This window comes from Cryptomeria japonica, chromosome 6 (genome assembly GCF_030272615.1).
Source record: "Cryptomeria japonica chromosome 6, Sugi_1.0, whole genome shotgun sequence".
Lineage (NCBI taxonomy): Eukaryota > Viridiplantae > Streptophyta > Pinopsida > Cupressales > Cupressaceae > Cryptomeria > Cryptomeria japonica.
In genome coordinates, this window is record NC_081410.1 from 521525212 (window position 1) to 521597300 (window position 72089).

The 72089-nt window shown below is 36.9% G+C and overlaps 1 protein-coding gene across 2 annotated transcripts; it reads left to right on the forward strand.

The window, feature by feature from the left end:
* The first annotated feature begins 28574 nt into the window (after positions 1–28574).
* Positions 28575–43377, forward strand: LOC131067957 (small ribosomal subunit protein eS10z). 2 transcript variants are annotated; one of them, XM_058003123.1, is made up of 6 exons: positions 28575–28720; positions 41862–41917; positions 42051–42099; positions 42255–42540; positions 42636–42774; positions 43006–43377. In XM_058003123.1, exons 2-6 carry the CDS (start codon positions 41915–41917, stop codon positions 43108–43110), a joined length of 582 nt encoding a protein of 193 aa, XP_057859106.1. In that variant the 5' UTR covers positions 28575–28720; positions 41862–41914; the 3' UTR covers positions 43111–43377. The 2 variants fall into 2 exon arrangements, with proteins under 2 accessions (XP_057859106.1, XP_057859107.1); XM_058003124.2 differs by lacking the exon at positions 28575–28720 and adding an exon at positions 31254–31374.
* Positions 43378–72089: the final 28712 nt, after the last annotated feature.

Here is a 72089-nt window from a genome sequence, read left to right on the forward strand (position 1 = left end):
ATGAAGCTGCGGACCTGGAATTAGTAGTAAAATGTCGATACGGCGCTGTCCTGCAAATTTGAGCAAAAGTTGTCGGGACGATGGCGCCCGGCGCCACGGTCCTCCGAAAAATCCGCGAAACGAAGGGGGATCTGTTCGTCTCTGCACAAGGATTCCAGATCTTCAATTTCAGCCGCGTACCTGCAACCTTGTTCTAAGGATGTTTGTATCCTTATGTGCGAAGGTATAGATGTTGTATGTTGTATGTTGTAGCATGTAGTATGTGATCTCCTCTTCAATGGTTGAATCCTTGACTTGAATGCAACACTTAGCCTTGAATGGAGACTTGGAATGAATGCTTGAATGTTTGAATGCTTGAATGCTTGAATGCTTGACTATAGTTTCCACACTTTTACACATATGTCCTCCTCATGCCCAAATGAGAGAGAAAAATGTAGTTTATATACTTGTCAATTAGGGCTGATAGACTGATTTTCCCGACCTTAGGCCGACCAGGGAAGATAATTTCCAAATTGCAAACAAAAAAACCCGAGACCCCTTAGGAGACCGGGCCCAAAATAGGACCCAGGGACTAGGGCGCTAGGCGCCATGGTCCTGAAGGACCAGGGCGCTGGGCGCTCTGGTCCCACCTCCCGGGACAGCAGGGTGCAAAGGAGGTTCAGGCCAGGGTGCAAGAAAAGCAGTTTTCAGTGTCATAATCAGGTTTCAGGGTCTCCATTCAGGTTGTGTGTTGCGTCGCCATCGTGAAGACCGAAATGCAGTCGAAATTGCAAGTGTCGCAATTTTAGGACGCTACATTTAGCCCCCACTTTAGCGGGAGTATGTATGCTCATACTTCCGGTAAAGTACAAGGAAACAATATTGAAAGACTTTCACCACGTCAAGGAGGCAAGACACGCCAAGCCCCCAGTGGACTAAGGGTCTTACGACTTCGATTGACAAAATAAAAGGGAAGATCACGAGGGAGAACCATGACTGTCAGTAGTAAGGTTCCCTCACTACAAGTCATGCAAGAGAGATATCAAAAAAATTTCAAGGCAAGGTTAAATTAAATTTGCCAAGAAATTTTCAAGTATCTTGAAAAGATATGAACGGAATGTATGCCCCCCTACGTTAAAGCGATCGCACACGCCTCACCAGGGGTGATTGCTTTAAGGTAGTGATACATATAAGAAATGAGAAAGGAAAGGAGCACGTTATCGCAAGGATTTAGCCCCCAAGTGTGAGATAAACCCAAGGATAATAGACACAAAACACAAAGCACGAGGTGACTTCGCTTTCCTCGGGGTCAGTATGCTGTATGATAATTCATGTATATATATCATATGTATGTATGCATAATTGTTCTTCATTCCTCAATCAAGGAAGGTCACCTAGAAGAAGGGAACACATGTGTCTTTTGAGTCAACATGAGAGAGATCGAGAGATCTCAATGCTTTGCATCGTCCTCAAGTAGACAACACTAAGGACAACAAATAGAAGAATGAGAATAACACATAGAAGAAGTAACACAAGAGAGGAGGAGAGAATCTGCTATGCTAATGAAACTAGTCTAGCACGTCATCTACCCCCCGATCTTGCTGATCAATGTTTCGGGAAGGTAGGGAACACGCTAGAGGAGGAACATCCAACACAGCAGATGGAGCTATCACAAGATCCAAACAAGGGCTATGTTCATGTTCCGAGCGACATTGTTCTTGTCTAGGAGTTAGGATAAGTGCTTTAGAAAATTCATTAGATAGATGGTTATCAATATCAACAAGTTCATATTCACTATCAGAAGCAAGAGAAGTAACATTTTCATCATGAATAACATTTTCATCTATATCATCATCAAGATTTATAAAAATAGGATCTTTAACTCGCACAGGATCAAGACCATCATGCATCTTATGTTTAGGAGATTTAGGCTCAATGTCCGGCTGAGGAGAAAATGGAATAATGCTTGTTGAAGGTGTTTTTGGAGATTGCAAAGTTTGAAAAGCAGTTGCCTGAGCTCTAAGACGACGCTTTCGTCGGCGTTCACGTGCAGAACGATTTCGTCTAGTCTTAGTAGGAAGTTGAGAAGATTGAGGAGGAGGAATGTTCTCATCCTTATCACTTGGGTGTTTAGGTTGTGGTCTCTTAGGCTGAACAATAGGAGAAGAAGAAGGTCTCTTCTCTCTATAAAAAGGAGGAGGGACTGCTCCATACAAAGGAGGAATATTTGGTTTAGGGAGAAGACCAAGTCCATCATGACAAGGAGGTATAGGTCTACTCTTAGAAGGTTTATTAGATATAGACATAGTCACATCCATAGGGATGGGTTGGGAATCTTCTTGAGGAAAGACATTAGTTTTATCTTTCAAAGGAAGAACTTCCTTCTCAAGAACGATAGGAATGTCAAGTTTAGGTGTTCTAGGTTCACTTAGAGATAGGATCATATCCGTTTTCCACTTTTGATAAGATTTGAAAAGATGATCACTTCGCGGAGGAAGAGATTGGAATTGTTTAGGCCAAAAGTAATCAATAGGAACGCTAGAAGTTCTTTCAGTTGGTTTAAAGAGACTATGATTGACAGTAACAACTTCATTATGGGGAAATTTCAAACACTTATGAATAGGAGAAGCAATAGCTTTCATGGAAGACAGCCAAGGATAGCCAAGCTTCACACGAAATTGTTCGGATGAAGGAATAATAGCAAAGTCCACATCAAGGGATTTGTTATGGACCTCAATAGGCAATGTAATAGAACCAATCGCAGGAGCAGAAAATGCATCAAATAATTTCACAATCACATCTGTTTTGTCATAAATCACTTGATTCAATTGCAAAGTAAAAAGAAATTCTTCAGTAATAACATTAACCATGCACGAAGGATCAATAAGCACTCCACGGCAAGGTGTATTCTTGACTTTTGCAACTATGTATAAAGGACCATCAGGTGCCCTAATGGTTTCACTGGAATCAAATGTGATGGAAGGTTCTTTAGGGATTTCTTGCTGCTCTACAAAGTTAATCACATTCAGAGTCATAGACACAAGACCAGCAGATGAGAGAGAGGAATCATTAGCCTCAATCGCATTAGAGGTATGAGAAGGTAATGGATCAGTAAAAATCTGAAGATTTTGGTTAGGAGGAGCTACAGATGTATTGCCTTTATCATTCACTCCAGAAACAGAAATAGTATTATTATCAATCAAATCTTGAATTTTCCCCTTTAAAGAAAAACATTTTTCAGTATCATGCCCAGGTTGACGATGAAATTGACAAAAAGCTTTGTTATCAAAATAAGGTGAATTAATCTTTGCAGGATCAATTTGCCTTATAGGAGGAAGAGTAAGCATATTTTGTTCCAATAACTTATTCATAATACTATGCAATGATTCATTCAAAGGAGTATACTTTCTTTCTTTCTTGAAAAATTTAGAAATAGGAGGCACACCTGATGCTGCATTCACATTGTTGTTGATGATGTTTTCATTGAATTTAATGGAATCTCTGTTCGGTTTAAACTTCCCAAATGGTTGTTGACTGCTATCACCCTTATCACTCGGAGCCATAGGATGTGATTGTTCCATTTGACTCACAGTCAGTTGATAATTGTGAAGAGTTGCACACAACTGTTGGAAAGAAGTAAACTCAGAAAACAGAAGTTTGTCTCGGATATCTTTTTGTAAATTAGAAATAAAGATTCTTTGAATATCATTGTCAGGCACTGGAAAAGAAATTTGAGCATACAAATGCTTATATCTACCAATGAAATCAGTCACTTTTTCTTTAACACCTTGTTTACAATGCATTAAATCAATCAAAGTAATTTTAGGACTTATATTGTTTTGAAATTGTTGAATGAAAGCATTTGTGCAAGTTGTTCGAAAGAAGTAATAGAATAGGAAGGCAACGAGAAATACCATTGTAGGGCTTTGTCTCTTAATGTTCTAGTAAATAGTTTTGCAAGCAACCTTTGGTCATAAGCAAAATCAGTACATATTGTTTGAAAAGTCTTAACATGTGTTAGAGGATCACCTTTACCATTATAAAGCTCCAAATGTGGGATTTCAACATGTTTAGGAGGGATAGCTCGAACAATGTCAAGAGAAAGTGGGCTCGCAACATCAAATGTGGGTACACTAGACTTAGATTGATTCATAGAGGCAATTTGTTGCTGTAAAGAAGAGACAGTTTGTGCAAGATTGTTAATGGTCGCTTCAGTCGAAGAATTCATATTAGGTGTGTTAGATTGTGATGGAGGTGTTATGTTATTGAAAGAAGGTAAAGAGTAAGGTGGTGGGACTCTATGATAGTTAGTCATAGGAGATGATTGGACAGGAGGAACACTACAAGGAGGAATAGAATGGTTAAATGAATTGCCCCCTTGCGTCATATTCATTTGTGAAGATGTAATAGGAATACTCATTGAAGGAATGTATGAAGAAGTTGGATTGAATGAAGGAAGAGGTTTAATTGACGAAGAGGGATTGCCCCCATGACTAGTGATCATAGGAGGAATGTCTTGCATTGAAGTAGTCATTATGTTTGATGTAAAAGTAGGTATGCTAACAATAGAAGTCATCAAAGGAATAGAATGATTGACTTGAGTAGGAGGTTGTGTATAACCCAAATTTTCAGCACAACTCTTCATAGGCATCACATTCGAATCCACAATGTGTGCAATACCACGCAAAATATCAATTCCATTCTTATCACTTTGAAGCATATGTTTTAGACCCTCAATTAAAGGAAGAGCTTGACTATCGGGATACTCATGAGACATCCATTGGTGAAAATCGTCAAATTGGTTATCCAATTTTGAAAGTTGTTCTACAGAAACCTCATGGAGAGCTTCTTCATCATTAGGAGGATTAGAGGAATTACCCATGTCCTCGTTAAAAAGGCTATTCAAATTAGGTTCCATCTCCTCGGTAATTAAACCTCGGAAAGACTTAATTCTACGACTTCGTCTAACGGGAATAGTGTAAGTAGGGCTTATTGTTGTAAAACTCATGCACTAGAAAGAGAGAGAAGATTTTGAATTTAGAGGTAGCAATTTTTAGTAAAATCAGCCAATCTTCTGGATTTAAGCTGTTAAATGCAATCACGACAGTCTCCCGAAATTTCGAAAAAAATGTCCGGGACTGTGGCACTCAGAGTGCAACACGGTCCTTGCAACTTTTTTCGAAATTTGCAGGGATGAAAGGTATGATGATTTTAAAGCTAATCTGAAAAAATTGAGTGATTTTACGATCTGTAGATAGGCCAAATTAAAGTTGCAAATTCAAAATTGAACCCTATCAAGATTGTCGAAAAATGCAAGATTTGAATTTTGAAAAAGAGAGGGACACTGAAATTTTGAATTTTATGATTTTAGAGGGAATACCAAAAGCAATGCAAGTTTTGAAATTTAAAAATTGACTCAATTTCACGCAAAATTCAATTTTGAAAGCGGAAATTAAAGTTGTTGTAATTAAGCACTTAATTTCAAAAGTCACAAATTGCAAGAATTTGAATAAAGCACTGAAATTTCGAATGAATGCAAACACACTTTTCAGATTTAGGACAGTAAGAACACAATTTTGACACAAAATTTCAATTTCGATGATTTTTTGAATGATTAGGAGCCCTAAACCAAGCAAACACAAGACCAACTCTGACTGTAATTTTGAAAGTGTTATAATTGATAAAATCAGCCAAAATTCTGGATTTTAGCAGGAAAATACAGTAAGATCTCGCTCCCGAAATTTCGGAAAAAATGTCGGGGGCGATGGCGCTCGGAGTGCACACGGTCCTCGCAACTTTTTTCCAAATTTTTAGGGATGAAAGATATTGTGATTTTATTGCGGAATCCAAACTTACAGCTGATTTGGAGATGTTTTGATCAGTGAAATTGTCGGACAAAGGTTGAATCAAGAGGGTTTCAAAAATTAGGGTTTTGACACTTAACCACTTAATTTTCAAAATTAAAGCACAAATTTGAATTGATAATTTGTAATAGAAGGGCAGATCTGAAGCAAGCATCAACATTTAGACATTTCACAAGCTTAATTACTTAAAAAGAAATTTTAGGGTTTTTATGCAATCACCTCTAAAATTTTGCAAAAGATCAAACATGGAAATGTAATCAAGAAATCCAATTTTCAGATCTAACTATGAATAATCAGAAAGGATGTTCACGTTGGGTTCACCAAAATGTAAAGCGAAAAATCGCGATCAAACCCTAGTTGCTCTCCCCTCTTCCAACTCCAAGGAGAGAGAAGGGAGATTCACTAGGGTTGATGGTTTTCACTTAAGGGAGAGACTTTACATTCAAAAGAGGGGTTGAAACCTACAAGATCCAATCCCACGCAATGCAAGATTGGATGCTAAATGAGTTTCAAGGGTTAAGAAAGCAAGGCTACCCTCTTTTGTAAAGAATATTGATAGAAGAATTAAGCTAGGAATGCATAGAAAGTGAGAAAGGTTCGCTTATAAACTGAGATAGGAATACAGTATGAAGCTGCGGACCTGGAATTAGCAGTAAAATGTCGATACGGCGCTGTCCTGCAAATTTGAGCAAAAGTTGTCGGGACGATGGCGCCCGGCGCCACGGTCCTCCGAAAAATCCGCGAAACGAAGGGGGATCTGTTCGTCTCTGCACAAGGATTCCAGATCTTCAATTTCAGCCGCGTACCTGCAACCTTGTTCTAAGGATGTTTGTATCCTTATGTGCGAAGGTATAGATGTTGTATGTTGTATGTTGTAGCATGTAGTATGTGATCTCCTCTTCAATGGTTGAATCCTTGACTTGAATGCAACACTTAGCCTTGAATGGAGACTTGGAATGAATGCTTGAATGTTTGAATGCTTGAATGTTTGAATGCTTGAATGCTTGAGTATAGTTTCCACGCTTTTACACATATGTCCTCCTCATGCCCAAATGAGAGAGAAAAATGTAGTTTATATACTTGTCAATTAGGGCTGATAGACTGATTTTCCCGACCTTAGGCCGACCAGGGAAGATAATTTCCAAATTGCATACAAAAAGACCCGAGACCCCTTAGGAGACCAGGCCCAAAATAGGACCCAGGGACCAGGGCGCTGGGCGCCCTGGTCTTGAAGGACCAGGGCGTTGGGCGCTCTGGTCCCACCTCCCGGGACAGCAGGGTGCAAAGGAGGTTCAGGCCAGGGTGCAAGAAAATGCAGTTTTCAGTGTCATAATCAGGTTTCGGGGTCTCCATTCAGGTTGCGTGTTGCGTCACCATTGTGAAGACCGAAATGCAGTCGAAATTGCAAGTGTCGCAATTTTAGGACGCTACACTTCTCAAAATCCTCAAAGTCTTGGATAACCATTAAAGGTTTTCAACCTTCAACCACTTAAATCCTCAAAGTCTTTGATAGCCATTAAAGGCTTCCAACTTTCAACCACTTAATCCACAAAGTCTCCAATAACCATTAATGGTTAACCCAAACCCTCCTACATGGTTAAAACATTTGTTTTGACTCAACCTCTACCCAACCCAAGGGTCTCATCAAGCCTTTAATGATTTGACCATGATTATCTCTTAATCATTTGCACAAAGGTTTATCCTTGCATTAACTCCTAATCCAGTGGATAATCCTAATTTAGACTTGATCCTTAGCCTTTAGATAACCATGAGGTCTTCTCAGGCCTTTAATGCCTCCAACCTCTTCTCTCAACCCAATCTTGTGTTGACACTTGTCACTATTTTATTGGTGCCAATTGTGCACATGGATCCCCAACTTTCAAGCTTGACCCTTGATTAAACCCTTCAATCCTGGCCATTCATTGCTCCATTTTTCCTATAAATAGAGCCCATTCCTTCATAATCCAGATCCTGAAAACTTGCATGCATCTAAGCTATAGACATTTTAGAGAGCATTCTTAGCATAATCAATCTAACATCTTATCATTTTGGTTAAAATATATCATTTTAGCATCAATAGATTAGTATTAGCTTTTCATTTCACATTTAGAGCTATACTACAATCTCAATCCTCCATAAGCACCCATAGTGCAAAAAGCTGCTGAGAGCTACACTATTTTGGAACCTGCAGAGGAGAGGAACAAGGGAGAAGGAGCTAAGGCCATGCTAAGAGGCAGTTGGAGATGCCTCATAATCTTTGTTTCATTTATTAGATACATTAGCATGCTTTTAGTGTCTCTCTTGGTATGCCTTTTTAGATTAGTTTTTGATTGACTAACACTAACGGTTTTTGTGTCTTTGGTGTTGTTTATCATTTACTAACTTTGTGCCATTTAGGAGGGCGTCAAATTTAAGATTTTCGAAATCACACATTCCTCTAGGCATCCCCTCTCCCAAGGAATTTTTAATTCCTTTTTATTCCTCCAATCCCCATGATATCCTTTTTTGGAGAATTTTTAATTCCTCCAATGCATCTTGTGGAGTGTGGAGATACGAAATGCCTTTAAGGCATATTTCTTGGTCTCCACACCCTCTCTTGGACCTTGTGTGAGCTCACAAGTAAATATTATCCCTTCATCTCAAATTCATCCTAGCCATCTGTTTTCCTCTCCTCTTCCTATAAAATAGGGCTCCATCCCTTCATTCAAAACATCTTGAAATCCAGTAAATTTATGCTGCCCTTTTGAGCCCAGGAAATCATCTTGGCAACTTGATCATCTCATTCTTATCATTTTTCCAATCCATTCCATTTGTGCACAACATTGGAGAGCCATCCACATCCAGCAATCAAAGGAGCACATCAAGTGGACCATTATCAAGGGGCGTCTTCACTTCATCAAGCTCAATCCAAAGGAGAAGGTAAAATAGCAAGGTGAAATGGTCTTTTAATGATATTTTAGCATTCCGTATGTTTATTTCATTATGTTTTGATCATTTGACCTTCAAATCTGTTTTCCCCTCTTCAGGTGGTAATTGACAAACTCACTAAGGTGGCACACTTTATACTAGGGAATCTGACGGATGATGCACCTACCTTGGCTAGACATTTTGTTAAGGAAATATTTAGGCTGCATGGAATACCAGAGAAAATCATATCAGATAGAGATGCTAGATTCACTTCAAGGTTTTGGACCACTCTTCAATCAGCTCTAGGAACTCAACTAAATTTTAGCACTGCATACCATCCTGAAACCGACGATCAGACAAAAAGGACAAATCAAATTATGGAAGACCTACTTCGCATGTATTGCATGGACCAACAGAATAAATGGGAAGAGTACCTACCTCTGGTAGAGTTTACTTACAATAATACATATCAAACATCTTTGGGAATGACACCTTTCGAAGCTTTGTATGGTAGACCATGTCGAACACCTTTGAGTTGGGATAGTCTTGAAGATAGAGTGATTGTTGGACCAGATATGTTGAAAGAGATGGAGAGGAAAACTAAGGAAATTAGGCAAAGATTGAAGGAAGCCTCACATAGGCAGAAAAGTTATGCAGACAAAAACAGGACACCGAGGGAGTTTGAGGTGGGAGAGAGTCTTCCTAAGGGTTAGGCCACACAAGAGTTCCATAAGATTTGGGAAAAAGACTAAGCTTGCACCTCGTTATGTTGGACCCTTTGAAATATTGGGAAGGATTAATCCAGTTGCATACCGATTGGCCTTACCTCCCCAATTGAGCTGAATCCATGATGTCTTCCATGTATCTCTTCTTAAAAAGTATGTACTTGATGAGAAACACATTTTGAATTGGGATGCTTTATAGGTCCAGGAAATGGGAGGAATAATGATAGAGCCATTCAAAATCTTGGAGAGGCGCCAGTGCCAGTTGCGCAACAGAGAGGTTGATCAGTGCAAAGTACAATGGGACCAGTATGATGAAAAGAATGCCACGTGGGAAGATACTAAGGAAATGCAACAGTTGTTTCCTTTTTTGTTTTAATCATGAACTATAGACTCTTTTGGATGCGTTCAATAAGTGCATCGAGACGATGCACAAATTAAAGGGGGGAGGATGTCACAACCCTCCTTTATCACTTTTGGATTTAAAATACAATTCTATTATATTTTTGGATAAGCTATTTAATGATTGAATAAATGTTATAAAAAGAATGAAAATAATAATACACACACACACACACATGGAAAATATACATTATTTTTATTTATCTATTTTCCACTTCCAATTATGGCACATGTTGTAGGAAGAATAAGAAGCTTCTAGAGGATTCTCCACCACCTTGCATGTAACTCCCCCACTAAGTCTAATCAATTTGTATGAAGTCCAAAATTGGGAAAGAATCTCCTTTTTAATTAAATTTTCTAGATAGTGGAATAGAGGGAATTTTCTTATAAAATTATATGCAAGTTTCAAAGAAGGGAGTTGATTATGTTTTGAAGAAAATTTCCCAAGTTTTAGAAGTAGATCCTCTTTGGTAGTCTCATTTTTCGTTGCAGGAATTTTAGGTGGTTGTTGAAGGATTTCTCTCAAGTTGCAAGGAAGGATCAAAAGGATAACCAGTGGATTCAACATCAAGCTTGATAAACTAGGTTCTCTCCTTGTTATTTCACATTCACTTATGAGGAATTTGTATTATAAAAAAAAAATAGTTATAGATCTTTCTTTATATAAAGAAATTCTTTTATTAGATTTTAAATCTTTTATTTGGGGATAAATAATAATGGTAATGCTTTCGTATAGTGCATGCAAAAGATATTTATTTAATTATTTTATTTCCCTTAAGAAAATATGCACATGATCTTGCTTTTTGTTTTTTTCCAAAGATTTTAGCAAAAAGAAAATCATATTCTTTTATTTGTTTAAAATCTCTCTTTCTGAGATTAAAATTCTTCACTGTGTGATTTGAATCTTTATTTCTTCCCTCTAATTCAATTCTCTGGTTCTTCGAATGAAAATCTGAATCTCATTCTTTAATCTCTCTGAGATTATTAGTTAAATAATTCTTTTATGTGATTATTAGTTAAACAAATCTCTCTATGAATATTAGTTAAATAAAATCTCTCTGTGAAATGAGTTGAATAAAATCTCTCTGTGAAATGAATTGAATAAAAATCTCTCTGTGAATATTGGTTGAAACTCTGTGAATATCAGTTGAATAAAATCCTCCCGTGAATACTAGAAACAAATACTCGAAATAAGCAATTCCCCTGTGAAATCTGGAAATAAACCTCCTCCCTGTGAATGCTGGAATAAGCTCTCTCTCTCTCTCTCTCTCTGTGTAAATGTTAACCTCCTGTTTACTGTAGAATCAATCTAAAACAATTGTTTGGTCATCTATTTTATCCATGTTCTTATTTTCATAAATAAATTCTCTTTTATTTTTATATATCATTAAGTAATTGTGAATATGAAACCATATATATATATATATATATATATATATATATATATATATATATATAGAGTTTATTTCAAATATTAAAATATATTAATGTTGCATTATAATTATATTAAATTTATTTCAAATGTTAAAATATATTAATGTTGCATGTAATTATGGCACGGTCTTCGAAAAATATTCGAATGCATAACGGTAGCATACAAGGGCGACGGGTATTGTAACCGCTAGGGGCAGCGGTACCCCCCACTACCCCTGCGGTCACTGTCACGGCAGTGGCCTCAGGGGAGTGGAGGGAACCACGGTGTCCCCTCAACCCTGCGGGCTTGCGCATGTAGGACCGCAGGGGGTGATGGGACCCGTGGTCCCCACTCCCCCCTATTTACTATTTAAAACAATATAAAAAAAAGGAATTCATTTATTTTATTTTGTAAATAGTTTTTTTATATATATGCTTTTTAATTTACAAATTAGAATTTTTTTTAGTAATTACTTTGGGGTTAAATTTCAAGTTAATAGCTAATAATTATTTTTGTTTAAATTTTAAGTTTAATTGCTAATAATTTCAATTTAGGAAATGTTAATTCTTTCCTTAGTATAAATTTTAAGTTTGGAATTAACTTAGAAAAGTTTATAAATATTGGGGATTATCGTGTAGTGAATTCATGATTAAATTATCCTTGGTAAATTTTATATTCGTAAATTATATTTAATTAGAGTTATTCATTCCATTTAAGATCCATTGGGCACTTAGTTGGCCTTTAGCAATTAATTCACATTAATACGATTTGAATCAAATGCCTAAATTAATCACTATTTTTTGATTGCTTAATCATGCACGCAAGTTACACTATTCTTATATCATGCAAATTACTTATAGATTAACTACATTTATTTGACGTTATCATCTCCATGCAAGTACACATGTAATTATTAATATGTAGGTTATATTTCAAGTTATGGCTTTTATTCTACGTAATTCATCAAGTAGTTATTTCAATCAATTAAAATTATGCACGTTCAATTAGTAATTGTTTTCAAGCATGATGTTTCATAGCTTTTTAGTTAGAAAACTAAATAAAGGAAGATGGAAACCTAAACCTAGTAGCGTTCGGTATATACGGTGCCTCTGGGTCACGCTTACGAGTAATGTCGTCGTGTCGAACTACTGCACTTAACGCCTAATAAAGCTACATCAACGACGTCTGTGGCATCGTCCCTATAAATCATCGGGGAGTAATAAGGGACACTTGGAAGTTAAAATCCAAGGGGCGGGTAATCCCCCTTGGATCGATAATCTAACAAGATAATTTTCAAATGATTTTACATCCGTTGAGATAAACCATAGTAAACCCCCTTTAGGGTTGGTTAAGTAAAATGCTTTTATGAAATTGATTTTAATCTCGAAGAGATATTGGGGATGGACAATTTGGTCAAGGGTGACGCTCATGATAGGTGTTAGGATGTATTTGTTAGGCCACAAACAATAGGCCATCTTGAGCCTTTGTTTAAGTGCTACCACCGTGGGTAGCAACCGCAAAGAAACTATCTGGGACATTGACCCTGGAAAGGGTTGCGTACCCACTAATCAGTTTACATCAAATCATAGAGTAGAAAATAGAACTACATACTTTATGCCTTGATCTTGTGCCGAAGTGGGTATGTAGCCAGTCTTGGGACGGAGTTGTCCCTCGTACTCAAGCATTCGTGGGTGGGGTCTAGGCTTGGTATAGAAGGATTGAATAGAATCCTAAGTTGAAAGATAATTAAAATGGGAAAAAGTAATTCAATGCATACTCAGAAGGAATCCTGTATGGATTCGCTTGACTTCTCGAGGCTTTAAGCCAAATTTCGAGGCGGAATTCAAGCTTGTATTATGTTATTTAATTACTCCTAAGGACGGCAACCTCAGTGCACTTCTGTTAGAAGAGTGTAGTGCTTAGTGAGTGGCTCAGGACCTGAATGGTCCCGATGAGTCTAAGTCTCTGGCCAGAGCACCTCCTATCCCAATTGGATAGATGCCTACCCCGCATGGGTAGATGTCTATCCCGATTGGATAAATGCCTACCTCGTATGGGTAGATGCCTATCCTGTATTGGATAGATGAAATCTTATGTCCCGTATGGACAAATGCATAACCTGTATGGTTAGATGCTCATCCCGGATGGATGAATGCCTAATCCAAATGGATGGATGCACAAAGTATGCAATTGAATCAAACATAGTGATTAAATTAAACAAAAAAAAAAAGAATGGTCAATTTTGTTGAGTTAATTATGGTGGGTTACTACACTATAGCCCAACAAGGTACTGAAACAAGTTGTAGTCACGTAAATGTGATTGAGACTGCGAGGCCCTACAAAATGCCCGATATGAGAGATCTCAAAGAGAAAACTCAAATAATCCCATCCTCCGAGACTTTAATCATTAGAGACCTATTTATTATAGCGAGTTGGAATGCTCAGGTCGAGCTGTACTCACTTGGGTCGTTCTCATAGGGTGATTACTTTTTCTCACTGTGACAGGCCCGCTAAAGATATGCACTATTGAAAGCAAAGGATGAGTCCAGCTTTCTGATCACCTAAGAAAGGTGAGAGCATACTCGCCTATCATCAAGACACATAAGACATGTTTGTTCATTTCCATTGTAATTAGTCTATGTGCCTAATTTAACAAATATAAGTGCAAAAACCTGCGGTTGCAAACAAAGTTAGTAGTTTATATTGTATTCTTTGGTGGCGAAATAGTTTATAACTCTGGTCTTTCAGAGCGAAATAAATACCTGCAAAACCAACAATCTGCAAATTAGGTTCGGGAAAATGACAGTCCAGAAGCAAAAATGAGGAATGCAACATACAATATTTACAAAATGAATAAAAAACTAAAAACGCCATCAAATTGACCAAGAACGCCATCATATGTGCCAAGAATGCTACTCTGCACACCAAAAACGTTGTTCTGCAAACCAGAAATGTTGTTCTACAAACCAGAAACATTGTTCTGCACACTAGAAACGATGTTAAAAAGATTGAAAACCCTGACAAATTTGCCAAAAATGCCCCCATACATACCAAAAATGCTAAAGTGCAAACTGAAAGCGCTAAAGTACAGAAAAACATAAAAACGGAGTTGAGGAATCTCCCATAAATGCTATTTGAGGTGTCAGAATGCCACAAAAGATGCCAAGAATGCGATTTGGGAGCCCAAGAGAGCTAATCTGCACTCCGAAAGAGCTAATCAACCTGTCAATGAAATTTCCTGGAAGCAAACTTGTTAAAGATCAAAGGGGCTAGGCCCCACGGTGGGCGCCAATTAATGTGATGCTAAAAATGTTGTTAGTATAAGAGGCATACACATATAATGAGACAATATAATATAATTGAAAAGCTTAATTGAAAACTAAATCAAAGATGCAAACCATAAGCCTTCCTTGAAATGTCCCATTTTCCTCTATTCTTGAGGACCTTGAAGGTGTTGGATTGATGGGCTCTCAGCGGAGCAATAACCTCCAAAGTGACAACTCAAGAGTTGAGTAGCTAATTGATCATGATTGACTATGGAGATGATATGAAATGCATGATTTAAGAAACTAGATTAACATGCTATGATAAATCCAAAAGCTAATTACTAGATAATTTAGAAATGCAAATTGCCTATAGTAATGATGCCTAAATTGATATGAGATGGGGATCCATATTGCTCCAAAATGAGGGTTATTTATAGGATTTCCAAGGCCAAAGCTGAGGTGGCAGGAATCGACGGTCCAAATCTGATCTAAAGATATCAAGGGCCAAGATTGAGGAAGTTGGAGAAGAAGTTGGAGGAAGGGACACTTGTCATCTCTGTGGTGACAAGTGTCAAGGAGCCTTGCTCATGAGAGGGAAAGTGTCAAAGGGAGGAGACATGTGGCAAAAGTGCCATGTGTCTCAAGAAGAGAATATCCACACCATGGGAGGTTAGGATAAGGAGGTTAGGATGTGCAAGATAGGATAGGGTTAATTAGACCCAAGATTAGATTGAATGGGTTAAGTTAGGGAATGGTTAGGTTAGGTGGTTAAAGTTAGGAGCCATGTGCTCATTTGAATTTAGAAATTCAAATAATTGGAAAATGGTAATTAATCTCAACAAACTTGAGTTTGTTAATCTTAATTAGGGATTAGAAGAATTGCTTAGTATGGGGAGACATTAATTAATTTATAATTAATTAATCAAAGGAGGATATGAAATGAATTATATAAATAAATCATTTAGATTTATTTACTAGTAGATGAATAGAGAAATTAATTAAATTGCTTATGAATTCAATTAATTGAGAAGGGGAATTAATCAAATAACTGCGTATTTAATTAACTATCTTCAGACCATTTTTAGGTGTATACACTATTCACAAATAAATAATGATTTATTTAAATACAAAGGGATTTTTAATCAAATGTAAATTCAATTAAAAGGGAAAGGGGGTTTTGATTAAATAAATAAGATTTATTCAATTAAATGGCTAGATGGGATTTAATCAAACCTTATTTTAATTAATAGGTTAGGCTAGAAGAAATGGATTTAATCAAGTGTTTAATTTGATTAATAGGTTGATAGGGATATTAACTAAACCTTAGCCTAATTAATATACAAATAAATGATGATTAAATGAATAAAATTCATTTAATTAGTTGTGCAAGTTTTAGGTGTCTACATTTTGCCCCTTTTTGAAGCGACGTGTGATCACGTGTTGATTCAAATAAAAACGTTTGATATTGTGCTAGATATTTTGCAACTAATTTGTTTTGAATTAGTTGTGGCACATTAAGAAAAAAACTATTAGATTTTTCTTTCTTCATTGGTTGTCCATTCAAAAAGGATTTTCTGAATAGCTACAACTTCTATCATGTTAGCTTTCCCAAATAATAGTGTATCATCCACAAATAAGCAATGAGTGAAGCCTCTAGATAAGAGGATTTCTTGACCCCTTCCTATAAGGAGGAATAATGAGCAAATTTTATGGCCCTACTCAAATCTTCAACCATTAAGATAAATAAAAAGGGTGAGAGGTGATAACCCTGTCTTATGCCTTGAGTTGAAGAGAAAAAATCATGATGCGATCCATTCACTAGAACTGAGAATTTAGCTCCTAATATACAAGCCTTTATCCATTTACACCACTTTTCACAAAAACCAAAACTCCTAAGGACTGAGACCAATAGAGACCAACTTACCCTATCATATGCTTTCATCACATAAATCTATACTACAACTAATATGTCTTTCAAGAGGATGGAATGTAGGACATCATGAGCCACAATTGCACCATCAGGGGTTTCCCTCCCTGACACAAATCCACCTTTTTCTTTGGAAACAACTAAATGGATAAATTTTCTCAAACTGTAAGTAATGGCTTTAGTAAAAAAACTGTAAACTATATTACAAAGTGCAACTGGATGTAAATCTTTGAAAGTAGTAGGTGCAAATTTCTTAGGTATCAAAGCAATAAAGGTGGGATTGATTAAAAAAAACATAACTATGATCTTTCTATCTTCTTGAAAAATAAGGAACACGTCCATCCCCATAATAGCCCAATACTTTTGGAAAAAAAGAGTAGTAAAACCATTAGGACATGGAGCTTTTTTGGTGCCAAAGAAAATACTAAATCCTTGATTTTAGATAGAGAGAACTTTTTCATAAGCATTTTATTATGTTCTTCTCCAATCAACCTTGGAATATAAGAGATGAGATCTTGTGACAGTGAGACTGGAAGTGAGGGAGCTAGAAGGGTCTTAAAAAAAGAGATTGCTTCTTCCTTGATGTCCATGTGATCTATCAAGAGGACCCCACTAGTAGTTGTAGTAGATTCTATGCTATTTGACTATCCTCTCAATTTTGTAGAAGCATGGAAAAATTTTGTAATTTTTATCTCCATCTTTCAGCTAACATTCCCTCAAGATTTTTGTCTCCAATATTCTTCTTCCCTAAGAAGAACCTCTTCCAATTTAGTTTTTAGTCTATTTTCCTCCTCAAAACATTGATTATTTGTACCTTTCAGAAATACATTTTCATATAAATCTCTAAGCTCTCATTCTAATCTAGATTTCTTTACAAAAACATTTTTGAAATGAGAAATATTTCACTCTCTTATTTGTTGTTTCAAGTATTTTAGCTTGTTGTGCAAATTAAACATCTTTGACTCCTCCACATAAGGGTGATCATTCCACCAAATCTCTATTAAATGATTGAGGAAGGGGTCCCTAAACCACATTGATAATAGAATAAAAGAGGATTTATTGGAAGTTTTACCCTCAAGGATTGACAATTGAATAGGGAAGTGATCTGATCCAGTATGAGCAAGAATGGTGGAGTAATAATCAAGGCTAGATGTTAGGCAGTTGTCTAAAACAAAAAATATTTCCGACCTCTTAGCTATTTGAGGAAAAAATTTATGTTTATTTTTCCATGTAAAATACCCAATTTTCAGAACATAATCAATCACTTTTAATTGTTGAACAATATAAATACCTCCCATATTCTCAAAATATACAAGTAATGCATTGTAGTGACCTCCATTTATTTTGAATTCATTCACGAGGGGTAGAGACATTAAGACCACTTTATTCCACAACAATTTCTTTAGCATTATACTATTTGGTCCATAAACGTTGAAAAACCAAAAAGACTAAGGGGAAGAATGTATTTGGGCTATTGCCAAAAGCCAATGATTATTTGAAACCACTAGTTCCAAAGAAACATGAGCATCTTTCCAAAGGATAGCTATGCCACAAGAGGCTCCTTGGGTTGGAGATACCACATACTTCCACTTTTTCCAACTATTAAAGAGAAAGTAAGATTAAGATTGAGAAAAAAATATTTATTGAAGGAGAACTACATCTGAGTTGATCAAATCTAATTGGTGTTTGATCAGACACCTTTTTCTAGGGGCATTTAAGCCCTTAACATTCCATGAGGCAATCCTCATTGTATTCGAGGAGAGTTCCCAAATCTCCTCGATCTAAGATTATTTTTCTAAGATACCATTATCTTAGAAGTGTTCTCCTTTTGCACATTGCTTACACCAATGGGATATTCAACCATGTATTTCTTTCTAAAAGCCTTCTTCTTGTTAGATCTTTTCGTTTTTAGATTATAGTCAATTGGATTCCTACATCAATTTCCTACTAGGTTTTCTGACCCAATTTCTTGACTCTTTTAGTTTTTGAACGAGTTTGTTGATTACCTTCTCTGTCTAACTGAGAAATATATAGAGGGATTTCATTCCAAGAATCAAAATCATCTTTCTCAAGATGTTCAACTACTTCCTTCAAAAACTAAGCTTTTGTTTTGCCTACCAAAATTCTAACCAGTATAATGAGTTTATCTTCCAGTAATGGATAATTCTCCTAAGCAAAAAGGCCATCTAGAATTGGGTCGTTAAATATCTCTATTGAGTTAATTGTATCCCTTTGATCTTCTTGAACCTTTTGATCTTGATAGGGCACATCATTCCTCTCCTTTTTCACTATAGTAGATCATCTTCAACCGTTAGTTCTCCTACTGTAAATTTATTCAAATCACGAAGAGGTTGATTAGTTTATAAATTTTGATCAAGAGAAGGATCTACTGCACCTTCAAGACTTACACGCTACACAAATACCATTACTCATCCTCAATCTAGACCCAAAATAGCGCCACCCAATACGAAAAAAATAAGAATGGAAATAAGTTAAAAATGAATAAAAGCGATCAACACCATATCCTATAAACAGAGAAATCTAGACCACCATCAACTTAATCAAATTGCACTAGATATCAACTGTAACACATCTTTCAGAGCATCAAAGATTCTGGGAACACATATTTCGGATCACCAACACCAAAACTATGTGTTGACATCAATGACAACCAATCATAATCATCAACAACACATTTGCAACAAAGTACATATACAAATCCTTCATATATTCATTTCCCCTTATAGCACAATTGTTATCAAGAGCCTACCTGATTATCAAGCATCCTATTATTTGCAAAATATCAATTATTGATCATCAAGCACCAAGTTATCCCAACATAATCGTGCTATCATGGTTATGCTACTTTGAAGAGCAACCCACATATCAAGCATTCAAGCAAATATCAAAGAAAATAATATAACAATCTAAGGTCTTTGCTATGGCATTATTGTTTATCATTTGATATTCTGCATAAATTGTGGGCTTTATTGGGTGATCGTGTGTGAATTTGGTATTTTCACTGCATTGAACATTCCTATTTCATTTTACATGGTTCACATTTTCATCTTTCACAAGGATAATGTTGTTTTTAAAGGGAGACACATTCTACATCCTTATCGTATAACATGTATTGATATTCGTGATAACAAACTAGACTCACATTTCAATGCATTGCTTTATTTTCTACACTTAATTATTTTATTGTATTATATTATATGCATGTATATTAGGATAAAAATTTACGAGGCAAGTATCTACTTGGGCAGGTTGTACACACGACTTGTATTTTTCTTGTTTGATGGAGATGTACTACACATGTGATTACATCTTCTATTATCTCACATTGGTTAAGTAGATTTACATATCTTGATGGTTTAACCTATGATGGTCTCTTGGGATTTGTTAATCTTGTGGCCTACCTTCTTTGCTAGATTTTACATGGTTTTGGAGCATTATGTACTGGTTTTACATCACATAATTAAGTTATTTATTAGTCCCTAGGTATAATTATATTATGTTAAGTTACCTTATTGGGATTAGGGTACAAATATTACCTAATGATGCCCAACAATATGAGGCATTGAGTAGTTGTTAATCATAATGTTGTGAATCATGTTCTCATTGAAAACTTTTGGAAGGTTGACCCCTTGAAGTGGCTTATTGTTATCTAGTATTTGCATCATATTCCCGTTATATTCTTTTGTTAGAATAAATAATTTCATTATATTTAATCACACCTTTTATTCTCATATATAGTTATTTATTATCTCTATGTGTTTCTATACTATCATTTAATTTCTTAGCAACTTCAATTAGGAAGACTCCATTCCATTGATGTTTTGGCAATCTATTTTTTCTTTCAACAAATGTGTTGTTAAGAAATAATCACTTTTAATAATGTTTTATTTTGGTTTTGCGTCTAACTATTTATTATCTTGAAGTGTTATTAACTTTGATTTGAAAGCATCCAAGGATTACAAAGTTTGATATTTATAAAGACAACTATAAAATTTTATTTTATGACAAAACTTTTTGCAAATACATTATGCTAAGACTTTGTCATGGAGGGGATTTAGTGTGAATCACATTATGTAGACAATTCGTTGCTTATAAATTTTAATGAGAAACAAATTATGTAGACATTGGTGAGGGCAATTTGTTGCTAAGAGGATCTAATGTGAATTAGACCATGCAAACATCATGTTGTTGAGAGAATTGTATCATATGGAAACTTTGCTGGGTTGTATAGACCAACTTGAATTGAAGTAGTTACACACCAAACAAGAATCAAACTCTAATATACTCATTGTTAGTGCATGTCTTACCAATTTAAATAATTTGGAGGCAAAAATATTTATAATTTTCTCTTAGAATTAGCTATAGATTAGGGAATTAAAATAATAAAGCTATTTCTCTACCTAGGATCAAAATGATAATGATTGTTTGAGATTTTGAAGTGTCATTCCTATACATAAATGATATACACAAGTATAATTACTATCCAATAGAAATATGCAAGCTATAAAAACCCTATGAAAGGTGAAACAACCATTTAGAAGGAGCAACTACTCTCTACCAGAGTATATTGCTCTAAATAGACTAGTGCAAATGAATTACAATTCTATATCTAGCCTATAACTATCTCAAAGTTGAAGTTCATTTCTCATTTACTTATTTTTTTGAACTATGCAAAGCCACCTCCAATCAAATAAAATAGATATTGCTATTCACACAATTGTGTAAAAGTATTGTAATTTCCAATTTAATGAACAGGTTATATGTAGGATGGTGTATTTTAATTTTGATATTATGGCTATGACACTAATATTGCTATCTTTCTTTTACTGCAGGTTAGGAGGATGAACATGTATCGATTTCAATGTCATCTCCTTTGGTTTGAATGATGTATAAGTAGTAGGATTGCCACGATCAAGTGGCACCTTGATCGGACATGTCTTTTAGACATGTCCGACCAAGATGTCACTTGGTCGTGACCCTTACTTAACATTAACCGATCCATAACTAATCAGTGCTTCAAACATTAATGTATTGATATAATGATAACAGTGCTTATACCTGATAATGAATCGTTTAATGCTTATGAACATACCCGATGGTGAATTGGTATCTCTGTTAATGATAACAACACTTATAAACACATCCGATCATGAATCGGTATTTGCTAATTGTTTCAGATAAAACATACCCGATAATGAATCGATATCAAAGCATATAATATAAAGTAAACACTAACAATTACGGTTAGCATTATATGCTATCGGGTTAATATCCTGATAGCATATTAATGCCGATTCATATATGAATCGACATTAATATGCTATCGGGTTAGTAGCCCGATAGCCCTTTAGATTGACGCTTAGCATAGTTAACTAGATCATCAATCTAATCCGTCATTATCCAATATCAATAGCATAATTATGAACAATGTTATAGTCTGATAAACATAAAGCATGAATAAGTAAACTAATAACAGAGTAGAGAGTTAGGAGAGTCTTATCTTGCAAAAGCTACTAATGCATTAACACTCCCTCTTAGCTTTTGGAAGATAGATAAAGTAACCTGCATCACATTTCTTTTCATAATGTCAGTCTCCAAGAATATATATCATCTATACATATGATATGAAGCATCATCAGGACATAGGATACAAATATAAGATTTTACTCTAAGTATGTATCACTCAATCATGTGATATAAAGGATTCATCATTTTATTATAACAAAATATCACCTAGACACGTGATATTAGTATTGCCAAAACACACAACACTGAGGATAAACATATGAGGATGGTTAAATTCTCATCTTATCCATATTGTGATATGTGCACAAATATTTTATTCAAATGTTTTATCACAACACCATCATGGCACATCCATGACATACCAAAGATCCAACATGATAACTGGTTTGAGAATCATAAGATCGTCACCTTATGATGTCTGCATACAAGTGTTCATGATTTGAGAAATCATCACCTCTTAGAAATGAACACAGGGGGTAAAACCCATAATGTCTCAACATGACAAAAGAAGTTTACATTTTCAACATCTTATTTACAAAGCAGATTACCTTTCTATCATACCTAAACCTTTTCTGAAGTGATCAACCTTCACTCTGGAAAGTGGTTTAGTTAGAATATTTGCAGTCTGATCTCCCGTACTAACATATTCTAATTTGATCAAATTTTTGTCTACCATGTCTCGTACATAATGGTATGGGATCTCAATATGTTTGGATCTATCATGGAATACTAGATTCATTGAAAGTTTTATGCAACTCTGATTGTCGCAATGGATGATTGTAGGTTTCATCGGATTACCAAACAATCCCACAAGCAACTTTCTAAGCCACACTGCTTCTCGGGCGGCCATGGAGGCTGGAATGTATTTGGCCTCAGTGGAACTTTGCGCTATAGAAGACTGCTTTCTGCTGATCCAAGATATCATGGCTGATCCCAAACTGAAGTAGCACCCAGAGGTGCTTTTCCAATCAGTCATACTTCCAACCCAATCTGAATCTGAGAATCTGTGTAGATTAAGATCAATTTTCTTATACTCGAGACCAAGGTTTAAGGTGCCTTGTAGATATCTCATAATGTGTTTTACTGCTACCAGGTGTATCTCCTTTGGCTCACACATAAACTGACTCAAGGCATTTACTGCATAGCATATATCTGGTCTTGTATTTACCAGATACATAAGAGACCCAATCATTTGCCTGTATAGAGTGGGGTCAGTAGAAGGTGATTCTACTGCTGCTTCTTTGAGTTTATGAAGATTGGTCTCCATTGGAGAGGTCATAGGTCTGCAGTTGAGCATTCCAAATCTCTTCAGAATGTCTAATGTATACTTGCCTTGGTTTAGAACAATGTTATCAGGATTCTGCCATACTTCCAACCCTAGGAAATAATGAAGGAATCTCAAGTCCTTCATATCAAATTCTTTAGATAGCTCTTTCTTGCATTGATCTATAAGGTGATCTTCTCCAGAGATTAATAAGTCATCAACATATAAAATTATTATTAGCATATCACCTTTATTCTGTTTGTAGTAGAGATTAGGATCTGCATCATTTTTAGAGAAGCCTAGTTTTGATAGATATGTGTCAATTCTTTCATATCAGACCCTGGGAGCCTGTTTGAGCCCATATAGAGCTTTCTTGAGTCTGCACACATGAGACTCTGCATGATGGATCTCAAACCCCTCAGGTTGCTCTAGGTATACTTCTTCAGATATCTCTCCATTAAGAAAAGTTGTCTTTACATCCGTTTGATGTACCTTCCATCCCTTAGCTACTGCAATGGCTAGTACTGCCTTGACTGAGGTATATCTGGCTACAGGAGCAAATGTTTCTTCATAGTCTATTCCTTCCTTTTGAGAGAATCCTCTGGCTACAAATCTTGCCTTATATTTTTCAATGTTGCCATCTGCTGCATGTTTGATCTTAAAAAGCCATTTAGAAGAAACAACAGACTTCTTAGTTGGCCTAGGAACAATTTCCCATACATCATTTTTCATTATGGATTGATACTCTTCAGACATAGCATCCTTCCATACTCGATGTTTAAGGGCATCTGTCACATTGTCAGGTTCGTTTTTAGATAGATCATTCATAAGAGCAACATAGCTAGTAAATTTATTAGGTCTTTTGCTTTCTCTGAAGGTTCTAGAAGGAGCAGCAAACCTCTGAGCTTTTTCTACTATTTTGGTGGCCCATAGTGGTCTTTTCTTGAGATTTCTAGGTGAGTTTTCATTTTCATTTTCAGTTTCATCTAGATTCTCCCTCTGAAACTCAGGAGTAGGATTTTCATCTAAGTTAGAGGTGGGTACATAGATTTCAGGTTCTATGAAGTTCTGAGCTCTTTTGAAAGCTAGATCCTCTTCAAATGTTACATCCCTACTTAGTTCAATATTTCTTTGACCAGGTACATAGATTTTGTAGGCTTTGGAGGTTTCACTATATCCTACAAGTAATCCTCTTTTTCCAGAAGGCTCTAGTTTTAGTCTCTTTTCTTTAGGTATATGGATATAGGCAAGACATCCAAATATCCTAAGGTGGCTAATATCAGGCTTAATCTTAGTGAATACTTCTTAAGGAGTTTTGTCCTCAAGATGGGAGTGAGGGCACCTGTTCTGTATATATATAGCGGTGCTGGATGCTTCAGCCTAGAGATTTGTGTTAAGGTTTTGATCTAGGATCATGGCTTTGACAGCTTCAACTATGGTCCTATTTTTCCTTTCCGCTACCCCATTTTGTTGAGGGTTATAAGGTATAGTAAGCTCCCTCTTAATCCCATTATCTCTACAAAATTCTTTAAATGAATCTTATGTGTATTATCCCCCATTGTCGGTTCTTAGGGTTTTAACTTTGTTTCCTGAGTGGTTTTCAGTTAGTGATTTAAATTCTTTAAATCTAGAGAGGATCTCTTATGATTCTTTACTTTTCAGAAAGTAGATCCAAGTCTTCCTAGAGTAGTCATCAACAAATATTACATAATACAAGAATCCCCCTAGAGAGGATACGAACATAGGTCCACATACATCAGAATGAACTAATTCTAGAATTTTGCTAGTTTTCCTAGTACTATTTTGGAATGCACCTTTGGTATTCTTACCCAGGGCACATCCTTTGCATGCCCCTGAATGATCTTTCTTTAACTCGGGTAGACCTGTGACAAGGTTTCCCATTGAAGATAAAGCCCTAAAATTCAGATGACCTAATCTTCTATGCCACACTTCATTTGCATTAGTAGCTTCATGGATTAGGGCTAGATTAGGTTCTGTGCACAGTTCATACAAATAGCCCCGTCTCTGTCCAATGGTCTTTGCCTTCTTGATGGAGGAGTTCTTTGGCCAAGCCAACACTTTGTTGTCCATGAATGTCACTCTGTATCTGTTATCTTCTAGTGTCGATATAGAGACTAGATTTCTTTTGATGCCAGGGACATATAGTACTCCTTCAAGCTGCAGGGTTATGCCTGTCTTCAATTTGATGGTGCAGGTTCCTACTCCTCTGACTGGATGTGTGGAGTCATCTCCGATGGTTACGTCCTCATCACTCTCCTCTGTCATGGAATCAAGTACTTCTCTAAACCCAGTGATGTGCCTGGATGAACCACTGTCAATCACCCATGAGTTGATTTTGTTAAAATTTTGACTTGTGAGTGCTGAGTAGAATACATATTTCCTGGAGTCATCTTCCCCTTTAGTCTTTCCTGCTTTAACAAATGTAGCATGTTTCTTTGTTCTTTCCGGGCATTTTGCAAGGAAGTGTCTGAACTGATCACATCTGTAACATTGAATGTGAGATAAGTCCTTCTTTGAAGTATTCTTGCCTTGACGACCTTTTTTCTTTCTAAACTGCCTTTTCTTGTTATGCTTGGTGGAGTTGGTGTTTAGAACTTGTAGGTCTTCATCTATATTCTTGTGTTTCATTCCCATCTTGTTCAATCTTGATTCTTCTTGGAGACAGTCATCCCTTAATCTTTCAAACTTGGGATATTTGGACCTTGCACTGATGCCTTGGACGAATGTGCTCCATCCACTAGGCAACCCATCTAAAGCAATGAGTGTTAACTCTTTGCTTTGGATCTCATAGTCCAGAGTTGCAAGTTCATCTTTTAGAACTGATATCCGCATAAAGTAGGCGTTGATTGTCTCCCCTTTGTTCATGGTGATGTGATTTATTTCTCGTTTTAATGCTAGAGTTCGACTTGCATTCAATATCTCAGATGTGCTTTCAAGAGCTTTGAACATTTTATAGGTTGTCTAATGTTTTCTTATGATGGGCATTATGTTGTTTCTCACCCCATCAACTATTATTTTTATTGCCTTTTCATTTCCCTCAATCCATGCTGATTTGTCAGGTTCTTTTTTGGGTTGATCATTTTTGGTTTGAACAAACGAATCCACTTTGTTCTCCTTTAAGATCATTTGAATTCTGAATTTCCAGGCTGAAAAATCATTGCCACCTTCGAGTCTGTCTTTGAATCTGATAGCACTGGCCATTTGAAGAAATGTGATGTAGTATATAAACTTGTTCTTAAATTTGTTTCATGAAATTAAATAGCCTCAAGTTCAGTCAACGTGGCCCTGATACCATGTAAAAGTATTGTAATTTCCAATTTAATGAACATGTTATATGTAGGATGGTGTATTTTAATTTTGATATTATAGCTATGACACTAATATTGCTATCTTTCTTTTACTGCAGGTTAGGAGGATGAACATGTATCGATTTCAATGTCATCTCCTTTGGTTTGAATGATGTATAAGTAGTAGGATTGCCACGATCAAGTGGCACCTTGATCGGACATGTCTTTTAGACATGTTCGACCAAGATGTCACTTGGTCGTGACCCTTACTTAACATTAACCGATCCATAACTAATCGGTGCTTCAAACATTAATGTATCGGTATAATGATAACAATGCTTATACCCGATAATGAATTGTTTAATGCTTATGAACATACCCGATGGTGAATCAATATCTCTGTTAATGATAACATCACTTATAAACACATCCGATCATGAATCGGTATTTGCTAATTGTTTCAGATAAAACATACCCGATAATGAATCGGTATCAAAGCATATAATATAAAGTAAACAGTAACAATTACGGTTAGCATTATATGCTATCGGGTTAATACCCCGATAGCATATTAATGCCGATTCATATATGAATCGACATTAATATGCTATCGGGTTAGTAGCCCGATAGCCCTTTAGATTGACACTTAACATAGTTAAGTATATCGTCAATCTAATCCGTCATTATCCAATATCAATGGCATAATTATGATCAATGTTATAGTCTGATAAACATAAAGTATGAATAAGTAAACTAATAACAGAGTAGAGAGTTAGGAGAGTCTTATCTTGCAGAAGCTACTAATGCATTAACAAATTGTCCCACTAATTATAAGATCATTGTTGAATCATAGAAGCACCTTAACAATTATAGAATAACCTAATAGAAATTTCAAAATTGTGACCCAATGAAATTGGTGGCTTTGTTTGTGAAAAAATAGCGAGTTATTACACATCCATTTTTTGAAACAAAACATTTTTCTGAAAGCTATAGATCCCCATTATGTCATCTGTGTGGATTTTAGCCTTCCAACATGCTGAAGTGTCTCTCTCCTTGAGGATAAGTTTTGCCCCTCAAGTTAATACATATCAACAAATAATCCAAAACTTTAAAATTTTTTAGTAACAACACTTTAAGGTGCTCTTAAATGACTGATAGGTACAAATACTTATGACCCTATTGATCAAGTATTGCACATTTATGTCTATTTTGTAAAGTTGTTGCAATACTTCGCCAATAGGGTTGTAAATATCTGCACCTCTTGGTGATTTGAGAGCACCTTTAGGTGGCGCTACTAGTTTATTTAGAGGTTAAAAAATATAACCTTGTTTTTAATTAGTTGCTATTTGGTGCATGAATCATCAACCTCTCATTGGTATGGGGTGCACAAATCATTGCCCTTGTTTGGAGCTTTAATATACACATTGTTGTGTAATTGTCTCCCAACGGTAATTTCAAGTGCGTGGGCTATTTTTTATTAGGAGAATAAACAATCCAAAACTTTTTTTTCATCCACTGACAATGAGTGCTTGAATCATCAACCTCTTGTTAGTATTAGGTGCAAGTATCACTGACCTTGTTCACGTCAGTGCCAAAGATTTAGGGGCATCTATGACACCAAATTCACCTCCTTCAACTTCACGTATCAATTCCACTAACCTCACATCTTTTAACTTGGTGCTAAGGACTAAGGCGTATCAATTCCACCAAATTGATTTAGCGCTTAAACCAAACTTCATCTTTTATAACATCAAACTTTTACACTCACAAAAAAATAATCCTTCAAAAAAAAAAGAAAAGAAAGAAAATTAATTTTTTAACGTCCACGAAACTACCTAAACAATGAAAACTCTTCCTAAACCAAACATTCTCATTAATAGACCAACAACCAATTATGTGTGGGTTACTATTGCTATTATTATTATTTTTATTTAAAGGCACTTCCCCAAATTGAGTCCAATAATAGTTTTTAAAACTTTGAAAAGAGTTTGAGAGAAACTAGGGTTTGAGAAAAGACGAAGGGAGGAGGGGTTTTTAGGGTTTATACTACAATGGGGCAAATGCTGAGACTTTTTAGTATTGCAGCTCATGCTCAGCGCCGAACCTTGGGACAGGTCAAGGTAACTTCCTTTACTTAGCTTGGCTGGTGTCCTCCTCCATTATGTTTTATGTTGCAAATCAATTCTCGTACCTTTTATTTTCTTCTTGTCATAGCTCAATTTTACGAGAATTGATACCATGACCGTTATTATTGGTGGCACGCATGCCTGTCTATAAAATTCATCTTATCTTGTGCAAATCTTGACACTGCATTCCGTGAATCTATTCTTTCAATTGTTTTATGTTTTTTAGGTTTATTAAGATTTGAATTTTTATTGGCTTTTGCACTTTCTCTAGGATTTTAGTTCAGTGGAATAAAACATGCCTATAATAACTTGAATTAAAGCTCAAGAGGTCAATGGTAGGCGGGGTGTGTGGATCGGGAAAATTAACTCATTGGATATCCTTAATCAGTCGATTTAACAACTAAAATAATGTTAGATTTTTGACACAAAAACTTATACCAGATCCATTTATGAATTTGTGGACAGAAGTATGGATATGAGATTTTTCTCTTCATGGTAGTTAAACCACGATTTAGTAAAAATGGAGTATTATTAAAATTTCTCTATTAGTTTATGATTTTGTTGTATCATGGGATCTAAAGCTTACGATATCCAAATCATATCTAGGTAGCGATGAGTTCCCTGTACCTTTGTTCCAGGTGAGGTATATTTTGATATTATTTGTGATTCACTGTGCTTTATTACCATAAAAATTGGTAAATCCCTTTTGTGGACACTGGGGTAGCCTCTGGCTTGGATGATATGACCCGGAGATAAGAAATGCAGGTGTATCATCCTGCAATATACTTCTGAACTTAGTGTTTGTTGCATTTTAGTATTGACAAATAACCAGAAGCTGGTCCTGATAATGGTCAGCATGAGCATCTTGTAAATTATCCAAGGAAGGTTATACGTATCACGAACGAAAAGACTGACTGTGTGTATTGTTCAAAGGAAAATAGCTTGAATGTGAACAGAACATTATTGATATATATGCTGTGTAAGTTAACATATTCTCAAGTGCTGTAAAGCAGTTGTTACTTTGAATCATAGTTGCCAGGAAACTCCAGCATGAAAACAAGGATTACATTACTGTACCATTATATATAATATAGCTGTATCCTTATTTATCTACCCACTTATTCCTAATTTTAATGGCACCCCTATCTTCCTATTTGTATGCCCCCACATTTTCAGGTAACTATGCTGTGAGCAAACTCTTGCAACTAGAAATTTCAATTAATTTGTGAACATGATAGCTGATGTCATGACTCATGGACTGTAGTAACCTAATACAGAAGGACAAAGAATCTACCCACTTATTCCTAATTTTAATGGCACCCCTATCTTCCTATTTGTGTGCCCCCACATTTTCAGGTAACTATGCTGTGAGCAAACTCTTGCAACTAGAAATTTCAATTAATTTGTGAACATGATAGCTGATGTCATGACTCATGGACTGTAGTAATCTAATACAGAAGGACAAGGAAGCTTACTTTTAGGGTTTTCAAATCAATAAAAGGGGCTAGTAGCTGTTAAATGTTGCGTTTTAACCAGTTGTTAAATGCTTCTTGTTAACACCAGATGTAAGATGATGTGAAAGTCCTGAAGTAATATCATATTTGATATTAATTTTATGGTAGCATCGATGATGACACTAAGATATGCATACTTATTCACCGTTTTCCATGGAATCTCAGAATGATGGGAGGGGTATACTGGTGCAGAAAATTGTTTTCCTTAAAGTTTGGGGCTGGCAGCTAAAATTATATATAATATTTGAAAAATCATTTATAAAAATAGTAAAAGAAAATTGTAATTTATCATTTCTGTAAGCAAGTTGACAATCAATTGAACCAAAATTCTGAATATTTTATAATTTATATAAATCAAAATGGTTTAAACTCTATATCACAATACTCAAAATGGGATTGACTTGGCATAACAAAAGTACAAATGGAATTCAATTACCGAGGATCTCTCAAGAAATTGCTGGTTTTCAACATGGTACAGCTTAAAACAAATTTATTTTATTTTTCCTTTTAAAACCAGAGAGGGGTTTGGGGTGGCAAATACTGGTGCAGTCAATACATTGCAGAAACCAAGCCCAACTTGAGAACTCTGATCCAATGCTATTGTGTACTCTTAATTGTTAGAACTACAAAATCCTCTTTTAACTCATAGACTTTAAGGAAAATCATTCTTTTGTCCATTTTGTTAGTTTTAGTACTTTCAGATTAGATAACACTTAGAAAATTAGAATTGTTGATAACTAGGTTTAATTAGATTTATTGTTTTCAGATTTAAGCATAGAAACAGAAAATGAATGCATAAAGACAAGACAAAGATACCCTGGGAAAACCTCCTAGGAGGAAAAACCCAGCCTGAAAAGATCCACAGATCTGTTTATGGTTTTGAATTCAACTGATGATTACACACTTATCTGGAGTATAGATGTTGGAGTCACAAAGGGAGATGACATAGAGCCTTCACAATTAGTTTGCTAATGGAGGTCATGAATTGCAGTTCTTCTAATCTGACTGGCTGTATGTAACAATGGTAGCAGCAACCCTTCTATGGAGTTCTTTATCTCTTGAAGATGATCTGCTGCCTTGCTTAAGTTCGCTATCTTCTGTTGCTGATCTGCACACCTCTTAGTATAGTTTGCTGTAAGTTAATTGACTTGAATATCAATTTCGCTTCCTTAGAATATTTCGCACATATCAATTTTGCTTCCTTAGAATATTTCACACCTTATTGCAAAGGACTGAATTGGGTTGATGTGCTTTATTTATAGGAGTAGCTAACTTCTTAATCATGTCGGCCTTCTTGCAATTAACATTTAATTTCTTTTAACCGAAATGGATAGGGTCGGCCCTATCAAGGAGGCGTGGTGAGTTTGGATGTGGTGTGAAGACTTTTGGTGGAGCCGAGAGGTATGGGGCCTGGCCCTATATATAGGAGAAGGAGCTGGCCACCTTTGGCAGATTCCAATGTTGCCCAAGGCAATAGGAATCCGCCAGGCCCTAATTATAACCAACACATTTTAAGCTCATCTTTGATAAGAAAGAACAAATACAATGGAGCATTATCAAATGTACTGAATGTAAGTAGTAAAAATAGGATTTTTCAATTTATTTGAATTGCAGACAACACATAGGCATCTGTAGGAAAATCAAATTTGAAGCAATTGATTTGCATATCTAGTTGAAATTCAAGGTTAAAAAAAATAAAAAATCCACTAATATTAAGTTAAAGATCTTTTAAAATTTTTAATTAAAAAAAAAACTGAATAAAGAGTGTAGTGTAGAGGTTACAGAGGAGTAGCTCCTTAATAGATGGTGTGGGGACTTGTTGATGTGTCTTTTGTACATGACCAAACACAGAATAAAATACCCAAAGGTATCTTATCCTCTCTTGAATAAATCTCCCCGAATGATGAAGATTTACACAGAAGGATCAATCGGAGCAACTCCAAGGTTCTGATATGTAGGTTCTCTACTTGTGGATAAGCACCAGTGGTCGTTGTGTTTGCTGTTTTACAAGGGGCCTTACGTACTTTCTAAGAAAGCTTGTTCTTGCAATTACTTTTCAAGGAGGAAACCGGATTCTCCTAATATTATCTGATGTTTCAAAAAAGGCAAAAGATAAGGGGTTTAAGAAGGCGATGCTAAACTAATCCTAGGAATGACTAAATGAGGAGTCGTCTTGATAAAACTCTACCAATTTCAATATTGCCAAAAGATTACAACTCTACTGGAATTGGTGCGATCTTCTAAGGGGATTCAATGATTTTCAAATCATCAATGGAATAGATACTATCAATAAGATACATATCAATTTCTCCAATAATGATTGAACTCTTAAACAATCTTAATATCTCCAGTTGACCACACAAGGCGTGCTTACAATCAGTAAGGAGTTAGTGGTTTGGACTATGAGTTTTACCAAAGATCAAACACAACATTTGTCCTTCAATCTAATTCTAAAATTTAAGTACTATCTTTACTAAGAGTGATTCAAGAAGATAAACAACCATGAAAATAGCCACAAGGATTGCAATAAAACACCATAACTTCAATATTTCATTGATCTCATAGCAAAATAAAACAACAATTGTTCAACTTTCTCTCTTCACTACTTCTTTCTCTGTTGCTAACAATCTTAACCTTTTTTTCTCTCTTTTTTCTCTAACTCTTTAAAATGAATTGAGTGAGGGCTTATATAGCACTCTCAAATACAATGAACGACCTGGATCTAAAGAAGATCAAACGCTGAGATCTTGACACCTAAACCCTAATTAGTGTTTGTTACAAAAAAGACCCAACCCTATTTAGATAAGTATTATCATCCCATAGCCAATAGAAATTGGCACAAATAACAAGGAAACATAGCCCAATAGGAATTGAATTGCCACATCATTTCATAACAACTTTTCATCTAGAATTTTGTTCCCTTTTCTATGTTCTTTTCTAGCACATTCAATGAATCTGGACGTAATCCCCTCGATCTCAGCAATGGGAATCTCATGTAGGTTCTTCATCCGCTCTTCCAAGTGAAGGACCCGATCAAAAGCTGCGAGAAGGGTCATCTCACATCCATGCTCTAGTTCTTTTGTTTTCTCGATCAGGAATATAGTAGCATACATCTGATTTCGCTGCTTTTCTGTGATCATGTTCTCCTCTTTGCAAAAAATAATCTTGATCCTATCTTCCAATTCTTGGACATTCACATCTGTTTCGATCTCTATCCTTTTGTCAAGGATTGTACATAATACATCAAACACCTTATCCTGAATAGGATGGAAGGTGCCCTCAACTTCGCTGCATCTTCTATTGATGTCTTCGAATAGAACTTCCTTCATTTGGAGCAAAGCTGACCATTGTAGAAGATTATGGGTCCCTCCATCAATTATCTTCTCTTGTGCTAAAACCTGCCTTGACGTCCTTCTTACCACTTGTAACACAGGGATGACAATGTCTCTAGTGTGAGTGAACGCATCTACAGTTATCAATAGATTATGATTCATGAATGATCTCAAGGACTTGGATAGCCCTGTGGACCGTCTTCATCATTCTTGTTACAAATTCCATGGCTACCCTATAGGATTCATCAATCCATGAACTCATGAGTTGGGCTAAGTTCTTCATCTTTTCTGCCTCATTTATCGACTCAGGAGGAAGTGCATGCAAAGGTGATACTGCTGGATCCTGTCGCCTTAATGGTTGGTTGAGGTGGCTAAAATAATTCCTCCAAGCGCTAACCTCCTTTTCCAGCCTCTTTCTTTTCCATTTCTTCCTTGAGTTTATCATTAAGTGCTCTCACTAAATCAGTCGCTTATACCATGGCCTACTCGGAGGTAAGTGGACCAAGATCAAATGTTTCTAAATTGTATTCTTCTGCCATAATCTCATCCTCATACTTGTCCACTGCTGGTGTAGCTACCTGTATTTTCTTGGATCCTACATCATCTCTAATTACCTTTGACATCTTTGTAGCCTTTTTCTTTTCGATTTCTTCTTGGGAGTTTCCTATGAGACTTTCCAAATCAAATACTTGTTCTTTGTCTTCAACTACAACTACCCTTGTCAGTCTTTCTTTTAGCCAATCTGGAATGGAAGACTTTCTTTCCCTTACCTGTATTTCCTCAGGCAAAGGTCTCTCGGCTCTAAAAGGAGATGTTGCTTCATCATCATTCTTTTCTTCTTGTTGCTCATTAGCACCAACTTGGAGAGGAAGAGATTGACTTGATGAGTGCTGAGGTGTTCGTCTTTTGCCTTGTTTATCATTCTGCACCGTGGATTCCATAGACTCATCAACTTCATACACTATCTCTCTTTGATCCTCTCCTTGACTTATCTCCTTTTCATGTCTAGAAGAAGTACTCGATGGACGATCAGGATTCACCTTTTGTTTCTTCTTTGAGGGTTCTCTCTTCTTAGGTCCTTCTTTTCTCTTCGACCCCTTGGAATGAGAAGTATTTTCACTCACACTTGCTTCTCCTTCTTCTGTTCTTGCTTCTAGGGTGAATGCCATGGCTATATTCTGCTCCTTCAATTTTTGATGCTGTACGTCCACCCATTTGCGAGTGCAATTTAAAACTAGGTCCATCAATGCTCTCAGGTCTGCAACTTCTTGCTCATTCCAATCTATCTTCACTTCTTTATCTTCCTTCTCATAGGATGATTGGAGATATCTACCACTGCCTTGTGCTTGATCGACTACTATATAAACTTTACATTTCTGATAAGATCCAAGGGTAATCTAGAATGCATCTTTCTTTTCACCTCCACATCATCTTGAACATTCATCCAAAAGTCCTCTACTTGAAACTCTGTTTGTACTTCTTCCCAACTTTCTCTTCCATATGACCATGAGGATCAAAATTCTCTCTTGAGGCAAAGGATGTGAATGAATACAGAGATAGTTCCTTTTCTGCATCTTCTGCTGCTTGAGAATTAGGACACACTTCAATTGAATTTCCTAGTAAAATAGGTACGGGGTACCATTTCCATGCTTATGTCTTGATGCTTTAGCACAAGCTGCCAATTGTCTAGTCACTTCAAGTAGTATTATTCTATCTGTAGGATACCTTGGCAACATATAAGGAGGTGAAGGACATCCATGGACCCTGATGTAGGTGAATTTTGGAAATTGAATGAACCATGCACCATGTTTCTTCACGAGCTCGTGTGCTTCCGGAGATAGTCGATGGTGAATCCCTCCTTGCAATGTCCTAGTGATATACATTGTGAAGGTGTCATTGGCTAGCTTGTAGTCATTCTTAGGTGGATGATGCAGTTGAGCATAAGAATCACATGCTCTTATCTCTCCTGTCCCTCTCCCAACAACTCCTCTATGTGGTAGCCCTGCATACTCAAAACTTTTGATTAAAGAATATATAACATATGAACTCATGTGGAATGACTTAGTAGGGACTAGCCTCCTCAACTGCACATGTAGGTTGTTGCTAATAATTCTTGCCCAATTGAACATTCCTTTTCCTTGGACGATCACTTGAATAAAGAAGAATATCCACTTGTCGAAGAAGAAGGCCTAAGAGGCACCTATAACCCGATTGAGCATGGTTATCAAGTCTCTGAATTCCTCTTGGAAATCAATTCTGTGTGGCATATTAGGTATCTTGTTCAAGCGAGGCCTACTCTTGAGTAACCAATTTTTATTGATGAAGTTCAGACAGGTATCAGGATCATCTTCGTAGATAGACCTAGCTCGTTTTAAGCCCTTGTAGATCATATCTCTCGGCTTCGGGAGATGAAAAGCTTCACTTATAGCTTCTTCTGAAAGATAGGCATGGATAGCTCCATCCTCGGCTATGATTGTCCTTGAATGTGAATCATAGTGCCTGACACATTTGATCATCAGCTCATGACATTTGACTGCAGGAGGGAAGCCTGGCCTTGATGATGCCACTCTCAATTATCTTCTTGGCTGTGGGTGATGGCTTGCTGATGTAGGGTGCTTCTCAGAACTTCTTCACATTGAAGTTCCCTAAGTTGGTGTCTCCAATATTGCTCCATTTGGACACGATCCTTGTCTCCGAATTGTCATTCTTTTGATCTTCTTTGATGAGAGCCTGCCGGGTAGCGGATCCACTCGCCTTGGGGGTCGCCGTTTGCTACCTACAAAAAAAAAAGGGGCTTAAGTTTAGGTTTAAGTGTAGAACCTTACCTAGGTGACTTGAGATTCCTTAAAATTTGAAATGATAAAACCTTAAAGTTATGAATTTTCAAACTTGGCAACACCTAGAAATTAGACTAGATATTGAAGACCTAATCTTAAGAAGATGGATGCAGAAACTTGAATCAGATCTTCAATACCTTGTCAAAAAAAATCAGATTGTACACCTTACCTTTGATTTTTTAATTATCAACTTGAAAAGATGGATAAAAAATGGAGATTGCTGCTGGATTCGCCTCCTTTCCAAGTGGTATTCAAAGGGTTTGGAAAGTCTTTGATCTGCACTTCAGGTTCGCCCTTGTTGATTCAGTCCTTAACCAGCCTTTATGGATCAGAAATTCGCCTTCTTACAGCAATCTGCTCTACCACTTCTGCTTCTCAATTTCGCTTTAGGAAGAAATACAAATGAATGAATGATTAATGCTTGTCAAACCTTCCTTCCTTCATATGGTGATTTCCTCATTTTCTCAAGAGGCCGACCTTTTAGATAAAGAAATAAAATTTAAAAATTCATTCTTAAGGTGGCCGACCTAGCCATAAGGTTTTTAAAAAAAATATAATTGGGTGGCAAAGGGTGAATTTTTGAATTTTAAGGCTTAAAAAATCAATTTAACACATTTGACAATTGTTTAATTAAGGCGGATTTGCATTATTTATCTAAATGAGGTTTGATTAGCAATGTATGAGAGGGAAAATGTGTCTTGAATGTGGCTTTATTTGTGAATCTCTTGAAGGAGCATAGGCAAGCCTAGGAGATATTGATGTTTCTTTAATGTTTTCCACTTTTCTCCATTTTTTTTTATTCCACCATCTTGATCCTTAACCTCTAATGTTCTTGCCATTATGAGCTTTGCCTTCAACAAAAGGTGAAAATGGGGATTTCTAAGGACTTTGCCCTAGACTCTTTGGAAGGGTCAGGAACGATTTCTATGGTTAGGCCCAAATTGCATCACTTCTTCACTCCGAATCGCTCCCCAAGGTAAGCATATGCTAGTCTTAGTTCTTCCAAAGCCTAGGGATTCATTTTTTAGCCTCCATTATGAGTGAATTATGTGTTCTTGAGAATTTTGCTTTGGACCCTTTGGAAGGGTCAGGAGCGAAATTCATCCCTTAGCTCAAAATCCTTACTTCTCAAACTCTTAACCTATTCAAATACATGCCTATGGCAATCTTTAAGTCCAATTCACCTTCATCAACGTTTTTGGCTCAACACAAATTTGAAGAAAAATGATATTTTGTGAATTTCGCTTTGGACCCTTTGGAAGGGTCAGGAGCAAAATTCAAGTTTTAGACTTGATCCTTCATTTCCTTCACTTCAATTTATCTTGCAAGGCGAAAATACATCATTCCACCTTCAATCATGCCATAGGAATCAAGGTTTTGGCTTTACACGAGGAAAAAATAGGTGGTTTGAGGAATTTCACTCTAGACCCTTTGGAAGGGTCAGGAGCGAAATTCTTCCTTTGCTTGTTTTCTCTTACTTAGCTCCATTCTTCTCACTTTGTTCTTCCTTGACTCTCACCTTTGGATCCATCTCTCAACATGACAACACTTGCTTGACCTCGAAATGGCTTGCTAGGAGAAATTCGCTAAAAATCATGGCTAGGGATAGGACCTATTTAGGATTTCGCCCAGGACCCTTTGGAAGGGTCAAGAGCGAAATCCTTGTCCTAGCTCAAAATCTTCATTTTTGGTGGCCATAAGCCTTTCAAGGGCATGCCTAGGGGTATCTCCAAGTTCATTTCACCCTGATCAAGGTTTGTCTTGACTCAAAAATTGGAAGAAAGAATAGATTTTGGGAATTTCGCTCTAGACCCTTTGGAAGGGTAAGGAGCGAAATTCACCTTCTTGAGCTTATTTCTTCCATTTTCCACTTCAATCTACCTTAAAAGGGCAAGGACATATCACTCCATTCCTATCCAGGCCATAAAAACCAAGAATTTGACTTTCTTTGAAGGGGAAACATGTGTTCTTAAGAATTTCCCTCTGGACCCTTTGGAAGGGTTAGGAGCGAAATTCTCCTTCTAGGCTAAAATCCTTCATTTCTTTGCATTCCATCACTTCAAAAGGCAAAGACACATCATTTCCCTTCCAAATATGCCCAAGGAACAAGGCTTTCAATGCAAACAAGGAGGAAAAAAGGTGTCTTCTAAGAATTTCGCTTTGGACCCTTTGGAAGGGTCAGGAGCGAAATTCACATTCTTGGTTGATTTCACACCTCTTTCATCAAATCCATCTTCAAAATTGATCAAATTCACCTCCTTACCATCATCAAGTCCATTTGCCATTCACTTGGCTCAAAAATCTTCATTTTTTATTGCCTTAGGCCAAAATTGAGGGTCAAATGAGGATTTTGCTTTGGACCCTTTGGAAGGGTCAGGAGTGAAATTCTCCTTCTAGGCCAAAATCCTTCACATTTGTTGGGCACTAGCAACTCGAAGCCATGCTTAAAGACATCTCCAATCTTAATTCACCCTGACCCACACTTGGCTTGGCACAAAATTGAGAGAAAAGGGAGGTTTTGGAGACTTTCGCTCTGGACCCTTTGGAAGGGTCAGGAGCGAAATTCACATTCTAGGCTTGACTCTTCATCTTTTCAACTCCAATCTTCCTTGCAAGGCAAAATTACACCACCCCACTTACACCTACGCCATAGGAACCACTGCCTTGACCTCATCCAAGAAGAAAATAGGAGTTTCCAAGAATTTCGCTCTGGAGAAGGGTCAGGAGCGAAATTTCTATTTTAGGCTAAAATCCTTCACTCCTTCACTTTTAGTCACTCCCTAAAGCAAAAACATGTCAATCCACTTCCCAACATGCCTTAGAAAGTAAGAACTTAGTCTAAACAAGGAAGAAATTGAGGTCTATGGGATTTTCGCTCTGGACCCTTTGGAAGGGTCAGGAGTGAAATCCATGTTCTTGGTTGGTTTGCCACTTCCTTCATCCAATTCTCCTTCAAACTTGATCAAATTCAAGCTCCTTTCTTCTCACTTAAGTGAATCTACCATCAAATTAGCTCAAGACAAGGTCATCCTAGGGCTTAAGGCGAAAAAAGGAGGTCAAATTGAGGATTTCGCTCTAGACCCTTTGGTCACTTAAGTGAGAAGAAAGGAGCTTGAAATTGATCAAGTTTGAAGGAGAATTGGATGAAGGAAGTGGGAAACCAACCAAGAACATGGATTTCGCTCAAGGGTTAGGAGCGAAATCCATCTTCTAGGTTGATTTCCATCATTTCATCGCCTCAAACCTCCTTTCAAAGGCAAACATCTATCCAAGTCCTCCAAACCATGTCTTAGAAGTTACAAATTTGGTCAAGTTAAAGAGCAAAATAGAGGAAATATGAATTTCGCTCTGAACTGTTTGGAAGGGTCAAGAGCGAAATTCTCATTTTAGGCTCATTTCTCATTTCCCTTCTCCTCTCTTTGGCTTGGACATAACTTGTTAGGCCTCCTTTGATCTCTATCAAGCTCAACTTGGCATCCATTTGGATACTTTGTGAAGAAAAATAGGGTTTCATATGAATTTCGCTCTGGACCCTTTGGAAGGGTCGGGAGCAAAATCCACCTTTGGCTTTAACCCTGACTTCATTTTTTCACATTTCTTCATTCAAACAAGTGTTTTGTCTTCATTCAAGCCTGGGAATGAGTTAGCTCATAGTTTGGGCCAAGGTGGAGTGTCTGGTAGAGGAATTCGCTCTGGACCCTTTGGAAGGGTCAGGGGCGAAATTCCTATTCTAGGCATAATTTCCCTTGAAATTGACTTGACTTTGCCCCAGACTCATCCCTTGATACACATCCTTCCATATCCTTGCCAATTCACCCAACAATTCTTTGACTCAGGTGAAATATTGGGTCCTTGGTGAAATTTCGCTCAGGACCCTTTGGAAGGGTCAGGAGCGAAATTCATTCCTTGGTTCAAATTCTTTACCTTTTTCATCCATCATGTTGTAAATCGCCTCCTGAATCTTCTCTTTGTCACTGGCACTATTCAATCGATTCCGACTCGATAGAAGACAAGACTTTGACTCAAAAACCAACAACCTTGACCTATCCTGACTTACAACCTTTAACCTTTTTCTCACAGTTCATCCATTTTCCATCTCCTGAGAGGCAAGATCCTTCTAAGATAACGCTAGGGTTCAAGGCATACAACATATGACTTCCACAAGCCCAGGTAAAATTTGGTTTTGAAAGAAACCCTAGGTGAGCTCTCCAAAGGAAACCCTAACCTACCCAGCCCAGGCGACCACGAACTCGCCCAATACACCTAGCGAGCAGAGAAAAACCTAGCTCAGAGAGAGCAAAACCAACGAAAAAAGAGGGGGTTCCCATTCTGATGGGGCGATGTGTGAAAGGTCACAACAGGACTGAAGCCTGAAGATGAGGTCTGTGTGGTTGAATAAGTGGAATATAGTCATTTTATTTATTTATTTTCGTCTCTGTTTTGGTTTTGCCTACTTCTGAGGAAATGGCAATGGAGGAAACTTGCAAACATTTACAAAAAAAAATTAGTGTTTAAAATGCTTGTTGCTTTAAAATGACATGGAGAAGCCCTGTTGTCCCTGTGATTGTTGAGAAATGTCCAGGTGTCCCCTGACTATCTTATGGATGGCAGGTTGCCCCTGGATGCCTCCTGCAGAGATGTCTGCTGCAGTGAAGGGCTGTCCCGGGGACAGTGATGCCTGCAGGTGGTGCCTGACGGGACTGCAGGGTGGGATGTTTTCTTTTGCCATTCCTCAGACGTTTCTGTTCTTGTTTTGGCCCAGAGGACCCCATGGATATACCCTTGAAGAACACCGAGTTATTCTTCTGTTGGTGAGTTTTCTTTACTATTCAAATAAGGCTGCACTTGGCTGCCGATTGAGGCAAAAATTTGTGCCAAATAACAATTGAATTCTACTTGAAGCAAGTTGGGACAAGTGATTAGAATGCTAATTTAAATCTTGTATATATTTATTAATTAATACAAGAAATTCCCAATTGAAGTTAATGCCTTTCAGTTCCTGCAAAGTTGGTTTCAAATTCTAGAACACTGTGGATGCACTTGCAAGTAAGAAGATCAAATAATTGGTTTCAAATTCTAGAACATTGTGAATGCACTTGTAAGTAAGAAGATCAAATAAAATTTTGTATGAGACTGTAAATATTTCATTCAGTTTCAGAATTTAATTTGCCTTGTTCTATCTTATATTGATGCTTATCTTGATAAAGTATTAAACACCTATCAAAAGGCTTGAGTTTAATACACTTTGTGAGAACAGCTATGGCAAAGGTGGTGGGGAATTAAATTGACCACCAGATGAGAATGAATTTACACTTTAAATTGTGATTAATAAGAACATTTTATTGCACAAACCAGTGATAGTGTGCCTGAAAATCTTGACAATTGTACCTTGCAACTTTTATTGTTGTTTTAAATTTTTTAATGAACTTAAAATGTTTGTGTTGTGATTTAGGAGGCTTATTGGCTGAGTAAACCTTTTGGCAAGAGAGTCTTTCGTAGGCCACAATGGTATGCTCAACTACCTTTGAATTCTAGAATATGTGACTTCTTTCTTTGATTTTTGTTTAATACTTTTGAATGTTTTTGTAAGTAGAATCAATTTTCCAATAATAGATGAATCATGGTAAAATTGCTTTTGCAGTTGATACCAAAAAAGAACCGCAAGGAGATTTACAAGTACCTATTGCAAGGTTTGTATTACTTTTCTTTTGAACATGGATGCTTCACATGACCGCAGGCAAGTGCTTAGATTTTTCTGTCTAGATATTAGTTTGTTGGTTTTTGATATAATAGCTTTGAAAGATAAAGCATGAAGACATCTTTCTGATATAATTTTTTTATGCAGAGGGCGTGCTGTATGCAAAGAAGGATTATAATCTTCCCAAGCACCCAGAAATTGATGTCCCAAATTTGCAAGTCATCAAGTTGATGCAGAGCTTCAAGTCAAAGGAGTATGTGAGGGAATCCTTTGCATGGATGTACTATTACTGGTATTTGACAAATGATGGTATTGAATATCTTCGCACATACTTAAATTTGCCTTCAGAAGTTGTTCCTGCAACTTTAAAAAAGTCTGCAAAACCTTTGGGAAGACCTATGGGTGGTCCACCTGGTGGTGATCGTCCTCCCAGGTATGTGCATCTCTACTTGCTTCTAATCTCAGCAAGGTCTTTTCATGATATTTAGTTATTATGATCTATTGATGACTGTCATGTTTGTGCTACAGAGGACCTCGTTTTGAAGGAGACAGGCCTCGATTCGGGGACCGTGAAGGGTACCGTGGAGGCCCCCCTCATGGACCTGGGGGACCTGGAGATGTTGGTGATAAGGCTGGTGCACCAGCAGCATTTCAGCCCTCATTTAGGGTAAGATTAACTTTTTCTTTTAATAGATTTGTTCAGGTTTTCTATTTATTTAGAGTTAGTTTCTAGAAGCTCATCTTTTGTATTTTTTGTGTCAGAGTAACTTTTTCTTTCAATAGATTTGTTCAGGTTTTCTATTTACTTAAAGTTAGTTTCCTTTCAATAGATTTGTTGAGGTTTTCTATTTATTTAGAGTAGTTTTTAGAAGCTCATCTTTTGTATTTTTTGTGTCAGAGTGGGAGTGACAGTGGTGGAAGATCAGGGTTTGGTCGTGGAGGTGGTGGCTATGGTGGTGGAAGTGGCTATGGCTCTCAGCCTTCTCAATCAGGGCTAGAGTAATTATTTCTGTTAGCAGTTTCAATAACTATTCAATTTTTTATGAGTGCCATTTACTGAACACAAAATGTTTACTTTTAGATTAGGAGCTGCCAGCATTTGGGAAAAAATGCTGCAGTTTATAAATCATTTTAAATGTAACACCTACAAGGGGATTTTTTCGGCAATTTTAATAATGGATCTCTAGATGTGCATATTGAACACCATCTTTATCTGAGATAAATCAATGAGGAAATTGATATATTTATTTAACCAAATACTTTATCATTATAGCAATTGGTCAATTATCATTACATCATACCAATCCTTGCAGATGGTCTGGATATCATTTCATGTGAACTCAGTTTGTGATGCATGTATTTGTATAAGATAGTTGTCATGACCCTGATCTGACAAACAGCAAACCTATAATGTGAAATTGTCTTACAAATATAAAGGCTTCATAATTTCAGTAATCTCCACACCTTGCAACAATTGCATTATACAGCAGGTCGTATGCAAGGGAAATTACCAAGTATTAACTGAACATACCAATCCTTGCAGATGGTCTGGATATCATTTCATGTGAACTCAGTTTGTGATGCATGTATTTGTATAAGATAGTTGTCATGACCCTGATCTGACAAACAGCAAACCTATAATGTGAAATTGTCTTACAAATGTAAAGGCTTCATAATTTCAGTAATCGCCACACCTTGCAACAATTGCATTATACAGCAGGTTGTATGCAAGGAAAATTACCAAGTATTAACTGAACATATGTTATTGGATCATCCCCTCAAAAGCAGCAATCCCACCTATTAATCAATTGGCAAAGGGAAATAACTTGTTAAGGAAATAAAAAAATAAATCCAAGTTTAAGGAAGGGTGCGGTTATTAAGGGGCATCACCAAACAAACAAAGAGACACCTTTATCTCTAATAGTGGTGTCCATTGGGAGAGATCATAACCTTGCGCTACCCAAGGAGAGATATAAAGAGTAAACCCAGCAGTAAGAGAGGCATCGAACAGGATAAGATCTGATTCAAGGCAGTCATACTCAGAAATACAGAAACTTGATATTATAACTGCAATTTGGTTTGGAGTATTGATTCTTATGATAGACAGGAGAGGGAATCCTATTTATAACTAGTTGCTTGTGAATTTTGTGTATGCAATCTGAGAATATAATATAATTATGTGATCTTTTTATATGGAATATAGGCAGCAATATGTAATTCTTTATTTGTTTGCTGTAATCAATCATGGTAGGCATAATAAGGGAATGCAAGGAGGGGAAACAGCGATGAGGTACTCTTTTAAGCACACCACCTCATGGTGGTGACCGGTGGTCTGATGAGGCCAAGGGGATGCAAGGAGTGTTGCCCTTGGGCTTTAGGAGGGAGGCTCTTTCGGGACACACCCTATTGTACTTGCCTAAACCCCTTACATGGTTGACCATGGGCTTAAGAAATCTAAATCATAGGGAGGAAGATAAAGGTGGGATGGAGAGGGGAATGGCTATGGGATTCCTCACTAGATATGCCCCCTCATAAGAAAATATGATGATTTAAAATAAGAAGGAAGAAAAATCAAATTTGCAAGCGTGTGAAAGGAAGCAAACCTTGGAGGGAGGTGGAATGTATGAAATTTGATGAAGAAAAGCTTTTCTTATTGTTTTGATTCTGTAGATTAGTGAGAGATTCTTCTTAATGAAGTAAAAAAGAAAGCATCTCTTATTTAATGCACAAGTGAGAGAGTTATAAGGCTTTCTAGTCCACATCCATCAATCCTCCAATGATTGATGAATTACATGATATTGTGCATATGAAAGTAGGAAAATATTCTGTGTCATCAAGGTGAAGGTGTTGATTTAATAGAAAGCATCAACAAAGGAAGACAAACATCTAAATATTTATATGAATTTAGATTAGGGAATCAAGTAAGATGAAAGAGTTCAAATATGTCCTTCCATAAGAATATGGAATCCAAGTAGTGAGATGATACAGATGAATGTTGAATTTTTTAATGGATTCCATATCATTGTTCCTAATAGATTTATCATGGCATTTGAACTCATTCATGGATGAGCACAAGGTATGAATGTCAATATTTGTTATGTGACTTGAAATGGGTATGGGTGTAAATTGGTTGAATTGCATTGGTGGCTTTTCACGGAGTCATCAAAATAGGGAGCTTAAGTATATTTTCTCATCTTGTATCTTGCTTATTCACAAAATTATAGCTTTCAGCTGTCTTGGTACTGTTATATTTCTTAATTTTCAGCCCACGTTGACTCTTTCAGGCTTTTTGGCTTGGAAAGACCAGGCTGTTATTATTTTGTATATTATTTTTCTTTAATTAATATTTGCATCTTCTCAATAAAAAAGAAAGTATATAATGAAAGAAAAGTTGTGGTGCTTGGAAGTGCCTCTAATGGATCTTTGGGAATAGTAAAAAAATAGAGCTTCTTGTGAGGGACAAGTTTCCTGGATGGAAATTAGTATGGTCAAGGAGGACATGCACATTATCTTATTTTATGGTAAGCAATATAGTCTTTATTCTAGAATATAGATATTTCTGAATTAGCATAGTATAGTGTTCAATAATATGTTCCCAAAATCACTATCATATAGAGGATTTGAATTGGCCATAGAGTTGCTTGATATCAAGTGACCATATTATTATCATTTGCAAGTAATAAACTCTCAAATGTCTTGCTAGACACATTGAGTTATTGTTCAGATTGCGCAAGGTAATCAACGCATGGTCTACTCCTCAATTCAGACACATTGAGTTATTGGTCAGATTGCTCAAGGTAATCAATGCATGGTCTACTTTTCAATTCTTGGTGAAATAATTTTCTATGGTCGAATGGGAATTAATTTTTATGATCGTTTTGAATTGTATGGAAGAATCATATCAGGCTCCCGAGTCTAATAATTGAGATTCTAGAGCAATAAAAAGAATCTAAATGTGAACGTAGGGTCAGTTTTATAATAGGGTCAAGTCATCATTGCTCAGGACATGAAAGAGGGTACAACAAAAGAAACATTTTTCATAAGCTTAAGAGGTTATAAACTTGTGTCATGTACTTACTTTTCAGATTTCTTATAAAATAGTGTGATGCGTTAAGAAAGGGAGTTCATTTGGTTTTGATACAAAGGAGGGACATCATCAAAATTGAGAGAAGGAATTTATTTTAAAAATGAGAACCCTATTTATGAATACGAGGTTCATGATGTCAACACAATGGAGAAGAGCATGAATTTTAAATAAATTTTTTTGTGGCTTTTTCTTATTCCCCATCAAGATTAGAAAAGTGTATTCAAGAAATCCCTTATAATTTTTCCCATGATAAAGATTATTTTCATGTTGGTGTGGATAAAATACATGAGTATGCATACTTCTTTACCATTTATTCTAAATTTACTACACATCATTTGATAAATAATTTTCTAGAGAGGTGATTGCACCATTGTGGTTGTCTAAAAATAATGTTAGTAGTGAAGATAGTAGATTCGTTGGTTGCTCTTGGCAATATTTATTTGATAAGGCATAACTCATTCATAGCATGAATTGTTAGATTTAAAAAGTTTAAATGAACATAGTGAATAAGTGGGTGGTAGGATTTTTGAGGGAATATGTTTTAGAACAAAAATTGGCATGGATAGAATGGTTTCACTTTGGAGAATGTTGCCAAACCATGTAATGCGTATCCATTGTGTTTGTGGCTAAAAGTGTATTGACGAGTACAACATTTATCTCTCATAGAACCAAATTACCATTTATCATAAACATTCATAATTTTTGCTCATCCTTAATTATGCTTAATAAAACAATATTATTTAATGATTCTACGCAATTTTAATTTTATATTAATATATTAATGTATGTATACTTGCCACTTTTTTTGTATATTTGATTTTCTTAATGTAATTGATTACATGTCAAAATATAAATTCTGAAAAAAACAAGACATGTAATGTGAAGAGGAATTATGAAATCACCAATTCTAAAAAGCTCTAGAATCTCTAAGTGTCTCCAAAATTATCATGGACTAAGCCACTACAAACATAATTATAGAGACTTACAATTCCTGTTTTGCTCAACCTATGGATGCCACCAAGTTGTTAAATCTTTAAAATTTAAATTTCTTGTTTCACAATAGATATTTCTAATAGTTGAACTTACGAAACTTTGACTTCTATTTGTGTAATCCATATAAGCAACTTTTAAAAGCCTTAGGGCATGTTGTTGTGATGCCTTAAATCTAGGAAATAGGTTATAATAAATGCATCTTTGTGATGGTTAATACATGACGATTCAAGTATTTGGTGGTATTTTTTTATTTTACAAAATAAATTGTAGAGAACATGTTCAATTATCTTACAGTGATTGTTGGAAGTATAATTGTATATTGTAGATAATTTTGTAAATTGAGAGACTCAAAACCTTCATCAACTTACCCACTTTACTAAGGATTTGAACAACTGTCTGGTAGAGATAAGCATTTTAAGTTTGTTATTAATTCATGTTTGCATAGTTCATGTTATAGTAAAATGTAGGTTAAATGTGTTCATTGTGATTAGTATATTTAATGTTATCTATGATGTTTCATGCATTTGCTATATTTGTGTGTGGATTTATATCTATATAAAAGACTATAGGAATTGTAGTTCTAGAATAAATTGTTGATTTCATGTAAAAAATCCTTTCTTTCAAAATAGAGAATCTATCAACATATTTCATTTCATGTTGAAATCCTTTTCAAAAAACAAGCAAAATGATAGATAATTCATTTTTTATATATCAATATTTAGCAATGAAGGAATTTTTATTCTATTTTAATAGAAATTTAGTTAACCTTTCTCGATTCCATAGATTACAGGTTTCAATTTTATAGATTACCTTTCCTAATTCCATATTTTACACCTCCCAAATTCTTAAATCACATTTCCTATGTTCTTATAGATTGTTCCAATTGTAAATGCTTCTTTGTTAACATTCCTTCACAACACAATTACTTTCTATATGATTGGATATCTAAAATTCTTTTATAGACAACCTTACATGCCACCCTAGTCAGATTGATAAATTTATTAGAGTACAAGATCTAATTATAGCTCTTTGAGTATTAATCATATGGATAGCAAATTCCACCATTGCTAAAATGATGAAAAAGTCAAGAAGTGGAGTCATAAATTTTTTTGGTTTATTAGATGAACCTACCTACAAAGGATGTCACTCTAGAAGGTGTGGCGTCATAAATTGTACACCTTTATTAGTGTCTCCAGTTTCACACTCTCCTAGCGTCTATTTTAGTATTCCCTTTCCTACATGCATTATAGGACCTTTATTATAATCGATTAATATTTAATTCAATATCATGGGTCTTATTCCACTTTATTACATCATCACACTCTTATTTTGGCCCTTAATTCTAGGTGTGCCCTTCAATATCCTGATTTATCACTAATCCTACCCCAATTTCAACCTTTAAAGCATATCCCGCATATGTACACATTACAATTTGAGCTAGAAGTTGAATTCAACATTGGAACCCTGTTATCTTACATTCCTCGAAAGTTGTAAAAAAGTTGTCGGGACCAGGGCGACCTACCACCACCATGGTACCACACTTTTTCCCCCAAATTTTGAGAAGATATTAAGACGGTCATACCCTAACCAAATCTAGCTCTATGTGAAAATAAATCAAATCTAAGTCGGCCTCAAGGTGATTTTAATTGTGAAATCCCTATATACGACATCCCTCTCAATTCATTTTCAGCATCACATCTTATGCTAACATTATCATCCAATTCAAGAGCAATTCTTCTTCCTCAAGAGCAAACTTGATTCAAGGAGCAAAAAACTACATCAAGACATCTTCATGTTATGTTTTATCTATGATTTCATGATGAATTTAATGTGATTTATCATGTTGTTGCATCAACACATGGAGGACTTATCTTAAGAGCATTGCATTGAATCCATTGAAGGTATAATCATCTACATTCAAACATTTCCATTTCAGATCTAGCCTTGCCCTCAAAAGGCAAGCTTTTCCAATTCAATTTCTATTTTAATTAGAGTTAATTCCAAACATGGGGTTTGACCTAAGGCAAACCTGTTGTGTTGTGCACACACTCCCCATCTCCAATAGGGACCCCCTCTCCTTCTTCCCACCTTGCTAACATGAGAGGGAGAGGGAAGGCTTAGAGGTGTGTAGAAAATTAGAGTGAATTTTGAGCATGAGGAAAGTTGGGTGAACCCAAACCCATAGGTCCTAATTTGTACTACAACCTAGGATCTTGAGAGGAACTAAGTAAATGAAGAGAAGAAGGGAAAAGAGGGCCTTCAATGGCCAAATTTGATATCATTGCAAATTGGAATAAGGCCTCAGTACTAAAGCATTCCTAACCCCAAACTTCAGTCCGAGTTTTGTCCATTTCATCACAAAGTTCGGTATTTGCACTAAGATGTGGAAAAACTGTTAATCCTAAAATGTTTCATAGGACCGAACTTTAGTCCAATTTTGCAAAATCAGCTAATGATGAGGTCAAAATCTAGGACATTTTAAATTCAACCCAAGGTGGGGGCAATCCTTGTCATAGCCATGAAAGCATCAAAGACTTTTCATGAGCACGAAGGTTGCAGTTCAAAATTTGGTGTTTTGGGCACTAAAAATCAGAATAAACACTAATCTCAAAAGTTGTCCAAACAACAAAATTTTGACCAAGTTTCTCAAAGTTCGGTGTTTGCATTAGAAGTGGGAATAAGGCTATTTCCTAAAAGGTTTCCAACTGTCGAGTTTTGACCTGAACTTGAGTGTTCCTTTCCAAACTCGGTACTAACACTATACAACATATTAGACCTTATTTCTAAAGTTGTTCCTATCATGGAAGTCTAGTCTGAACTTTGACCTTTCGCTTTAAAAATTCGATAGTCACATTCCTAAGACCGAGTTTTCTTCTCAATTCAGATTTTGTAGTCACAAAGTGATAAGATTTAGGTCACAAACATTGACAACAAAGTTGCAGACAAAAGGAATGATGAACAACATAAGGTAATACTAGATCTATGCGCTTAAAAGGCTAGAGGCCGAGAAGAATGATTTGTAAACAAGATATGAGTTCCTTGCATACCTAAATTTAGTATCTGCATGTAAAATGAGAACAATTCTTATTCCTAAATGTCTTCCTAATTCCATGGTTTTCACTGAGTTTTATCCCATACTCTTCAAATTTGGTATCAACATCCAAATGAGGAATAAGACTTGTTCTCAGAACCCTTCCTAATGTCAAGGTTTGGACCAATGGTAGCACTCCAGTTAGGATTAAGCCCTATTCCCTAAGTTGTTCATAGTGCCTAACTTCATATTGAGTTTTGAACAAATCATCTCCAAATTCGGTATGGGCATGAAGAATTGAATTTGACATTCTTCCTAAGAGCTCTCTTAGCATCGAATCTTGAGCAGATGTTTCCAATCTAATTCCACATGCCAAGTAACCAAGCTTCCTAAGGTCAAAGGTTTTCTTAGATTCTTTAAAGGCCTTAATTTGTCTATTATGATTCGTGACGATTTTTTGATCAAATGAAGAAGATGTTGAAATGCTAACCCTAAAACCTTTAAGATGCTTAATGGTAATTGTAGTCACATAAATCTATCCACTTAATTAAATGACTATTTACTATTTATTTGATTATTTAACCATCAATAATCAGTTAATTAAATTAATGTTTAATTAATTAATCCTCAATCTCTTCTCCTATTAATTAAATAAAATTTTCAATTTATTTTAAAAATTAATTCATTAAGCCACACTCTAAATCAATTAAATAAATAAAATATATTTATTAAATTTAACCCCCTTTCCTCATTTAAATAAATAATCAAATATTTATTTAAATCCCTAAACTACCCCCCACTTGCATTCTCCTACAAACGCAAGTTGCACCTATTTTGTTGAAATAAAGTAATTTTATTTTAATTAAAATCCTATTTTCCCTCACCCACCAAACCCACTTACATCCTAAACCCATTCTAGATTCCTCTAAACCATTCCTAATTAGCCTAAACCCATCCCCTAATTATTGTCACATTCCTAAGCAACTTGAAGTCACTTCTCAAAGCCTCCAAAGTCTTTGAAAAGCATTAAATGCTTTATGTCTCCAACAAGTTAACCCCTAAAGTCTTCCAAACCATTAATGGTTCTTACATGACCATTTATAGCTTTTACATAGCCATTAATGGTTAAACTCAACTCACCCACATGGTTAGAGACCTTCCCTTTAACTCAACCCTCATTTGACTCATGGGTCTCTTCAAGCATTTATTGCTTTGACCATGGTTATCCTCACTAACTCTTGCACAAGAGTTTATCCATTTGATAAAGGCATTATTCATTGGATAAAGGCTTTATTCATTCAACTTAACACTAGCTTTCAAGCGACACCACAAGAAACGACACCCCTGCCCAAGCAATATAATCTTGTGGAACAATTGGATTAAACGCTCACACTCATATCCATATTAGAGCTTATGTGCTTATCCCCTTCACACAAAATAATCTTGGATCAAGCTCTCCAAGAAGCATCAGTCCCCGCCAACCTCAACATAAATCAATTTCAAGCCATGGTTGGCAGCCTTAGGTCATCACCAAGCCTCACTTTTTTTGAAAGTGACAACGCTTCATTCCAACAACCACATAACACATCCCTTCACATTGAAGGATTTGTAAACCAACACAGAAACAAGCGAGTCTTGATTGACAATGGAGCCGACTTGAATATATGCACCTTGCAGTTGGTCACAACATTGGGGTATGCGGTAGAATCAGTAAATGCCAATAAAAATATAACCATTAAGGCCTATGATGATGCAGAGGGTTCTTCCAGAGGAGCTTATCAAAGTGGAGCCAGTGGTGAAACATATATTCTGCCAAGTTCTGGACCTTTCTTTTCCATATAATCTTTTGTTAGGAAGACCTTGGATACATGCCATGCAAGCTGTTCCATCTACCTATCATCAGTGTATCAAGTTTCCCAATAACGGTGTAGAAATCACAATCCTTGGCAATGCAAATCCATTTGCATATTGTAACAATATTAACCATCAGCCAGAGATCACCGTACCTAACAATAAAGAAGCTATCCCTTCCACATCACATGTTAATCTAGCCTCTCTTTCCAGCTCAATCACCCCTATACCAAAGCAAGAGAAGTTGAAAATAAAAATGGTTGAGGAAGGTCCCGGGGAATATAATCTTAGCCAACTCTTTTGTGTTGGCAATTACTCACCTCCCCTAGAACTCATGGAAAACCCCAAAAGTTGCTTCAAACACCACTGGCCAAGCAAGCATGCACTTTGGCACAGTTCATCCCTGGTAAAAGTCAGGAAGAAGAAACTCGGGATGAGGACCTGGTAGAATGGATCTACAAAGACCCTACCAACACAGAAAGCCCAAAGGCTAAGCTTCCTGCTGATAAATATGGCAAAGGCCTCACTATCATGCAAAGAATGGGCTATGATGACCAGAGTGCTTTGGGACATTGCAAACAAGGACGACACGAGCCCTTACAACCTGAGTTGAAACCCAAAGATAAAACTGGAGTAGGTTTTCAAAAGGAATCTCTTCCTAAGCTTAGATTCAAAGGAAAACCCAGCAAACCCGTATATCAGCCAGTTACTCCACGGAGGCCATCCTTGATTATATTTGCAACACCAACTACACCACCTGCACCAACAAAACCGATAAACCCATCAGTAACATCGGTAGCACCAACCGCACCCACCAAACTGATAATCCCATTAGTAGCATCAAATTCGTCAGCATCATCAACAACACCGATAAACCCATCAGTAGCGTCAGTAGCACCAACTACATCAACAACACCGGTACTCCCCGCAACAACAACATCAACAACACTAATACTCCCAACAACAGCATCAACAACACCAATAACCTTGGCAGTAGCATCAACAACATCAATAACCTCATTAGTAGAACCAAAAATCCCACCTATAAAGTGCATAAACACGTGACTAATACATTCTTCAACACAAAAGACATCCCAACATGGTACAGTAATCAGATGTTAGAGAGTGATTCAGAGACAAACTCGCATGAGTGGGAGTGGGATTCACTGAATCTAAATACTTCAGACGAGGAAGAAAGATCCCCTCCCCCACCTCGTAAAGATATCCTAGTTTATGGGGAGGCATGGATTAAAACCTTTTGGGTTTGTGAGCAAGAAGCAACTTCCATAGGACCTACGTCACATCCTACACCAGAATCTGACAAGGAGAGTACCATCAATGAACTTCACTCATCTATATTAACCCTCTATGACTCCTCCTCTGAACTCAACTTAATCGATGAGGTCATGCCTATCATCCACCTCGAACTCATCGACTGGAACCAGCCAAATCCCCCATGTCTTGATCACATCCAAAATGATGAGGCGTTCATTCACTTTTTAGAAATACAGGATAACATACCAAGCGGGGATCATAAAGTTGGGTTTGCCATCGAACTTAATAGCGCAACATACTTTGGGGTAGATATCAAACCTTTCAGCTACAAAAATATCACAATAATACATGGATTTTCTCGTGAAAACCACACAGTGGCACTTGTTGATCCCAAAAAAGTAAAAATAAAGAGCATATCCAAAGGTGAAAACCTCTCCGAGAAGCCTGAGGATGAAAGGTTTGACATCCTCCCCTTTAGTACAAATTAGGAGAGATCAACCATCCTAATAGAGGAAACAAAATAATTCAATGTGGGGACCCTTGAGACTCCTCACCAAATACATTTGGCATCTCTACTAACTCCAGAGGAACAACCAAAATTTGTGGAATTATTCCATAAGTGTCAAATCAACTTCGCATGGTCTTATGCAGACATACTTGTCTTAGATCCTGATTTGGTCATGCATCACTTAACCGTGGCAGAAGGAGCTAAACCAGTAAAACAAAAGCTCAGAAAGATGCACCCACAAATTGGTGTTCTTGTCAAGGTGGAACTCAAAAATCTCTTGGATGTTGGTTTCATCAGACCAATCGATTATGCAGATTGGATCTCCACTATTGTACCTGTTGGTAAACCTAATGGGGGCATCTATATCTATACAAACTTTAGAGATTTGAACAAGGCATGCCCAAAATATGACTTCCCCTTACCAAACACCGACATGATTGTCGATCTAACAGCGGGTCATGCAATGCTTTCTCTAATGGATGGATTTCCAGGGTACAACCAGATTAAGATTGCTCCAGAGGATCAACATAAAACTGCTTTCACATGCCCATGGGGAACCTACTGTTGGAATGTGATGCCATTTGGTCTGAAGAATGCAGGGGCAACCTATCAAAGAGCTATGACTACTATATTTCATGATATGATGCACACCATAATGGAAGATTATGTCAATGATTTACTAGCTAAAACATTAACAAGAGAGGGTCATTTGGAAATACTGGGTACAATCTTCGACAGATTAGAGCAATATCATGTCTGTCTGAATCCAAAGAAATGTGTCTTTGGAGTCACCTCCGGGAAGCTCCTAGGATACATTGTCTCAAGCAAAGACATTGAAGTAGATCTGGCGAAAGTCAAAGCAATCATGGACATGCCACCTCCAAAGAACATCAGTCAGTTAAGGACACTACAAGGGCGGCTACAATCAATTCAAAGATTCATTGCACAATTCCCTTCACGCATCTATTACACAAGAATATCCACTTTCAATGGGATACAAAGTGTCAGCAAGCATTCCAAATGCTTAAAGACTACCTAATGCATACACCGTTGTTGATCCCACCAGATCCAAGTAAACCTCTATTGCTATATATTTCAGCTACAAATACAACATTAAGAGTACTGTTGGCACAACACAATGCAGAAGGAAAAGAATGTGTTGTATACTATATCTCTCGCACATTGGTAGGCTATGAACTCAATTACATACCTATTGAGCGAGCTTGCCTAGCAGTTATCTTGGCAGCCACCAAATTGAGGCAGTACATGTTAGCGCACAAGGTACAACTCATTGCCAAAATAGATCCACTCAAGTACCTACTCAACAAGGCAACATTGACAGGCTGCTTGGCTAAATGGGTTATGATCTTGAATGAATTTGATATAGAGTATGTGGACCACAAGGCTATCAAGGGGCAAGCTATTGCAGATCAATTGGCTGATGCACCCCTCGCAGGTGACCATCCTCTTGTTTCCAATTTTCCATATGAAGAGATCTTCATGATCACAGCTACACAACTTTGGAAGCTCTATTTTGATGGCTCATATACCAGACATGGCTCGGGGGTAGGTATTCTTTTTATCACACCTCAAGGTGACAGCATCTCGAAGTCATATAGGCTCACTTTCCCATGCACCAATAATATAGTAGAATATGAGGCCTTGATCACAGGGCTCAGATTAGCTATACAATGGCATCTCAAAGAGCTATAGGTATATAGAGATTCCCAACTAGTCATTCGACAAGTCATCGATGAGTATCAAACTAAGGATGATAAGCTCATGTCGTATAGAAGGATGGTGGATAGTTACAAAGAATCATTTACAACTATCACATTTGAGCAAGTACCCAGAGATCAGAATCGAGCTGTTGACGCAATGGCTACAATTGCATCTCTCTTGGATCTTCCACAAAATTCGACACGCTATGAGTTCTTAATAGAACAACTTTGGATCCCTGCGTATGATATCTCTGAAACTAAAATAATATGTCGCCTTTTTGGGTCTTGAATCCCCATGGTACAGTGAGTTCTTCACTTACCTTTACGATCACACACTTCCTCCCAACCAATCCAATAACCAACGAAAAACCTTCATTTGCCACAATGCTCGATACACCATCATTGTCGAAATCCTATACAGGCAAAGTCTTGATGGTACTCTCCTTCGATGTTTAGAACAAGATGAGATAACAAAGGCCTTGGAAGAGGTAAATGAAGGAATTTGTGGGTCTCACTCAAGCGGTCCTTCCCTAGCAAAGAAAATCATGCGCGCTGGATACTATTGGCCCACCATGGAAAAAGACCCCTACTATTTTGTCAGAAAATGCAAGAAATGCCAAGTTCACGGAGACCTGATACATGCACTAGCACAGGAATTACAACCAATCACAACACCATGGCCCTTTTGTCAATGCAGACTTGACCTTGTGAGTAAAATCCATCCATCTTCATCCAATGGTCTTTAATTTATCATTACCGCCATCGAATACTTCACAAAGTGGATCGAAGTTGTTCCACTTACCCAAGTCACCGACAAGCAGATCGCCTCATTCATCTATAATTACATCATCTGCCGGTATGGTGTACCCATGTCCATCATCACAAATAACGACCTTCCTTTCAAAAATCAGGATGTCCATGAGCTCTGTGAGAAGTTTCACATCCAACACTGCTTTTCCACCCCCTATTACCCACAAGGCAATGGTCAAGCTGAAGCATCAAACAAAACATATTGAGGATCCTTAAAAAGACAGTCAACGATGCTAGTCGTGATTGGCACATTCGATTAAATCCAGCACTATGGGCGTATCGAAATAGCATTTGAACCCCTACAGACGCAACTCCCTACTCACTGGTTTATGGAGCAGAAGCCATACTACCTATTGAGGTTGAAATACCATCTCTACGAGTCTCTTTGCACAATCTAATAGATGATGAAGCATACCGAGTCTCCCGTCTTTAGGACTTGGAACTGCTTGAGGAACGACGACAAGCTGCATGCAACCACCTCAAAGCCTACCAACAACGCATGAGCATAAGCTACAATCATCGGGTTAAACCTCGTACATTTGAGGTAGGTGATCTTTCTCTCAGGGAGAATCCTCACAACCAACCAAATAAAGAACATCAGGGCAAGTTTGAATCCAATTGGCTGGGTCTGTATGTTATCATTGTTGTATTTGGGTTTGGGGCATATCAGTTGGCAACTTCCGAAGGAGAACCACTAGTAGATTCGATCAATAACATGCACCTCAAACGGTTTCATACATAAGTTGTGTCGGGCATCAGGCTCCTCCACTATATTAGAAAATACCAAAAACATTCAGAAAACTGTCCTGTAGAAAATACAAAAAAATCAAGAAATAGTAAAGAAAAATAATGCATCCAAACGGTGAAAACCACTTTGGTGGTGCCTTGGGTAATTATGATGGCGAAAACTTGGCAAACAGGTGCCACTCATAAAAGCTATGGCTTCATTGTCTTTTAGACTTGTTGGGATCACATCAATTGCATCCATTCATCCATTATTCAAACCATGACTTGTCATTGATCTGCAATCAGGGTTAGCACTTCGTGTGTCTTGCATCCCACTTTCATAGTGATGTCTAAACTTGGGGAAATACTCTTAACCGACTGATGGAAGTGGATTCTACATTACTTATGATTAATTGAGTTCCTCATTCAAAATTGGTTGGACATATACCAAAAATATTCAAAAACACTCACAAAATCCAAAAATATGATAAAACATCAAAAATCAATCAAAAACATTGCAAAGCATATTATTCCTTATACATACGCATCACAACAGACACCACACAAACATTTTGAGCTACTCAAACAAAGACCACTTATCAAATCAACCAACCAAGTCAAAAAAATCTGCACACAACTGTCTTCACAAGGATGCATCCTTCCTCACAGACAAGACATGGTAGCATTTTCTTTGACAACAAAATTTTGTTTAGCTGATAAGCACTTGTTCGATTTGTTATTTCTTTATTTATTCATATCAGGTTCCTACGCTACTCCAGGATATCTACAAGTGATTAGAGTAAGCCAAGATGGCTCCTAATATCTTTTTCTTTGTTTGTTGTCTGCGGATTGTTCCAATGAAGTTCTGGGGCATGTACTAATGGTGTCTACGTGGGAAGTTCACTAAGCTATGTGATCCTATGCAAAATATAGTCATAGATCACTATGGCTTACTGACTACAACGTATACCTTGACCATTTGCGCATGAACCAAAATGGAGGGTAACTTTTCCTTGTCTATAAATGTTTGCTTACAGGTGAAATGCTCAAACTTGGTTCCTGCTACCTTAGCCAAGAATGGTACTACCATGATCGATGAGGAAAATAAAGCACTATGAATACTCTATGGATTGTCCTTTCATCTCATCTGTATATATTGCAATCTGTTGCATATCACTCATCCATTTGCTCATTCATTGTTCATATCTATTGTTTGCATGCAAGTAATTCAGGCTTCTATGAGAAATCACCTAATATAATTTGTCTTGGGTACAAAATCATGATGGAGTTCTCTGATACATCATCTCACATCTGCATTCCACATCTGAAAATTCTCACCAACTTGCTTTCATATATCATGAAGGCATGGCATTATCATGTTAGTTACATCATCTGCATTCAGTTCACTATCATTTAGTTGCACTTCGATTCATTTAGATATTCATTTAAGTGCATTGATTTATTCGTCACATTAGGGCATTTAACACATCATATGCATTTATTATCATTTACTTGCATTTCATTTAAGTGCATTTGTTTCTCCGTTATCAAGAACATCCATTCATCCATTTAGTGCATTCATTTAAAACATTAAATATGTATTCCTTTCATTATCCTGTAAGTTCATATAGAATCCATTTAGTAGGTGCATTTTTAGTTTCCTCTAGATTCATAAGATGCATTCATTATCCTTTAAATTGCATTAAGGTGCAGTTATTCATTATCCTTTAATTGCATTAAGGTGCAGTTATTCATTATCACTTAGTTGCATTTGTTTGCATTATCATTTCAATCTCATTTATCACTTAGTTGTATTTTGAATCATTTTATTCATTTAGATTCATTTAGATACATCTCAACAACATCACATCATTTAGATACACCCATTTAAGAAACATAACATTTGTATAAACATTTGTTCATCCAGTTAAGTGCATTCATCTAGTTGAATACATAAACATTTGCATAAACATTTGATTCGCTTAGATTCATCTTAAAACATGCATCATTTACTCATATCATCATCATCATCATCATCATCATCATCATCATCATCATCATCATCATCATCATCATCATCATCATCATCATCATCATCATCATCATCATCATCATAATATAATCAACATGAATAAGTATTATCTATCACAATATCATTATTCATTATATCATCTAATCATTTAGCATACATCATCATTGCATCACATTTATATCATTACAAAAGCATCATCCATCTTCTATCCGCATCCACATGATTGGCAAAATCATTGATAGCATGCATACAAAAATCATATCATCACCATGTACATATAGAAAGCAAATCATCTATAGCCTGAATTTAAGCATAACTCATAAATCATCATCCTGCATAACAACATACATATCATCATATACATACATCTCATATCATCACCATGTACATATAGAAAGCAAATCATCCATGGCATGGATCTAAGTAAAACTCATAATCATCATCCTGCATAAAAACATACATGTCATCATATATATGCATATCATATCATCACAAAACATGGGAACTCCTCATATATTGCATCATATATCACATCACAAAATCATACATGTATCAGAGTATAATGATGTCAAAATATACCGGCTACCAAGAGCCATCCAATTCACAGTCTAAAATAACAAAGTAACGAGTGCATAGAAACTCTCAAATAGCACTCTGGCCAGATGTTGCTCCACCCCCTGCACCACCACCCTCACCATCTCGCTGAGGAGGACCCATAACACCACCACCGCTCTGAACCCTTTGAGACTGCTCTACTCTCGCTCACCGCATATGGGAATAGCTCAGTGCCCGTTGACTACTCGGTACCATCTGCTCATATAATCCCCGCCAGTAATATATCTCCTCCTGAGTCTGCCGCATCTCCCTCAACACCTCCCCAACTGGACCCTGTGCTCTCGCTACAACTCGTTCTCTATCCTGCAACTCCCTCAATCTATTCACCAGATCATCTCTCTCTCGCATCACTATAGCCAACCTAGCCTCTCGTGCAAACAGTTGGACATCCCTGACTGCAATCTCCGTATCCCTATCCTCCAACCGTGCCTCGACTGTTGTCAGTCGAGTCTGCAAGTGTAATATCATATACTCCCGCATATCTCCCTCTCCTCCACCTATCGCTCCTCCTCCCATCTACATAGGATCCCCTCCTCCACCTGTCACTCCCTCTCCCATCTCCATAGGCTCCGCTCCCCCACCAATATCCCTACCTCCTGCTCTAGCTGTTCCCTGTATAAGTCGACCCTATGATAGTCACAATGACTGCCCACCTCTACCTCTCCTCTGTAATCGTCCTCCTCCACTACCTCCACCTCCAAATCCACCCCCACCCCCAAATCCCCCACCCCTAGCACCTCCACCTCCCCCTGCTCCACCAAAACCTCCCCCACCACCTCCCTCTCCCCCATCTCCTCCTCCTCCACCATCATTATCTCCTCCTCCTCCACCCCTGCCTCCTCTCCTTCTCTGTCATCGTCTCATGTCATCCTCAAACGGTGGTATGGTCTTGGCTGAATCTGAAATGCGTGGAATCAGATGCATAGTACGATACTGCATGTACTCCTCTGTCACTTCTACATCCACAATCTCTGGCCTCATCTGCCATGGTCTCGCCTGTAAGGTCTGAAACTCTGCTAGGGCCTGATCATAAGGTAACACTAGTCCCCATTGAAACCTCTCCCACGCTACCCGTGCGTACTCCCCAGAACCCCTCGGCAACCCCTACCTCTGTCCAAACTGCCTCATCACTCTCCCTGGCACTTGTCTCTCCACTGAGTAGGATGTACTCCCAATCAAAAAACATGTCTTAAATACATATGGTAGCGCCTCTCCATCATCCTCCCAGGGCTCGCACTCAAGGTATGGCCTCCATATGACTGTATCTAAATCATCTAAAGCCCGCTGCCAAAACTCCAACTTCCCCAGATGGGGCTGGCTCATCAACCCTCCATACTTATATGCATAGGGTTGATCTATCACCCTAAACCTCAAGCTGATCGATTGTGTGACTGGCATGTGCTCCCAAGCCCAGACATGCAGCAATGTGATCCCTACCCCTAGTGATATAGCCTCTCGGTACACTACCTCATGTAAGTCCCTATAAAGGTGTGCTAGTACACATGCCCCCCATGCATAGCAGGTCCCCTCTATCACCATCTGCTCTATCACTTGACCCCACCCAACCGCCAATCCATGTGACCGTCGATTGGGGCACAACAAACCCCCAACAATACCTGCTAGAATTACGGGTAGAGGCTCATACAACGCTGCTATCTCCTCCCACGCCACAGAGCCATCCTCGATGTATACATCATCTGCAAAAGATCCTCTCTATGGCTATTGTCCCTAAATGGCGATTATATGTAACCAGCTTCCCTCTGATCGAGATGTGCAAAATCCTCCATACGTCGTCCAATGTCACTATCATCTCTCCCATCGCCAAGTGAAACATGCATGTCTCACTATGCCATCGCTCCGCCAAGGCCATCAGTAGACCACGATTCGTCTGATTCACGGGTAAGTACATCATGTCATACAAGCCCATCACACAAATGCAATCTATCTCTGCCTCCGTCAACTGCGCCCACAACCGCTGTGTGGCAAGATGCCTCTCCCACATCTATAAAATAGAAAGCTCATCCTACACATATCGACACAATATCATTTGTTTTGTTACAAAATTTCTTAAGTTTCCAACCTAGACTATCAACAGATACTTTGATCAAGTATCTTCGGGTCTCAATAGGTAATCGATCATGGCAAACCTAGACTACAATAGACATTTATCACAAATGACCTAGTCTCAACGAGGATGCTATGATTCATCAAAACAACTCATCAATCACTCAAACACAGGTGTCATGAGATATTTTCTCTAAACACCGAGGCATTTTTTTTAGTACAATCACGCTATTCTGCTGACAATAGCGCTACAACTTATGCACAACAGCACGAAAAATAATAAACGCGCTAAGACAACTACACCATAGCGTTGATACTTGACAACAACGCTATAACATCTACTCAAACGCGCTAAAATTGCAAAGTGCTAATACTATGACTCAATTGTGCTAAACCAACAATCACGCTAAAACTATTATGCAATAATGCCATTGCGACACAGTAGTGCTATTTTAGGTGACAAAAGCGCTAAAACACGATTTTAGCGCTATTGTCTTACTTGGACTTTGACGCTTGAAAAAACATGACAAAAATGCGTAAAAAGTAAAATTCAAAATTTGCGTATCGTTGGTCCGTAGTCGTCTAGCTGTTGGAATCGACAGATCCGCTCTAGTCGATGATCTACTATAGGCACAAGCATGATGACTGCTGCTCACTCCTTCACCAAAAATCACTATCAGAGCTCCAAATTGCCAGGGAGTTAGGTGCAAATGAGCCTGTTTTTACCCTTCCCCTCCATATATACCCCCCAACCCTAACTCTAATTCACCCCGCTCACCTTCGTGGTCCCTGTGAACTTCAGAAGCCTCTAATTTCTCCGTTTTAACTTTGATTTCTTCCATTCTTTCACCATTATTTCTAATTTCTTCTATTCTACCTCCCTCCACTTCTCGTTCTTTTTTTTCGAGAGATCGCTCGATTTTTTGAAATTTTTTGGCCCATCTCTCAAGGGGGCATACCACCCACTAAATTAACATTTATGGGGCATATTTCTTCACACCTATTTTTCTTTCTTTGAAACGATGCGATAAACCACACCGTCTGAAAGAGGGGCAAATGTAGTCACATAAATCTATCCACTTAATTAAATGAATATTTACTATTTATTTGATTATTTAACCATCAATAATCAGCTAATTAAATTAATATTTAATTAATTCATCATCAATCTCTTCTCCTATCAATTAAATAAATTGTTCAATTTATTTTAATTAGGCCACACTCTAAATAAATTAAATAAATAAAACATATTTATTTAATTTAACCCCCTTTCCTCATTTAAATAAATAATCAAATATTTATTTAAATCCCTAAACTACTCCCCACTTGCATTCTCCTACAAATGCAAGTTGCACCTATTTTGTTGAAATAAAGTAATTTTATTTTAATTAAAATCCTATTTTCCCTCACCCACCAAACCCACTTGCATCCTAAACCCATTCTAGATTCTTCTAAACCATTCCTATAGCCTAAACCCATCCCCTAATTATTGTCACATTCCGAAGCAACTTGAAGACACTTCTCAAAGCCTCCAAAGTCTTTGAAAAACATTAAATGCTTTATGTCTCCAACAAGTTAACCCCCAAAGTCTTCCAAACCATTAATGGTTCTTACAAGACCATTTATGGCTCTTACATAACCATTAATGGTTAAAATTAACTCACCCACATGGTTAGAGACTTTCCCTCTAACTCAACCCTCATTTGACTCATGGGTCTCTTCAAGCATTTATTACTTTGACCATGGTTGTCCTCACTAACTCTTGCACAAGATTTTATCCATTTGATAAAGGCATTATTCATTGGATAAAGGCTTTATTCATTCAACTCAACACTAACCTTACCTCCCAAGATAACCTTCATGTCATCTCAAGCATTTAATGTTTCTTCCCTCTCCTCTCAAGCCATCTCATGATGACATTTGTCATCCTAGGATTGACTTGAAAACCCTCACATGGATCATGAACCCATCAATCTCGACCCTTGTTGAGATTACTCAATCTCAACCATCCATTGCCCTGTTTTTCCTATAAATAGAGCCAATTCCTTCTTCAAAACAAGCTTGAAATCTAGAAATCTTGTATGCATCTAACCTATAGTAAAATTGAGAGAGTATTTAGGAGCAAAATCATATCTAGTTTGTTATTTTGGCTAAAATCAATATAGATTAATTAGGTATTTCTCATATCTAGTTTGTTTGCATTTGCATAGTCTTTTATCTTCATTATTCATAAATCTTGAATCTCCATAAGACATCCATAGTAGTGCAAAAAGTTGAGGGCTACACTCATGTGGAACTTGGAGAGGAGAGGAACAAGGGAGGAGCAACTATGAGCATTTTGGGGAGCATTTGGGAGGGTTTAGTGTCTTTCCTCCATTTTTGTGTGCTTTCTATAATTTGTTTGATATCTCTCTTGATATGCATGCTTAGGATTGAAGTTTCATTTCTATTTCGTTTATGATTGATACTAACTTACACTAATGTTTGATCTTGTGTGTTCCTAACATCCTTTTTGCAGTGCATCAGTAATATAAAAGTTACTTGTTTTTGCAGAGCAAATGCCACAAGGATCCAAGACAAGGTGACCACCAACGTAGCTAAAAGATGGAGAATCCAACAAATAGATTAAAGACATGATTTTGATAAAGCTAGATGGTCACCAAAGACAAAGCACGAAGGTGAAGGATTGCTGCCACAATGCATAAAGCTAAATGATGTCATTCTCATAACTCTAGAAGATAATGACAGATGCAAAATGCTACAAGATACATGCAGAGATAGAGAAGAAACAATTGGGTCTAAGTTGGAAAATGATTTATTGTATAAAATGGATTAATCTATTGTATAAAATGGATTAATCTATTGTAAAATGACTACTTTTGGGCCCAATTTAATGCAATACAAAAGGGGGTCCAAACATTAGTTGTTCACCCAACTACCAAGTTTGTCTTTTTGTGTCTTGAGTCCTGTGAACTTTTGTCTTGTGGTGGGGTTAATTGAAAAGAATTGGAAAGTAGGTGAAGGTGGTTGAAGTTGTTGAGACTATTAACTGAAAAATTGTTAGGGTTTCTAGAGGGCAAATTTGGGCCATTAAATGGATTAAATCATAGCCATCTATTCAAAATGTAAAATCTATAAAAGGCCAGTGCCTCTCTCATTGTAAAGGGTTGGAAAAATTAGAAAATAAAGTTAGAAGGTAGAATTTTTAGAAAATAGAAGTTAGAATTAGGAGTAGAGTAGGAATTGTTGAGCAAAAATTATTGTAAGTAGTTGAAGCAAATGAAAAAAACATTGAAGCATGGTGTTTTGCCATTTGCCTTCTCCTGTTTGCATGGTTTCTTTTCATCAAGTTAGTTAAAGTTTAGTGATTTTGATGATGAAGTGTAAGGATATCTGATAGATTTTGGGTTCATACCATTGGAGGTTTGTTGACTATAGGTTTCTATGCATGATTAGTTTGAGACCCATTTAATGTTGTTAGTTCAACTGTGAATGTTCATCTAAGTTGCACCAAAATTGGGTACTTAATGTATGTTCATGGTCTAAAAATCATTTTATTTTCCTTTGGAGATTGCATTGTTTTTGTGGCATTGTGAGTTTATCTTTGGTTAAGCAGGAATCAATTTCATGTGAAGTCTATCTATCTATAGCATCGACCATTACTACCATTGTCCCTAGATTCTCTGAACCCTGTCCTTTTTTTGTTTATTTAATCAATTTGAAAAGTAAAGCATCAACCAGAATGCTATATCAGATGTAGGCCAACTTGTCAGATGTATAAATCCCCCTGAGATTACTAGCAAATCACACTATCCCTGAGCTATCCTCAACTTAGTCATGACCCGACATTCGAAACCTTGAGGTTATATTGTTTGGACAATTAGAAGGCATACGAGATTCCCTTACCCAAGAAATACTATTTAAAATTAAGGGAATACATTCACATATACTTGTAGTGTTAGATGATGAAGAAGACCATTGTTTGTTAATACAACGCTTGCATCCTCAACCTCCTAAGATTCTTGAATAAATATTAGCTATTATTTTGGTGAAATCCCATACAATATATGTAGATATCAAAGTTATGAAGAGAAAACACATTCATTCATTCAAAGGAGGATAAATTCTACACAAATAAACTTTGTCAAAAAAATTGTTTTGAACACTCATGTTTAAGCAACTAGATTCAAGAAAAAAAAACCCTTATATTAGTTGGAGATTAGAAGATGAAAAATATTTTGTTCCATGAATTATAAGATGAAACCTCTTTAGTTTTGTATAAAATTCTCACTCAGAGATTGTGAATGAGCTCCATGGTTGTGGATCTCAACTTTATTATTTATGATTTGGAGTTTATCATGGATTTAAGGAGAGTAGATTTAGGGTGGTTGTTATTGTAGCCATTATTCTTACTATTGTTACAACATATTTTGACAAAGTTAACAATCCTTTATAAATGATAAAAAGCTATAAAATTTATCTTTCATTTGCTGGCTTCACATAATAATCTAGGTTATCAATGTTGATGTAAAATCAAGAAGTTTTGTATTTATGTAAGATATGGTCAAAATAAGTAAATCAAAATTTTATCTACTTAGAATATTTGTTAGGGCTTATTACAACAATTAAATATAATGATTTATTTAATTAACTAATGTTAGGGTAAAGTATTAAATTAACTAGCAAAATAAGAGTGTTAATGATATTTGATTTTCACAATCCATAATTTTAGTCATTATAGTTTTTAGATTAGATTGTGTAAGATTTGTTTGTATCAACATTTTGGATCACACTCTGTGGTAAATTTTTTTGTTATCTTTAGCTCTCTACTATCCCGATGATGGATCATAAAGTGTAATCCAAAACGTTGATTCAAAAAACTCTTACACGACTAATCTAGAAACTACAATGACTAAAATAAGAGTAATCTAATTCATTGAATAATTTATTTAAGTAATTAGCATTGAAGGCTTTACAATATTAGTGACAAAAATCAGTTAAAATGTAGGGATTGGTTTAATTTTCTATAATTCTCTTTGAAATGCATTATAACTAAACCAAGAAACATTGTTTTAAGGAAAACTTAAGTATAGGCATCAAATGAGGTGAAGGGTAAGCAACATGCCCCAATTGGCTAAACAAAAATATAATTAGAAAGTATTCATAGATGACAACCTCTCTAGAGAACATGTTGTTGAACACAATGTACCATTGAGAGGGGGGTGAATCAGTGGTTCCTAATTATTATTTTTTTAAACAACCTTGGAATACTGATTATCACCCTAAGCACTAAACAATCAAACCGGTAAGACAAATGTGGATATCAAAAGAGGAAAACACACAAATGCAACCCACAACACCAGATGTACGAGGAAAACCCAATATGGGAAAAACCTTGGTGAGAAATGATGCTGGAGTCTACTACTCCAATCCAGCCTCACAAGTGAAATAATGGATTACAATGATTTAGGGCACCAACCCAAGGAGAACCAACCCCTACTGATTTAGGGCACCAACCCAAGGAGCACCAACCCCTGCACCAAGCTCTAACTCGGTGTTGTATAATGAAATACAATTTAGATTCAGTTATAACACTTGGTTGCAAATGAGTTCTGCAACACCTGAACAATGGTTTTTTGTCGGTTAACAACCTCCTCTTCTTTACTGGTTCTCACATTATTGGTTATTAGATTACTCTCTTTGATCACTCACTGGTTACTCTTAGCCTCTCTTGTTTCTCCCTCAACCTCATACCACACTATGCCACTCTCAAATGCCTTCTTGATCAATCACACCTCGCCAGTTAGCTTAACTGTTAGATCTGCAACAGTTTACCAATTACTCTGTCTCTACCAGTTAGACCCTCTCACCGGTTCATCTGCTTACTCACTCTGCAACTTTCATAGAATAAAATCTAAGGAAGATGATATTTCTCCTTGTTGAAGCTCTCTTCTCTCACTCTACGCATCAAGCATCAACTGATTTTTGTTTCGAGCTCACATATTTATCATCTAGGGTTCCCACCAAAACAACATTCAAATAGTGTCGTGTTAGGTTTTGCCTTCACGAACTCGATCCGTATTGGATTTGATTCTATATTATTTTTCAGAGAGATGATCTTCATGTCATCGATCAACACCACCAATGCTTCACATTCAATGTGCATTTTCTATATCTAGAGGTCTGCACCATGCTTTTCTGCATTTCTCTGTCACATGCCATTAATGGCTCGGATGTTTCCTTCAGCAAATGGGTATGAAGATCACATCTTCTTGCAGGATAAGTTCAATCGCTTGCCAGCTTGTCTTCCTCTAGCCACAATCTTCTAGCATCCTCCCATGACTTGCAGGTTTTTCATAAAAGTCGGTCGGTTTGCTAACTGTTACGTTGATGCACACTTCACCAACCTATGCATTATCACCACCTGGCTTCCAGTTGTCATCTTTTTTGACATCCACCTCTGCTTGATTTGCTATGTCGGTTTGACATTCTTTGTTGACCAAGACTGACTACTAGTTCAACTTATCTTACCGGTGTAACCTAACTCCACTGGTGGGCCATCATACCTGCAAACCTCTTCTCTGTCAATGGTTCAACTTGGCCTTCCATAAAAAATGTTGGTCCTACTACTTAGTCCATTTACCGACAACATTAATATTCTCTGAGTGTACCGGTTTACATCCTTCAATTCTTCTCTCGCTTGCTTAATTTGTCTTGCCGGTGGTCTTTCTTTACCGGTAGATGATGCATTTTGTGTGTATTGGTAACTTATCTTCAATCTGCTTACATACATATGGATTGACATCATCATGTCTTACTTCTCCTATATCAGTCACCACTTCTTACTCACCGTTGACCATGCCAAACCAGTTGACATCAATGACAACTTAATGCCAATAATGCCAACAATCTCCCCCTTTGGTATTGATGTCAACTTACTGCAATAATTCACACCTGTAGATTTATCCCCCTTTGACACAATGAAAAAGGGTCAAGGTACTTTATAGTCCCCCTTTGATTCATACCTATCTCCCCCTTAGTCAAATCTTCTCTTAGAGATTACAGTCGGTACCGAGACATACAACCTTGAACTTTCCCTATGATTACAATGTGGTTCAAGAGTTATAGATGTTGCTATGAACTCCCCCTGAACCATATAACTCCTTACTAACTTAAGTGCATAAGGCAGGTGACACAACTCCCAACTTGTGTCTTAAGTACTCAAAAGTGCTTACCGACAATGGTTTGGTGAAAATGTCTGCCACTTGTTCTCCTGTAGGGACATAGTCCATCTTTACTTCTTGTCCTTCAACCTTCTCTTTGAGAAAATGATACTTGATGGCTATATGCTTTGTCTTAGAATGCATCACCAGATTCTTTGATATGTTGATGGCACTTGAATTATCACACCAGATGCGAATATGATTAGAGATGTCCACCTGTATGTCCTTGAGGGTTTGCTTCATCCAAGCACCTGAGAGCATTATGTAGCAACAACAATGTATTCTGCTTCAACAGTTGATAGGGAGACTAAATCCTGCTTCTTGATATGCCATGAGACCAACCGATCACCTAGGAAGAATGCACCACCACTTGTGCTCTTCCGGTCATCAATGCAACCTGTCCAATCAACATTAGTATATGCTTCCACGATGAATTCCCCTTGTTTAGGATACCACAATCCATAATTGAGTGTTCCTTGCAAGTACCTAAAAATTCTGCTTACGACATTCATATGTGACTGCTTAGGTGCAGCTTGAAATCTAGCCACCATGCACACTGCCTGCACTATGTCCAGCCTAGAAGCAGTAAGATACAACAAGTTTCCTATAATGGATCTATAAAATGTCTGATCCACCACTGGTGATTCATCATTCTTGCTTAATTTGCTTCCGGTCACCATGGGAGTACTTACCGGTTTGCAGTCCTCCATTTGAAATTTCTTCGACATATCCTTTGTATACTTGGTTTGTGAGACAAAGATTCCCTTATCTTGCTGTGATATCTGCAAACCAAGGAAGTATGTCAATTCTCCAAGCATTGACATCTCAAATTCTGATTGCATTTGATCAACAAATTCTTTGCAAAGGGTGTCCTTGTTGCCTCCAAAAATAATGTCATATACATACACAACCACAATTATCATGTGGTTTCCATCTTTCTTGATGTATAAATTGTTGTCAGCACTCCCCTTTTTGAATCCTTGCTCCTTTAGGTATTGACCTAACCTTGAATACCATGCTCTACTAGTTTGCTATAAACCATACAAGACTTTCTTCAACCGACACACAAAGGTTTCATCATCATGTAACAGAAACCCTTCCGGTTGCTCCATGTACACTTCTTCTTCCAAATTTCCATTGAGGAATGTAGATTTTACATCCATTTGATATACTTTATAACTCTTGTAGACAGAAAAGGCTAGAAACATTTTAATTGCTTCTAATCTAGCTATTGGTGCAAATGTTTCTTCACAATCGATGCCCTCTACTTGAGAGTAACCATTGTACACAAGTCTAGCTTAATGCCTAACAATTTTATCTTCTTCATTCATCTTATTTCGGTAGACCCATTTGGTGCCAATGATGTTCTTTTCTTTCGGTCTAGGGACTAATTTCCAAGTCTTGTTCTTCTCAATCTACTGCAACTCTTCTTCCATGGCATCCATCCATTTTTGACTTTTGTTGGCCTCATTGAATGTTTTAGGTTCTACTTTAGTCATGAGGCAAAAGTTGACTTGTTCATCATTTCGGGCAAGTCTTCTCCTAGTTTGCACACCATCACTCTTATTACCTAAAATATGCTTTTCCGGGTGGTTCATCTGCACATACCAGTTAGGAGCCTTTTTGGATACTTCTTCTGGTTCATTGTCTGATTGAGCTTCCTCACCTTCATCACTAGAATCATCATACCAGTTTACCTATGATTATCTTCCTTTGTGCATATCCTCGTCAACTCTTACATGCACACTCTCAATGACTCTTCTTAGTCTTTTGTCATAGCATTTATAGGCCTTGTTGTTAGATGAGTAACCAAGGAAGATTCTTTCATCACTCCTGGAATCAAAATTACCTAGACCATCCATATCTCTCTTGATAAAACACGTGCTTCCAAATACCTTGAAGTATTTGACTGATGGTTTCTAGTCATACCACAACTCATAAGGTGTCATTCTACTATTTGTTCTTAGTTGAACCCGGTTCAAGGTATATGTAGTAGTATGAACCGCTTCCTTCCAATATATGTCTGGCAAACTGACCTCATTTAACATGGTCCTAGTCATATTCTTGACTATCTCGTTCTTCCTTTCTACCACATCATTTAATTGTGATGTCCTAGGGGTTGAGTATTGCCTTCTAATTCCATGTCTTTGACAGTAATCTTCAAACTCATTTGATGTGAACTCCCCACCCCGGTCCGATCTTAGACATTTCAGCTTGCACCCACTTTCCTTCTCCACCATCTTCCTAAAGATCTTGAACCTGTCAAATGCATGTGATTTATCTTGTAGGAAAGTGACCCATGTCATTCTTGAATAGTCATCAATGAAGAGCATAAAATATCTTTCACTGGCAAGAGCTCTTGTCCTAGTTGGACCACACATATCTGTATGTACAATTTCGAGTGGTCTTGAGGTGTTGTGTTCTTTTGTTCTGAAGCTTACCTTAGTTTTCTTCCCTTTCACACATTCATCACAAAATGTGCTTACTAGTTTGATGATGGGTGAAATATTTCTTACACACCCCTTTTTGCTTACTGCAACTAAGTTATCAAAATTTATGTGGCCTAATCTTTTGTGCCATAGCCAACTTTCATCCACTTGTCCCAACATACATTGGGATTCAAAATATTCTTTCAGATTATATACATTACCATTTGTCCTCTTTCCTTCGGCTACAGTTTGACCGGTACTCTCTTTCTTTATCTGGCAACCAGTAGAATCAAAGGTGAATTTGTAACCTTTGTCACACATCTGACTCACACTCAATAAGTTGTGCTTTAGGGCTTCCAAATAATACACATCACGTGCCTTCAATTTTCCATCAATGTTTAGAGTACATTTTTCCTTTATTTTGATGGATGAGTTGTCTTTGAATCTTATTGAACCACCATTCCAATCTTCAAGCTTGATAAATTTCTTTTTATCACCGATCATGTGGTTGGAAGAACCACTGTCTACAACCCATAGATTTTTCCTTTCAGCATGTAATTCAATCTGCACTATTAGACTTGATTCTGCCTTGTCCTTTTCTTTCTCAACCCATACCG

What these genes read in the sequence shown, in the direction of transcription:
- LOC131067957 (XM_058003123.1), top strand. An exon ending in TTACAAGTACCTATTGCAAG is followed by an intron (nt 42,100 to 42,254) that starts GTTTGTATTACT and finishes TTTTTTATGCAG; the next exon opens with AGGGCGTGCTGTATGCAAAG. An exon ending in CATTTCAGCCCTCATTTAGG is followed by an intron (nt 42,775 to 43,005) that starts GTAAGATTAACT and finishes TTTTTGTGTCAG; the next exon opens with AGTGGGAGTGACAGTGGTGG.